This window comes from Microcebus murinus, chromosome 27 (assembly GCF_040939455.1).
Source record: "Microcebus murinus isolate Inina chromosome 27, M.murinus_Inina_mat1.0, whole genome shotgun sequence".
Classification (NCBI taxonomy): domain Eukaryota; kingdom Metazoa; phylum Chordata; class Mammalia; order Primates; family Cheirogaleidae; genus Microcebus; species Microcebus murinus.
This window is the reverse complement of record NC_134130.1, coordinates 13,739,399-13,811,487: the sequence shown is the minus strand read 5'-3', so window position 1 is coordinate 13,811,487 and position 72,089 is coordinate 13,739,399. Positions and strand designations below refer to the sequence as shown.

Genomic DNA, 72,089 nt, shown 5'->3' with positions numbered 1-72,089 from the left:
GCAGTCACAAGACAAAAAGCATCCCCAACAGAAAGAGTCCACAATTGTGTACCTATCATCGCTGACACTTTTGTTTCTAATCTGTGTCTCCTGACCTTTGCTCTGGGTGTGCATGTGACTCACTTCTCTCCAACAGAATGCAGCATCAGTGGCATTGCAGATGCCAACCTCCACTTTGCCACCAGAGACAACAACTCCAGTCAAATAAAACCTTTCCTCTCTAGAGGAGTAGGAAATCATACCTAGGAGTAGAAGAGGAAGTAGAATTAGGATATCATGAAGAAGCAGAGCGTGCTTCTCCAGGTCAGGCCTCAACTGGCAGACAGGAGATCATAAATTAGATAAGAATCCTAAATTTTAATATTATACTTGATTGGAACTTTTATCAGCGAAAATGAGACTTTCTGGTGATTGAAGCAACCAGAAAGCTATTATACCTGCCAAGTATTTCACCCACAGCAGGATGGGTAAGTCCAAAGGTAGGTTTGAACGGTAAGAATAGAAAATAATTTGCTCCCTACGGAGTCCAGCTTGTTTGATAAAATGGCTACACTATAATGTGTTTTGAAGCAGAGATAAGAAAATAACCATGGAGTCCACAGAGAGTTGAAATTACATAGAAAGTAAAGGCCATCCGGTGACTGTATCAAGGCCAGTTAAAATTCATAGTCTGTTCAGGGTTTATATGATATAAATAAATTAGCTAGTGCAATCATTTGGACAAGTCATGAAACCTCCACCCCGCCAAAAGAAAAGCCTGGGTTATACTTGCTCTTCTTTATTTTATATTTTTCTGTTAAAAACTTATTAGAATTCTTTTTTCCCCCACCCCTTTGGTGTTTGGTTTTTTGTAATTCCTGAAAGCCCAGTGGCTATTAAAGAGTATGAGATTAACTGGAAAGGCAAAAATTATTCTACGTTCTGGGAAAACACATGACCAGTAGATGAGGTGGCCTTAGGAAGCCAGAGGAAGTCCCACGAGAGCCTCTTTTTCTGCACAAAGTCTGCTTCTATTGCTTCCTGAAAGCAAGACACGCAGAAGCTTGTTTTTCTCTTAGGAAGTCTTTCACAATATGTTCTATAATTTACATTCTCTTTAAATAGATATGTGTTCTTTTTTTGTCATAGTCAGAAATTCTCTTGTCAAGAGAAACATAGGGCCTATATTCGTTCTTAACCAAGAGAATGCAGCACAAATGGCATTTTATGACCTCCAAGGCTAGGTTAGAAAAGACAACGCCTCTTCTGTTTTGTTTTCTGAAATGCTAAGTTCTGAAGTCCTGGCTATTTGGAGGTTGCCGTACTTTGAGGAAGCCTGGACAGCAATAAGAGGCCCTGGGTAGATATTTTAATTGGCACTTCTACTGACGTTCCAGCTGACATGACTTCAGCCACCAGACAAGTGCGTGAAGACACCTCCGGGTGAGTCCAGCCCCCAGCCCCTGAGTTACTCCCAACCCTCAAGACTTCTCAGCCGAGGCCTCAGAATTATGAGCAGAGACAAGTCATTTGAACTATGCCTTATCCAAATTCCTGATCTACAGAATCAGTGAAGACAATAAAATGTTTATTCTAAGCTACTAATAGTAAATACAACAATAGAAATTTTGCAAAATTTTGACTGGCCTGGCTAATTCCTAGGATTCATGAGCTCTACCAATCTCTTTATCCTTTAAGTCCAATTTTCCCTCATCCATCTGTTATGACTTGAATTGTGTCCCCCACCCACCCAAATTCATATATAGTTTTAACCCCTAGGAATGTGACCCTATTTGAAGATAAAGTCCTTACAGAGGTAATCAGGTTAAAATGAGGTCATGGGGGTAAGCCCTAATCCAATATGATAGTGTCCTTATAGAAAGGGGAAATTTGGAGGCAGAAAGCCATTGTACAGAAAGGTGGCTACCTATAAGCCAAGGATAGAATCCTGGAAGAGATCCTTCACTTGCAGACCTCGAAAAGAACCAACACTACCAGCAACTTGATTTCAGACTTATAGCCTTCAGAACTGTGACACAAGAAATTTCTGTTGTTAAGCCAACCAGTTGGTGGTCCTTTATATCAGCATCCTGAGAAAACTAATACAGCACGCAAGCTGGGGCCAGCAGGCAGGGAGAATCCCCAGGGGCCAGGCACAGATGGAAGTTAGAAGAGGCAGATCTCATAGAGTCACATAATCTACTGTTAGAACTGGACCAATGCGTGACTATCATCTACTGTAGCTACACCGAGTGGTGTGCTAAGCTGTTTCTCCCTGCTGTGGTCAGGATCTTACTACGTTCCAAAGCAGCCATTCTATCCTTAGCTGATTCTGTTAGGAACAGCTTTCGTAAGCCAAAACCATCTTTGGGATCCAACAAACTGGACTTAAACCACCTTGCATAGGATGGTCCTTTACATATTTACAGATAGCTGTCTGCTTCTCCTAAGTACACTCTTCAACAAAAGAAACATCCCCAGACTCTTGCAAACATTCTTTCCATGATGTGATCCCGTGTCCCTCTGCTATCATGAGTGTTCTTCTGGGAATTTGAGTCCATTTATGCCAAAACAAGAAAGACATTTCCTATATAATAAAAACAGTCTAGCACTATCATTGACTACCTTCTAAAGCAGAGAGTTTACTGTCCCTGAAAAAAGATCTTTGAAGACTCATTCAAGAATGTTGTGAAGAGATTACTAAATCAGAAAAGAGATTAGACTGATTGTCCTAAGGATGCCTTTCAATTTTAGGATTTTATAACAATTTAGACCCCTGAGACTGTTTATATTCTCTCATAAACTGTGTAGTAAATGAAGTACAGCGGGGGCACACACAAGAAAACTTTGATAATAGTATAGTTTAGTAAGTCTTCACAGAAGAGGAAAACTGCAGAAAAAGCAATAAGTGCATTCACTACAAGCTAGTTGTTTATCACAGCATCTCACCCTCTTGGATAAGCTAGGTCTTCACTTAATCCTGCTACCATAGATGCTCATGAGAATATTTTTACAAAAGCAAGTTTTATGAAATTATATCTACTTGCTTGAGTCTTTATGTCAATATTGAGATAAGAAGTCTCAGAGGAAGATTTCTTTCAGATGGCTAGTCCCGTGACATTTTCATACAAACCTGTCTACAGATCAATCTCTGAAATATGGCTCCTTTTAGTATAACATATTTGAACAAAGATTTTATCCTTGAATAAATAATGAAAAGGTTAGAAGGAAGTTCCCTGTGCCTGACCCAATGCAGGACTAGGTTGTGAGGGTTTCTAAGCCTCTCAGTTTCCTGCCAGTTTCCTTACAAAAGCTAGTCCACAGACTGGAGATTTCTAAGATTTTATGTGTCTGCATCCAAACTTTTATTCTATTTACAAAGTTCATAAATGAGCTTAAACTGTGACACTTGCTATCAAAAGAGCAAATGCTAAATATTTATACCCTCAGAGGACCAGAGATCAGAGGTCAGAGTTGCTTGACCTCTGTGAAGGAGCTTTTTGCATCTTTACAGGATTCCCCCCAAAGTGGCTTCAACCTTTACCTCCAAATAAATTTACGATAAAAGATTTCAACAAAGCAATACAAAAAAATAAATAAATAAAATTTCCAGGAAAAAAAAAATGAGGATTTCTTTTTTTTTTTTTTATGTCAAAAGGGGAAAAGCCTTTATAAGCATGACCTAAAACATGAAAGTCATAAAAGTAAACTGATAACTTTAACTTTACAAAATTGTAAACCCTCTGCCTGGCAATAAACAAATAGAAAAAAATTAAACCACTTGCAACAGGACACAAATAGAAATAAATATCAACTGCAAACATGAAAAATGCTTCATGGCATTCTGAATTCTAAAAATGAAATCAAAATGACAAAATTTTGCATACTTTACCTATCAGACTAGTATTTATTTTGCATTGCTTTTATTTTATTTCAAAATATTAAGGGGTACAAATGTTTTTGTTACATGGATCACTTTTGTAATGCTTGAGTCACTGCTATCACCCAAATAGTGTTCATTGTACCCATTAGGTAGGTTTTTGCCCCTTCCCTCCCCACCCCTCCCTCCTGCTTGATTTCCAATGTCTTTTACTTCCCTCTTGTACACATGTGTGCCCCTCGGTTAGCTTCAATTAGTGAATGCATGTGGTGTTTGTTTATCCATGCTTGAGATACTTCACTTAGGATAATGGTCTCCAATCCCACCCAAATTGCTGCAAAAGGCATTAATTCAACCTTTTTATGGCTGAGTAGTACTCTATGGTATACATATACCACATTTTGTTACTCCACTCCTGAATTGATGGGCATTTGGGTTGATTCCAAATCTTTGCAATTGTGAATTGTGCTGCAATAAACATTTGAGTGCAAGTGCCTTTTTGATAAAATGACTTTTTTTCCTTTGGGTAAATATCCAATAGTGGAATTGCGGGGGGGAAAAAAGACAATACAAAGGATAAATGAAACAAAAAGTTGTTTTTTTTTAAAGATAAGCATTTCTTTTTTAATTTGGTAGACTCTCACATAGTCATGAGTGCAGGGAAATAGCTTTTTCAGTTACTGTTAATTAAACAGTAAATTGTTGCCAAAGTTTTGAAAGACAATTTGGCAATATCTATCTTTGGTACTCTTCATCAGTTTTGGAAAAGTATTGGCCATTATCTATTTATATATTGCTTCTGTCCCATTAGCTCTCTTCTCTTCTTCTGGTATTCCAATTATATGCATGTTAGCCAAGACAGTCTTAAATAACAACAGAGCTAAACAATTTACACTGCCAGATATCAAAAACTATTATACAACTTAAAACTTAGTATTAAGACAGTGTGGTAATAGTGCAAGTATAGACACACTGTGGTAGGCACAGTTGTAAAGACTCCTCTCACCAAGATTCTTATTCATTATCATTTAATCAAAACTAATCTCTATATTGCTGTGAAGAAACTTTGTTGATATAACTATAGTTACTATTATGTTGACCTTCAGATAAGGAGATAATTATAGGTCATCCAGGTGGATCCAATGCAATCACATGAGCCTTTACAAGCAAGAGAGGACAGCGGAAGAGTCAATCCGAGAGATGCAGCCACAGGAGGAGAGAGATTCTAAGTACGAGAGAAACTCCACCTGCTGTGGCTGAAGGAGGGACGCATTGAAATTATAAGAGAGAACGCATAGCCTCTGGAAGCAAAAACTGAACCCCAGATGACATCCAGCAAGGAAATGGGGACTTTAGTCCTGCAACCACAAGAAATTATATTCAGCTAACATAACAACCTGAATGACCATGGAAGCAGATCTATCCCCAGAGCTTCAAAGAAGAGCCCAGCCCTGCCAACTCCTTGATCTCAGCCTTGTTAGATTTAATCAGAGAACCCAATAGAGCCTCATAGGACCAATGTCTGACTTACAAAACTGTGAAATAAAAAAATGAGTGTCGTTTTAAGCCAATAAATGTGTGGTAACTCGAAATGGCAGTACTAGAAAACTAGTACATTGACTAAGAATAAACAGCCCATCAATAGACCTATGTACTTACCGCAAAAATTATACTGCAGGGCAGTGGGAAAAGTTTGTTCCTTTCAACAAACAGTGCCGGGTCAATTTGATTTCTGTATTTTTAAAAGAATGTGTCTAGACTACTATTTCACACCATACAGAAAATGAATTCCAGATGGATTGCAGATTTGACTGTGAAAGAGGAAAAAAAGCAAGCTTCTAAAGAAAAGCATGGGAGAATATCTTTGAAACTTAGAGTGGCAAAAGATTCCTTAAATGGGACTTTAAAACTATTAAAAATTTTTTAAAATATTGGATAATATTAAAATTAGTAAATTTCTTTTTCAAAAGACACTAGTAATAGAGTAAAAAGACAATTTATGGAGTGGGAGAAGATATTCACAATGAATAAATCTGGCAAAGGACCAATATCCCGAATATATAGAGAACTCCTGCAAATCAGTACAAAAAACATCAGACAACCCACCTGAATAGACATTTTACAAAAAGCTATATCAAAATAGCTAACAAATTTATACAGACTTGCTAAACTTCATTAGTTGTCAGGGAAATGCAAATAAAATCACAATGAGATGCCACTACACACCCACGAGAATAGCTAAAATGATAGCATGTATGTGAAGCAGCTGGGACTTTCATATACTTCTGGTGAGAATATATAAGTTGGTATAACTTTGAAAACTGTTTAAGAATATCTACTAAAACTAAATATATGCATAGTCTGTGAACCAGCAGTTACAGTCCTACATATAAACTCAAGAGAATTGTAAACGTGTTTACCAAAGTGCATGTCCTAGAATCTTCACAGCAGCACCATTGATGCTATGATCAGGATGTTTGTGAACCTTGAAAATTCATATGCTGAAACCTCAATGTGCTGGTATTAAGAGGCAGGGCATGTAGAAGATGACTACGTCATGAGGGCAGTCCCCTCATGAATGGGCCTAGTGTCCTTATAAAGGGGCCTGTAGGAGCTTGCGTGCCCCTTCCTCCATGTGAGGGCACATAGCAGGTGTCATCTTAGAAGCAGAGAGAGAGCCCTCACCAGACACCAAATCTGTTGGCACCTTGATCTTGGAATTCCCAGCCTCCAGAACTATGAGCAATAAATTCCTGTTTTCTATAAATTACCCAGTCTCAGATGTTCTGTTATAGCAGCCCACGGGGACTGAGACAATTGGTAGTAGCTAAAACCTAGAAACTACATGCGGTGGTTTTCCAGTTGGCGTGTTCAGCTCCAAAACTACCATGCTGTACTCTGCTTTGTGACACTAAGGCAGGAATTCCGCAAACTGTGTGTCTACTCTGCTGGGTAAATCTGTGTAAGGTTCTACCAAGGGAAATGGTAAAGAGAGGCTGGAGGACTCGAAGAGGCAGAAGGGGCTAGATTCCTTCCTGTTTTGCTCCCTGTTTCTGTCAGCATCATCCCAACAATGATTCTTCACTCTGGCATTGGCAATTGGTTGCAGTTTCCAGTGTTTTCCACACTCCCAGAGCCAGCCTCCTCTTCACCCTCAGATATATCAGCACCACCTGGGGCCCTTAGGGACCCCTTCTCCAAGGGCTTGAGGCACCAGCACGAGCTGAGCCACAAGCCTCCTGCAGAAGTCTCAACTGCAACTCTGCCAAACGACTCCCCTAAACTTTTAGGTTCTAATAATTTCAACTTCTTTCCTTTGTCTACAAGCCTTACGGGTGCTCCCTGCAGTTACTATCTTTGTATTACTTTAATGTTTCCTTTGCCTTTTCAGTCCTCCAACACCTATTTAACCAATTCTTTATATTAAATTTTCTCTTTTAAAATAACTGGTATGTTCATAGTCCTCCAACAATACAATGGATAAAGTGTAATACATTCTCAATGTGGGAAACTATGCAAAAATGAGAATGACCTATACTGTACCTAATGACACAGATGAATCTCATGAACAATGGGAGTGAAAGAAGCCAAACACAAAAACAGCGGATAATGTATGATTCTATTAATACAAAATACAAAAACAGGTAAAACTAGTCTACAAGGTTTACAAGTCAGGATAGCAGTCACTCTTGGTGGGATGGTGGGAGGGCAGGCTAATGGCTTTAGAGCACAAGGAGAGCTTCTGCAATGCTGCTAGTATTCTGTGTCTCGGTCTGGGTTTCATGACCAAAAGTGTTCAGTTTGCGAAAATTCACTAAGTCTTACAATTATATAATGTGATTGCTTTTCCGTATGTTTATCATACTTTCATAAAATATTTAAACACTAATGCAGCTGTCAGTTGTAAGCTAAAGTTTGCAATCCTATTAGACACTGTCAGTGACTGTATTTGTGTCATAAAATATTTTTATATATTTGAAAAAGTGAAAGGATCATGAGTAAGTTATATTTAAAAAATCAAAATGGTCTAAAATTAAAATAGTACATAAAAAGAAGCACAGAACTTTCTCTTAACAGTCTTTTAGTTTAACACATCACGTTTGTTTTTGTCCTCTTGTCTCATTTCTTTAATAAACTACAATGTACGAACATTGTAGTTAAACATCCATCATAGTACCTTTAGAGCACCCAAGCTAATGTTATCACCACAATTGTATAAGGATAGGAGAAAACTGGAGATGGTTGAAGGAATTCATCATAAATTTATTTTTGAAAGCCTACCAACACTTTAGATCTTATTTCCTGTCTTCCCTTCCAGGCTGTAGGCCCTAACACCATTATCTGCTAATATTGCACAATATGCTTTTTATCTGCTTTGGTTCTAGCTTTTTATATTCCCTTCCCCCACACTCCACCTGCTTAACCACACTTGTTACATATTCAGTCTCAATGGGCCGAGAATATATTATTTAAACTTTCTGAGTCTCAATTTCCATGTATGTGAAAATGTATTAAAATATTTCTAAAGTGTCATAATTCCCTAAGGAAAATCAAATAAGCCCTACTGAGAAAATATGGTTTGTGAGGGAAAAAAGCATAAACTTTCAGTTAGTACTAGCTAATTGAACATGTTTCTATTTCTTCTTTTCTCACAAATCCCACAAAAATGGAGGAAAAAAGAGAAGGATTGAAAGGAGACAAAGTATAAGAAAAAAAATAAAAGAATGGACAACAGCAGATGGGAAATATCTCAGCAAATTCAGTGGGGAAGGTGAGGGAGCAGAAGTAACTCACTTATTAATAGCAGTGTGACCTCAGGGTCCACAGAGAGGGATACTAGGAAAACGACCCAGTTTGTTCCCTGAGCTCAGGGCTAGGACACGAGAGTTCCCAGGGGAAGGTGGGGAAGGCTGAAGCTGAACCAGGACCACGCTGGAAGTCTGTCCGGTTTGTCTGCATATGAAGTAGTCGGAAATCTAGGTCCCCTTTCCACCTCATCTCACCCACCAAAGACCAGCAATTGACTCAGAGAAGCACGAGACTAGTGAAACCAAAACCCAGTGTGGGACGGGCAGATGAAAACAGAAGAGGGAATTAAGTGAAAATCTGAATACTGAAAGCGGAGACTTTCAGCTGCTTTTTCTACTCTATTTTCAGAACAGCAGTTCTGAAAACAGCAGTGAGACTTACACACCAGCTCCCTCACATTTACTCCTCCGGCCCTAATTCATGCTGCATTTAAGTATATTCAAAACATTGTTGAGAGGCATGATGCCCTAAGATTTGGAAAAATCAGCAAGAGGATCTTAACAAACTTGGCATATTTTGATAAGCTGAGAGAATTATTAACTGGGGGAAAAAGTAGTATGCGAGAAAGAGGTGTGGTGTAGTGCACAACAGTGCAGAACATTTTCACAGTCTCGGTAAGGCAAACAATGAGTATTGACTTAGCCAAAAATCACAGTGTAACTATGCTGGGGAATGGGGCAAGGAGACTGGTGGGACATGGGAATGTTCTAGATATGACCATTTGGCCTTTAACATATATTCTCACCCTTTTAATGTGCTCCCTGAATGACAGAAGCTGGGAAGCTAAAAACACATTTCCCAAAAAGTCTTAACAGCTACAGTTCTGGGTACAATTTAAATTCTGTCATAAGATGCAATCATTCAAGATTTGGAAGGCAGAAGTAAGGCAAAGGCCAGTTCCCTGTGGCTGTGGTTGCTGGTAAACAAGGTTGGACAGATATGAATGTTTGCAGTGGGCAAGCTTCACATTCCAATGTCCCTCTAGGACTTCCTGGGTGTAGGGCACCTGCAGAGGTGACAGCAGCACCTTCTTGACCTCTGTGTCAACACCGTTGAACCCGGTAGTCCTGTGGCAGCCTTTGCCCCCATTCAACTGCTGCTTCCCAAATCCCTCTCCCCCGACAATTTGGTAATCACCTGATTCCCTACACTGAATTCCCAGAATGGTTGTAGTTCCCTAAATTGAACACTCACTGATACAGGGAGAAAACTAATTCCCAAATGACAAATTGAGAAATAGCAATATGAGCACATTATTTAGAAATCTAGAATTACCAGGGAAATTAGCTAGCAGACTAGGAGTGATTAACCTTGGAGAGCAGGCCTGGGAATAGGTAGAAGTGAATGCAATTTATAAATTATATTAATTAAATTATAAATTATATTTAGGTATCCTAAAAGTATAACTTGGATCTGACCTCATTCATATAATCTTGTTGTAACATTAAAAATAATATTACCACAGGGAAGTTTTAAACACATACACATATGTCAATTCTCTTCTCTAAAAGTCATATTTTCTTAGACAGATAAATTGAAGTCACTCCAACCTTCTCCTTCAAACTCATCTGGTGGCCTCCCAGTACATAAAGGGTGACTAGAAACTTTGAAATTGCTGCTGTCAGGTCAGCCAAAGCACATTTTCAGAACAGATCCAAATCTTTCCCATTTTTGACCCCAAGGTAGGTTATAGGGAGAGAGGTTTTAATTCAAATTACATGAAGAATGACCTCCTAGTTATCAGAAAAATCAAATAATAAAAGCAATGCCAAGAAGAAATTATAATGTGCCATATTTGAAAATACTGTGAAAAGATAAATAGCAATCTCTTCTATATGGAGTACATAAAATAAGATTAGGTAAAAAAAAACTCAAAAGTTATTTTCAAAAATAAATTTCTTACTGTGTGTGTGTGTGCATGCATTTCCATGTGTTTTTATTTAATCATGTTTTAGATCATTAAAAGTTTGTCCGCTTTGGCAAACATATCATTGACAATATCTCTCAACTTTGTTTGTGATGGTTAATTTCCATGTAAACAGTCACTGGACTATAACATAACTCTAAAATATTTTCCTTCGGTAGGCTAGATTCTGAAACTGAAGAAGAGTAGATATCTTTTTCTTTTGAAAAGTATACACATTCAATATTTCTGGATTCCTTTTTCTCATTAAAGATTGAGGCATGCAGATAAAGGCAGCTGAAAACTGAAAGGTTAAACTCCTTGAATGCTTATTAATTACTTTTACTTATTAGTGAGAAATATATAAGTTTATTTGTGACTTCTGGGCTTTTTAAAACAGCTTTATTAAAGAGATATAATTTATATATCACAAAATCCACCCATTCTAAGTGTACAATGATTTTTAGTAAATTTATGGAGTTTTGTAACAGCCATCGCTATCCAGTTTTAAAACATTTCTATTACTTCAAAAAAGGCCCTGGTGTTTGCAGTCACTTTCCTTCCTACTCTCAGCTCCAAGAAACAACTGGTTTGGTTTCTGTCTTTATAGTATTTGCCTTTTCTTAAGATTTCCTGTAAATAAAGTCATACAATATGATAGTCTTCTGTGTCTAGCTTCTTTCACTTAACATAATGTTTTAGGGTTCATCCATGCTGAAGCATATATCAGTAGTTATTCCTTTATTTGTTGAATAGTATTCCATTTTATAGATACAGCAGTCTGCTTATCCATTAATCAGTTTATGGACATTTGGGTTGTTTCACTACATTATAAATAATGCTGTTATAAACATTCATGTGCAAATTTTTGTGTGGGTATATGTTTCCAATTCTCCTGGATATATACCTAGGAGTAGAATTGCTAGGCCATATGGTAATTCTACAGTTAACTTTTTCAGTAACCACCAAACTCTTTTCCAAAGCATTTGCATCATTTTTGCATTGCCAAGCAGCAATGTATGAGATTTTCGATTTCTACACAACTTAGCAAAAACTTGGTGTTGTCAGTCTTTTTTATTATAGCTATTTTAGTAGGAATGCAATAATAGCTTGCTGTGGTTTTATTTTGCATTTCCCTAATGACTCATGATATTAAGTATTTTTATGAGCTTATTTGCCATTTATATATTTTATTTGTGAAATGTCTATTCACTTATTACCCATTTTTAATTGGATAGTTTGTCTTCCAGTTATTGAGTTATAAGTATTCTTTATATAGTCTGGATGCAAATACTTTACCAGTTTTATTACTTGCAAATATGTTCTTCTAATCTGTGGCTTGTCTTTTTATTTTTTAAGACTGTCAGGTTTTGAAATGGGAAAAAAATGTAACAGACTCAATATCACATGAGAAATGCACTTACTCTCCTAATAATGTGATTCTCTTAAATCCTCAAACACAACTGAGAGAGTTTCTGAGTAATAATACAGAATCCGAAAACTAGAGTTAAAATTTACTCCCTAGAGGATAAACTATAACACAGGAAAAGCCTTTTATAATAATATATTTTGATATAAGACTAATGGTTTACAGAGAACTGACTGGGGGAGGAGAGGCCTGATTTGTAGCATTTCCAATTTCCATTGTATAAATACTCCACCAGAAACAATTTCAAAGTACTAATGGTTTCACAACCAGCTCAAAAAATTCCTGAATATTTAGCTATTGACTTTAGAGAGCCAAAAGGAGCGAGCTCTAGCACACCACTGAAAATCCATCATTAACCTAGTAGCAAGAAACCCTGAAGTGAAATGCGCTTAAAAAAAAAAAAAAGACAAATGCTTTAGAGGAATTTTCAGATTACCAAGAAAGATGCCACTGATCCTTCACATACGAATGAAAAAAAGATTAGTTTTTTAAAAATCTAAGTCTACAGACTATAAAAACATATAAATAAGAAGCTCGACAAAGGATGAAAATGAAAATAAAATGATTCTCTGGAGCAGAAAAAGGAGACTAATTTACAACTATCACTATTAACTATCAAATTAACTATCACTATTGCTAATCTAGCAACCAACTGAAGTGAACTGTGATAAGTCTGAGGAGTTCCTTCCCCGAGGTTTGGACGTTGCCAGTCCCTCCCACCGACCTTTGGGAGCCACAACCCTGGCCCACCCCTCCAGAGTATTGCACCCCTTATCCACTGACATTGGTTCAGCAAAGAGCAGATGAACCAGTCCCTCCAATAAGGCCAAGATGGGGCCCCAAAATTTGCTTTTTTAATAAGCTCCCAAATGATGCTGATTCTGCTGGTCCAAGAACCATGCTTTGAATAGCTCTGCAAAGCATAATTATTTATTGGATATTTTTGAAGAGATGAAAGAAAATCAAAAGGCTTTGGCAAGCAAAAAGAAGTGAAAAGTAATGTATACTTGGCATTCATATCAGAAATAAGATAGTGTAATGACTACTTCAAAGAGGAAAAAAAATCCTTCCAAAATATAGGCCACATCTACCCACCAGTATGAAAACATTTGGAAAGGAAATTAATTGGTACATATGGCTGTGGGTGTTCATTTCTAACCACACTAAACATTTCATCAAAGCCCTTCTTTCAAACATTTGATTAAGTAATTCCAAGAAGACGATGCCATTTAAAACTCTTCTGTCTGGAGGTCAGGGACACACTCAAGCTCAGGTATCTCTTCCACTAGTCTCTAATGCCTTCTTTAGCAACTCCACCCAGACCATGGACAAAACCCAGGGTAAGCTTGTCAGTTAGGAGTAAAAGAGAGCAATTTGAGACAAATAGTACAATTCAGTTTGTGAAAGTCTTTACCATTGAAGTGGAGATCTGAGGCAATCATCCTAAAAATATAAGCTCCCCGTGGCAAGTTCAAAGGAAATCCTTATCCATCTTTCAAGGTTCATCTTAAATTGCACTCCATCATTAAACCCTTCCTGATTCCATCAACAGAGTGTGAGCTCCAAATCCTAATCTCACTTTCAGATCTCTTAAGATGGTACCTACTAATTCTGACCTTTAATGTTATATGGATCTAATCATGCAGAGGGTGAAACAAAAGTATAATACAAAGAATTATTAAACTGTGATACATGATTATATAGAAACAAATATAGTATCAGAGAACTATGAGGTACCCTAGGGCTGACAGATAGTAGCAGAGGAAGAACAAAGTTGGAAGAGGCCCTCTCCCCAAAGCTGGGGTTCAGACCTCGCTGGGGAAAGTATTGTTCAGCCTGATGGCAGACACAGAAAAGTTCACTGGCTTGCCCTAGCCAGAGCTGGCCTGGGGTCACTGGGAAGGCAGGAAGCATCACTCCAGGGTGCAGGCAGAGTTTAGCTAATCAGCAGCCAGATGCATGGGTGTACACAGGGGGTTGGGATTCCTGGAGTAGTAGGCAATCTACAGGGCCCAGAAAGAGAGAAATGTCTCTGTGGAGACCCCCAGGCTGGTGGCAATCCAGGTGCATGCCTGCACAGGGAATTAGGGCACTCATGTGGCCAGGAAGACTTTAGGGTACCTCTTTCTATGTCCAGCGATCAGTGGGAAGCTTACTGCCAGGCTAAATGAGGCTGCAAGGTCACCTAGTGACCATATATTCCGGGCATGTGGCCAAAACAGAGTTCCACCAGATGCCCTCAAACCCACTCTACCAACTCACCGTGCCCCAGCCAGAAACAGCAGAAGACATCCTTCTTCCAACATCCTCTACTGACAAAGCATAGCATCATGTATGAAAATTTTATTTTTGACCCAGAATGGCCAAAACAATGTTTAAAAAAAACAAAGATTGAGGATTCACACTTCCTGATTTTAAAACTGACTACAATGCCACAGTAATTATTAATAAGACAATGTGGTACCAGCGTAAGGATAGAAATAGAAATATGTAGAAGAGAATGAAGAGTCCAGAAGTAAACCAATACATTTATGGTCAATTGATTTTTAACATTGGTGCCAAGATCATTCAATGGGGAAAGAATGTCTTTTCAACAAATTATGCTAGGATAACTGAATAACCATAGGCAAAAGAATAAATTTGGACCCTTACCTCACACCATATACAAAAATTCACCCTCAGTGGATCATAAATATAAATATAAGAACAAAAACCATAAAACTCTTAGAAGAAAAGATAGGCATACATCTTCATGACTTTGGATTAGGCAATGATTTTTCAGAAATAATATCAAATGTACAAGAGGCAAAGTAAAAAAATAGATAAATTGGACTTTATCAAAATTCAAAACCTTTGTGTTTTAAAGAACATCATCAAGAATATGAAAAGATAGCTCACAAATGGGAAAAATATTTATATATCTGATAAGGTACTTGTATCCAGAATATATAAAGAACTTTTAAAAATCAACAATTAAAAAACCGAACAACACAATTTTTAAAGTAAGCAAACGACTTGAATAGATGTTTCTCCAAAGAAGATATCCAAAGGTTGCCGGGCGCGGTGGCTCACGCCTGTAATCCTAGTACTCTGGGAGGCCAAGGCGGGCGGATTGCTCCAGGTCACGAGTTCAAAACCAGCCTGAGCAAGAGCGAGACCCCGTCTCTACTATAAATAGAAAGAAATTAATTGGCCAACTAATAGATATAGAAAAAATTAGCTGGGCATGGTGGCGCATGCCTGTAGTCCCAGCTACTCGGGAGGCTGAGGCAGGAGGATTGCTTTAGCCCAGGAGTTTGAGGTTGCTGTGAGCTAGGCTGATGCCACGGCACTCACTCTAGCCTGGGCACAAAGTGAGACTCTGTCTCAAAAAAAAAAGAAGATATCCAAAGGGACAATAAGCACATATAAAGAGTTTGAATATCGTTAATTATTAGGGAAATGCACACATATCAAAACCTCAATGATCTACAACTTCACATCCACTAAGATGGCAATAATCAAAAAATACAAGTGTTGGGGAGAGACATTGGAACCCTCATGAATTGCTGATGGGAATGTAAAATGGTACAATCACTTCAGAAAATAGTCTGGTACTTTCTCAAAATGTTAACCATAGAATTGCCATATAACCCATCAATTCCACTCCTAGGCACATGCAACAAGAGAATTTAAAAAAAAATATGTCCACACAAAAATACTTGACATGGGCCGGGCGCGGTGGCTCACGCCTGGAATCCCAGCACTCTGGGAGGCCGAGGTGGGCGGATTGCTCGAGGTCAGGAGTTCAAAACCAGCCTGAGCAACAGCGAGACCCCGTCTCTACTACAAATAGAAAGAAATTAACTGGCCAACTAATACATATAGAAAAAATTAGCCAGGCATGGTGGCGCATGCCTGTAGTCCCAGCTACTCGGGAGGCTGAGGCAGCAGGATCGCTTGAGCCCAGGAGTTTGAGGTTGCTGTGAGCTAGGCTGCCGCCATGGCACTCACTCTAGCCTGGGCAACAAAGTGAGACTCTGTCTCAAAAAAAAAAAAAAAAATACTTGACATGAATGTTTATGGTAGCATTATTCACAAGAGCCAAAAAGTGGAAACAACTCCAAAGTCCATAGTTGATGAATGGCTAAACAAAATGTTGTAAGTCACATACAATGGAATACTTTTGTGTGACCATTAAAAGGACTTAAGTCCTGACACATGCCATACACAAAAGGCCACGTATTGTATGATTCCATTTCTATCAAATGTGGCAGGAGGTGGGGAGGGAGAATGACTGTGAATGGATATGGGGTTTGGGCAGGAAGAGACAAAAATGTTCTGGAAATTAGAAGAAATGATGTATGAACAATGTAGCACATATACTAACAACTATTGAATTGTACACTTTAAAAGAAGCCCTGGGCTTCCAATTCCTCAACTGTGAAATAGCTAAGTTGGGACAGATGACCTCAGAGTCTGCATGCTCCTATCATTTGCTCTAGAAAATTAGCTTTAAAATCAAAATTTCAAAGACCTTTAATGTTTATAAAGATATAAATCATATTGAGAATTATTTTCTGCCAAAAATACTTCTTATTAAGTGCAGGTGCAACTGCATGCTATGCTTTTGTTTTTCTCCTGATAAAGCCTGTGGCTCTTTCTCACTGGGTGAAAATAAATAATTCTGGGTGAAATATTATTATATGTGAATTTTTCTATATTATTTAAAGGGATTCTTTACCCACTTAACAACTTAGGCCTTCTAATTCTATACCTACTTGTATATACTTTGATTATATAGAGTTCATTTTTCTCTGCATAAAGTTAAAATACAGGCAGCTAAAAAAAGCAAGAGCTATTTCTGCCAGCCATCTCCTGGGACTCCGCTCCCTAGTTAGACAGTTATTTAAAATTGAGCAATTTTACTGTCTTTTTTCCTAATAGCTATCATTTTTAAAACTCATCACACTTTTCTATAAAGAAGCACAGACACTAAAACAAGTCTTGTTCAACTGGTCAGTGGGTCAGTGTGCTCCATTGAAACACAGCAGATACTCTTCTATCTATCTTTATATGAGTTTAAGTATAGTATAGCATATTTAGAGTCTTTATCCTAGGGAGCTAAGTGATTTGCACTCTGAAAGCATGTGCTCTTCTGTTAGTCATTTTAAGAAACTTTTTTTTTTCCTTCCCACTTCAAAAAAATATATATGGGGGCTAAGAATAAAGAAATAATTTGATTAGGAGCAGGAAGGGAGGGTAACCAGAGAGAAAAAAATCACAGCAAATCAAGTCCCTCAAGTCTGTTGTATCCATCCATCTGCTCCCCACAGTCCTGCTGTTCACAGCCTGCTCATGGACCCCTGCCTTTCCTCAGCGTACCCGCAGCACGTCGACACTTAACGCTTGCTCTATTCTGCTGTGCGTTTTATCAGTTAAATGTCTGTCTCCCGACTAGAACTGTATTTCCTGAGTACTGACCCGGATTGCGAGTCACGCTGAATAAAAATCTAGTCATTTCCCAATTTAAAACACTCCTAATTCTCCTAAAATGGGAAGGGACCTATATATTCCTTGAAGAGCCCCTTGTACAATGATTCATAAAGTGGGGTTTCAATATAACTTGTTGAATTAAAATTCACTTGTGAGATCACTCAGTTAAAACATATGAAATGGTCATATTCTCAGGTCAACATCTGGCAAGAATTCTATTACCCTGGCGCAAAGGAATTTCAGAAACCCATTATTGGGGGTTGGCTTCTTCCTGTCTTGTAAAGGAGCTCTCCTGTCAAGCAAGGGATTTTGTCAAAATTCCATATGGTTCATGTGAATCATTCTTCACTGAAGAGTCTTAAATTTATGGAAGTATATTAATGATAAAAGCACTGTTTGAAATTAATTTCCTCCTGTCACTTACAGATTTGGCAATAAAGATCAAAACAGGGCAACACAGGCCGGGAATTTCTGAATGGAACATAAGGCAGAGCAATGGTTCTTAGTCCTCCAAGGCATTATAGAACCTTTGAGAATCTAACAGAAAATATGGACACACTTGCCAGGAAAAATGCTCACACACACACACTCTCACCGTTTTGTATTTAATTCCAGCAGGTTAATAGACCTTTCCATCCCCACCAAGCCATTAATTAATAATCCCTCGTCTAGAAGACTACACTCAGAAGACGAGGGAAGTGTTGAGCAATTGCCCAGTAATTCCAGCTATTCCCCAGTTTTAGAACAAGAAAAAACATAGTCTATTTTGGGATCTACCCAGTCCACAATTTACTACATGGTTGCTACTCTTTGCCTGTATAAACACAATTCAACAGGAAGAGCACATAATATATTACCCAAACTGAGACCGTTTTCAGGGCGAAAGGGGCGCTAAAGTAATAGTTACATCAGGACAACAGAAATATGGTCTATATAAAGGAAATATTAATTATTTGGAGAGTTTATTTTGAAAAATGTATCATATCTCTGTTTTCCAGATGACTGTTCCATTTTTCCACTTTCCATAAGGTGCTAATATCCGCAACCATAAAAAATAATGATCAAAGTCATGAATTTCTTCCTTTTAAAATACTTCAATTTTGAGTAAGTCAGTTAAATACTACAGGGCTCAGCCTCCTCACCAATAAATGCATAGGCAGAATAAATGTTCTTTTAAGGTTTTTTTTCAAGCTCAACCATCCTATAAATTCAATTTTAAAATAGAGATTTTATCAAAAATGTTTCTAAGCCTTCTGCTTGGAAAAAAAAGGATTTTAGAATCACAGTATTTTTATAAAAGGCAAATGAACTTAATTCACTGAAAGTTCCTAATAGTTTATAATCAAGTTTATAGTCTACAATATAAATAATGTTTGTAATTTTGAAGTATAAATTTTACTATGCTAAGCACATTATATATTTTCTCATGTAATGACCACAGTGAGGTAGGCACCTTAGTCTCATTCTACAGATAAGGAAAACAGAACTTAGAAGCTTAACTGAGGTTACACTGCTGGTAAATGACAGATTCAAAGTTAAAATCCAGTCCAACTGCAGAGCTTGGGCTCTTCATCGCAGAACTAAAGTTCATGAATTTACCAAGTACTGTCCTTGCTTTTAACTTAGCTATCATTCTACCTGTAGCCCAGATGTATCCAAAAATATCATATTTGCTAGACTTCATAACAGATATCTTCTTGCACGATGACTCAGTTGCTTATTATCACAATAAATGACAATAGTTTTTGGTTTAGATAGAGAGGAAACTATATTCAATATTTGTTAGTACATACTAAAAATATCAAGTCTCCTGAGGAATAGTTCATAATGGACTCTGCCCTCAAATATGAAACAACTGCAACTGTGAGGGCTATCACTCCATCTGACAATGATTTTTAAATGACAACCCAAAAATTATACTCTGCATTTTTACAGAGAATACTTAAAACCAGCTGCTATCAAAGTTTTTAAAAAATATCTTAAAATATAATTTTATATATGTATATAAAATACATATATATGTAAAATTGACAATTTCAGCATTGAGAAGGTACATTAACAACACATCTGACTACTACTACTGCTACTTTAAAAGATGTCACCTTATATTATCTAAATACTACTTGGAGAAATACTACTAAATACTACTTGGAGAAAATCATAGGACCTTATAGATTTTTTTTTTTTTTTTTTGAGACAGAGTCTTGCTTTGTTGCCCAGGCTAGAGTGAGTGCCATGGCATCAGCCTAGCTCACAGCAACCTCAAACTCCTGGGCTCAAGCAATCCTGCTGCCTCAGCCTCCCAAGTAGCTGGGACTACAGGCATGCGCCACCATGCCCGGCTAATTGTTTCTATATATATAATAGTTGGCCAATTAATTTCTTTCTATTTATAGTAGAGACGGGGTCTCGCTCTTGCTCAGGCTGGTTTCGAACTCCTGACCTCGAGCAATCTGCCCGCCTAGGCCTCCCAGAGTGCTAGGATTACAGGCGTGAGCCATCACGCCCGGCCTAGATTTTTATACCTAACTAATGATAGATTTAAATGTTTTAAACATGGAGTCTAATATTTTAAGTTAGCATGCAATATTATAATGCAGATTTTCCTGGAGCTATATGGAAAAGTCAAGCAAGATTTGGTATATTTCATTAAATAACAAAAGTGAACCACTTCACAACACTTAAATAAAAATTGCTGAAGAGTGTGCCCTTTTATATGCTCAGGTCTATGCAATAATCAGTTAACAACAAACAATCATAGGATAGCTACCTGAAATTGCCCTCCTGTCCTTACATGAATCACCCATTTTAGGCCTGGGAAGATGTATTCTTTCAGAATAGAAATCTTTGAAGACCCTAGAGATGTTCCATTAACTTATTTTGACACTTTCTCAATTCTAAAACATTTATTCTTAGTTGTGTAAATACTTCATAGTTACTGATAGATTTTAAGCACTTGAAAACAAGGAGGATCTCTTAAACACACTTAAAATGTGTTGCTAGCTAGCAAAAGAAAATGAAAATAATAATAGCATAAGGTGTGTTAACTTAGTCAATATTCTTGGTGACCTGAAACTATACACTTTAGAAAAAAAAATGGAAAAAATTTATTTTGTGCCTTTTATCTAGAATATAACATAAGATCACATAAATCATAATACTACTGAAAATTATAACAAATTCATTACCCCACACACACACACACACACAATTAGGGTAAGAGTAATATAAACTTCTATTGGGAAATCATTGGATTTGTGCTAAATTGCATAATCAAAACTAAAAATAACAAACATTTGCACAAAATGTATCTAATGAAAACCAAAGCCAGAGATAAATTATCTTGTAAACTGCATTAAAATATAGGCCCCCAACCAACGGCAATCTCCAACACAGGCCGGAAATTCTATTAAATCAAAGGTAAAACTTGAAGGTTGTTTAGCACTACCATTCGGAAACTTAAAGCCAGCTGGGTACAGGAAAAACAGAGGGAGATTTCTTCAATGCCACCCACACAGTGGCTGTCTTCCTGCTCCTAGGTCTGGCGGTGGAGACCAGCTTCCTGCTGGAGCATGAGAAGCACACGGTGCATATGGACAACTGTGGAGTCAGCCAAATCCCCACCCACACCAGCTCCTCTCCTCAGAGGCACCCTGACAGCCCACAGACACCGATCAGCTCAATGTGATGGCAAGAAGAAACCCAGGACCTGCTTCTCCAATAAATGGAAATCTTCAGGTGCATTGCAAAGACTCAACCAGCCCACAGAGCAGTTGAATGAAGTGTCACCGCTTTTGGAAAGCAAAGGCTGAATAGGTACATTTCATTAGGAGAAGAGTCTTGAGATATAACGGGATGGAGTTTTCCTAATTATAGGAGAAAGGAGCAAAGATGTTAAGAAGCAGTCACACAAAGACAACCAATATAAGAAATGAAATCCATCTCAGAGGAGCTAGGAAAAGAAGACATATAAATAATTGAGTGATATAAACAAAAATTAAAATCTTATCTCCCCAGAGTCACGAGTGAATGAATTATTATGACGTGCAGAGTTTTCTGGAGAACTGAGGTTTGTCCTTCAGCTCTGCGGTCCCCAATCTCCAGGCCGCGGCTGGTACCCTAAGCCTCTAAGTGAATTTCTAATTCTAAAAGTCTATGAATTATTACAATACTGATTACTGTATTACTCAATGATGTCCTCAAAGCTTTTTAAAGTTTGCCCTATACTAAGTGGCTCCTGGACATTTTAAGTTCAGGCACCTGCTGTCTAGAGTACTGCTAAATCCTCCCTGCAGGTTAACTTGTCAGTGGTAATAGCAGCTGCTGCTGGACGCCTGCTCATGGCAGTTCCCTCTTCTGTTAATAAATTTGCTATTTCCGATCATACTATACATATGGATGCTGGATGGCTAAGGGGTCTCCCTCTCTTCTGCACTATGAGGCACTTCATTTGTAATTCCCTGTGGAACTTTCCTCATTCTACGCTGCTTCACTTTTAGTCATGTCCATGCTTTATACCTCCTATTAGGGCTTAAGCATCTGAGAGCAAAAGGGGTCTCTTAATATTCTTTGTGCCCCTTCATATAACTCATCCCATACAGTGCCTTGCATGCAGAACTTAAACAATGTATAGGTGTCTTTTTTGTGCCAAGACTGTTAGAATTGTGACTAGATTATGAATAAACAGACTCTGAGGGAGGACCCCAGAAGCATTTTTTTTTTCTGCATAGGAGAATAATGCTCAGGTGGTTTCAAAGTCGTTCAGAATACCTTTCGCTTAGTTCCTTATTCTTAACTTTCTTCTATATAGATATGGTCTTTTGATAGATTAAGAGGCAGAGATATGGAACAGCAAGATACTAAAACAGGAAAAACTGAAGGTAATTCAAGTGCACTTTGGCAACTACCACAGAAAGACAAAAATAAGCAGTCATCTACCTTTTAATATAATGGATTTTGGACGATCTATGTGAGAGTCAAATGTATACATAGAAGGCTAATAACTATAAAATCTCTTAGGTTATCTTATAGGTGTGATTTGGAGATATATGTCTAGCAATTTGTATCAGCTCTTTAATTTCATTATCTTCCCTAGTAACTAAAACACACAGACAAACAAGTTAAAGCAACATAGTGTACGTGAGCGCCAAACTTGTGCCGCTGGGGACAGCCCTGGCGATTTTGACTTTTGCTCAACTACAATTAAGTTTATGAGACATATACCTCCAATACATGTTTCAACATAATGTTTATAGCACTTTGCCTTGTATATCTATAAAAATTTATGACAAAATTAAATACTTAAATTGTCACTATTCAGAAAAAGAAGGCTGTGAGGCCAAAACTGAGCAATTGGCTCCCTTCCACTAATGGCTCAAAATAATCATTCTGTACCTTCTGAATACAATGATACACAGTTTTTTAGGAGTGCCAATTAATGATGTAGAAATGCTAAGTTTGACAAAATTTTAGAAATTGAGAGTTAAGGAATGCTTATAATTTAGATATTTAAGAAGACAAAGAATCATAGAATTTTAATTTTGGTTTTTAGTTTCTAACAGGTTGCAGAAACAGAAAGGAGCTGGTTAGTATTCACAGATGATTTAAAATTTATATCTCTGGGGGTCTTTATGTCTCTATTCCCTACCAAACTTCTGCCCTACATAAGTTCTGAAAAAGGGCTTAGCAATCATGGGCTAAGCACATATTGCTCTTTCTCTATGCTGATTAAATTTTGGCAAATATCTTCTTGTTCTTCAATTAAGACAACATTGGACTTTTCCAAAGACATTTTTAATTGGAAATTAAGCAGAGTAGGAGGCTTCAAAATAAGCATTAAAATGAGATGCATTTATAAGGTAAGGACTTTCAACCCAAACCTAAACAAAATTTAGATATAGCTGAATCAGTTCCAACATTGATTGTGTATCTACTACATACCTGGCACTCTGTGAAAGAAAGGGATGGCAGTGGATCCTCCCTCCAGAAACTTATAGGCTACTTGGACAGAGGAAAACAAAAACAAAGGAGTTACTGTAATGTGGTAAACACTAGGATAGGTGCATACACATAGTACTGGTTTACTAACAAGTTTGATGGAATATTTTATATCCACCTACTAATTTTTTTCTCTCTTCTTAGCCTTGACAGCATTTACTAGCCAGTTGTCAAGTTTACTCTCGAGGCCTGAAACTTTCCCTCTTTGCCTTTCATACCTAGACTAGAATTGGCAAATACATGTGTCTCAGTCCATTTGTGCTGCTATAACAAATTACCTGAGACTAGCTAATTCATAAATAATACAAATTTATTTCTCACAGTTCTGGTGGTGGGGAAGTCCAAGATGAAGGCACTGGGAAGTTCATTGTCTGGGGAGGGCCCAGTCTCTTCTTCCAACATGCTGTCTTGAACACTGTGTGGCAGAAGGTGGAGGAGCCAAGGGAATGAACACTGTGTCCTCTCTTGGTGAAAGAGCAGAAGAGAACACACACACTCCTTTTATAAAGGCCCTGATCCCATCCACAAGAGTTCTGACCTCATGACTTAATTGCCTCCAAAAGGTCCTACTATCACATTGACCATTAAGTTTCATGAATTTCAGGGAACACATTCAGACCCTAACAACATGCATTGTGCCATCACTTATATCTCCTATACCATGGCAATCATACTTTCCCAATAAACTCTCACAAGCCCTCTTACACAGTGTGCCAGTGTCACTACCAGTAATTGGCATATGAGATTAAACCCATCTGCCTCCCTGGATCTGGACTTACGTCTGCTGGTACCATATTGGCAGATACTACATGGGATCTGATTTCTTGCCCAACTAGAAATACATACAGTATTATTTAAGCCTATTTCAGATTTTTGCATTCCCTTTTAAGTCAATCACTAATTTATTTCCTATATAAGGAAATTCAAGATCCAAACTCATTTGCAGAGCAGAGATAAGTAAGTTTTCCCATATAAAATTTAAAAATCAAGAACACCTCATGTTATTTGCTCCACTCACATAATATTAATGTTAAATATTAGGTTTTGACTATGAACTTAGGGGCAAATAATACCTGTATTGGCATATAAGAAAATTGAGGATTAGAAAGAGCCAGGAATGGAAGGCAGACTCAAGTCTTAGAATTTTCTTTTTTTTTTTTTTTTTTTTTTTTTTTGAGACAGAGTCTCACTGGCATCAGCCTAGCTCACGGCAACTTCAAACTCCTGGGCTCAAGTGATCCTCCTGCCTCAGCCTCCCAAGTATCTGGGACTGCAGGCATGCACCACCACGCCCACCCAGCTGATTTTTTTATTTTCAGTAGAGGTGGGGTCTTACTGTTGCCCAGGCTGGTCTTGAACTCCTGACCCCATGGGATACATCCTGCTTGGGCCTCCCAGAGTGCCAGATTGCAGGCATGAGCCATCGCACCTGGCCAACTCTTAGAATTGTTAACCCCTACACTGCACCACTTCCACTTCTCCAGATCCTTCTAAATGTCCCCAGAGAAAGGTAACACTCCTCTCGAAAGTACAATTTTCTTCATATATGCAATTTTAAAAACTCACTGAGAGTAACAGACTTATGAAAACACACAGAGGAAAGCAAACACAGAAAAATATTAATAATTGGCCATTCTAAGTGAAAACTCTATGAGTGTTCACTGTGCCATTCTTGCAACTTTTCTGAAGATGTGAATTTTTTCAGAATAAAACTTTGCAGGTAAATGAGTAATAGACCTAATTGTTACTGAGTAAAAGGGTTTATTTCATTGCAGAGTACTAACATTATAGATGTCTTAGAATTATAATGGGACAGCTTATATGTACATCAAAACATTTAGAAAGATCTTTGGGAATGGTGATAGGGAAAACAACCCTAGATCATTTAATTGTGAATGATAAGGGAAAACACTGCAGGAGAAAATTACTTCTATCATTTCAGTTTGGAGAATTAACATCTCCCATCAGAACTGAAACAATTGGAATCAATGTGAAGGACAACAACCAATACATTTTAGATCTAATATTAAGGTTAGATCGAAAAGCAAAGTCATAAAGAAATCATAGGCCGGGCGCAGTGGCTCACGCCTGTAATCCTATCACTCTGGGAGGCCGAGGTGGGCGGATTGCTCAAGGTCAGGAGTTTGAGACCAGCCTGAGCAAGAGTGAGACCCCGTCTCTACTATAAATAGAAAGAAATTAATTGGCCAACTAATATATATATAGAGAAAAAATTAGCCGGGCATGGTGGCACATGCCTTTAGTCCCAGCTACTTGGGAGCCTGAGGCAGGAAGATTGCTTGAGCCCAGGATTTTGAGGTTGCTGTGAGCTTGGCTGACGCCACGGCACTCACTCTAGCCTGGGCAACAAAGTGAGACTCTGTCTCAAAAAAAAAAAAAAAGAAAAAGAAAGAAATCATAGAATTTTAAAGCAGAAAGAGATTTTTCAAATTGTCTGGTTCAACCTGCTCATTTTACTGATGATAAAATTCAGTAGCAGAGACTTTGAATGAACTGCCCAAATTTCTGCAGCCTGATAGTAGCAGAACTATTTATTTCTCCTGTATCCCAGTTTAGAACTTGTATCATTCTGACTCCTTTTATAAGTGATGAAAAATCAACAGGATGGCTTATAAGGAAGAAAAAAAAGAGGGGCAGCATTATGATGATAGATTTGTTGGCTAATATAACTGATAAAAGCATACAGGAGTAACTGTAACTCTTGGATTAACTGGCTAACATGTTCATCTCTCAGTCATGTATTCTGCTGTGTCGACTTCATTCTTAGGCCTTACAAGGTAGTTCCACACTCATATCATTATAGGCCAATCCGACAGACAAGACTGTTTTTCCTACAATACAAACAAAAGTCCCCAAATTGAGTTTCATTGGCCCTAATTGGCCTGACTTGTGCCCATTCTTAACCAGTCACAGTGGCCACGGGAGGTGGGGAGTGTGAAATGCATTTGATTTACTTAGTAGAGGTCATATTGTCCACTCCTGGACCTAGGAATAGAGTCATCTTCACTGAAATCACAGACTGAGAGTGGAAGAGAGATGGATCAATAAGAAAAGCTGGGATACTGTTAACACAAGAAGCAGATGCATCTTGCTGCATATCTGTAATAAATATGCATTGCCTAAAAAAAGAAAGTAGGTACAGATAACAATGGCAAAATCCAAAGTCTATCCATAAATAACAGTTGAAAGAATGAAGTCTAAGAGAAGACATAATCACTTTTTTAAAAAAATTTCAAAGGACTACCATGAGGGGGGAAAAAAGATTAATTTGTTCTCTTATACTTCAGGAATGAATTAAGACCAATAGACAGAGGAAATGAGGATACAGATTCAATTCAGTAGATGGAAAGAACTTTCTAACAAGTAGAGGTATCCAGGAATTGAGTAGGTGGTATCATGAAGTAATGAGTTTCCCAGAGTTGGAGGCCTTCAGTCAGAAGGAGAGTGACCATCTGCCACAAATGTTACAGAAGGGATCCCTGCATTGGGTGGGAGTTTGCTCTAAACTGCCTCTTAGATTCCTTCCAAATCTAAGATTCTAAATTATTGAGAACAGCATAAATAAAAGATCCAAACTCACTCAAGAACTAAATTATTCAACAAAAGGTAATAGAACTTACAGCTTTGAAGCTAAAACAACCAGCCTTTGGGTGCCAGCAATCCCTTTTTGCAAGGAAAATAGATACAGATCTTTAGAAATGATTTATTTTTAAATTGCAACATTAAAATTAATTTTACAAGAAAACAGATCACCCACAATTACATCATCCAAAAAACCATTTTAAAAATTTGTCTTCGAAATTTGACCTATATATTCACATAATTTCTTTTTTTTTTTTTTTACAGTTCATTCAGCATCAGAATATTCACATAATTTCACTCTGTAATACTTATTCCCTTAGCTGAGCAAAGACTAAGTCCAGACTCTTTTTACTTGCCTTGCTCCTGGGGTACAGGATAGCTGAGTGGCTCTCTGCTATCAGTCTTCACTTTTTCACTTAACATTATGCTAAAAATACATATTAATGTTTATCACATTAATGGGAAATCTTTACTGTTTTAAGGCTTTACACATTTGTACCATACTATAGTTTACTTTGGCATCTTCCTAATGGAGGACATTTATGCTACTTTCAGCTTTTCTCTACAGTTCTGCCTTGAACATCTTTATACAAACAACTTTTTCCCTCCTGTTTTTATAATTTTTGTTTTTAATTGACAAATAATAATTGTATATATTATGAGGTTAAATGTGATGTTTTGATATATGTATACATTGTGGAATGATTATAGCAAAGTAATTAACATATCCATCACCCTCACATACTTACCATTTCTTCGCAGTGAGAACATTTTAAATGTACTCTTGTACAATTTTGAAATATACATTTTTATTAAGTATGGTTGCTACACTAACTGAAACTTTGTACCCTTTGACCAACATCTCCCCATTCCCTACCCCATCCCCTTTTGAATTATTTCCTAGGTCTGGGGTTAGTGAGCCAATGGGTATGGATATCTTTATGTTTCAAAATATGTATTGCCAAAAGAACGCTATCAGTTTGCAGAGCAACTAGCAATGACTGAGTTTAATCATTTCCCTAAAGTATTGTCCACATTCGGTTTTATTCAAAATTGTAAAAATTGCTAACAGATATTAAATAGTGCTTTATAATTGTTTGCATTTCCATTTTTTTCTCTAGTAGTGAGTTTGAATAGACTTCTCAATACTTTCTTTTTAATGAAAACAACACTTTATTTACATTCCTAATGTGGGGTGAGAACTCGGCAGTGCATCTGGACACAAATCGATTGCACCAGAGAAAGTGAATAAAGCAGAGAAGATGAAAAGTAATTCCAAGAGGGTTAGCATCTCCCTGATATGGTTTCCTTAAACTGAAGGGACACTAAAAGAAGTGAGTGTTCCCCAATAAGATGTTTTTCCTTTAAATTCACATAAATTGTGCAAAGACCAAAGAGTTTCCTGGGTTTTTGGTTAAGATTCCAAACGTCTCAAAAATAATTTCCCATATTGAAGGCCCTACTAAATAGGAAGGAGGCAGATGAAAATTATATGAAAGGCAAAAATTAAAGCATAGGAAGCTTATAATAAAATAACATCATAATATGTCAAAAATCAAACTAACAAATGAACTTTGGGGTAGTTTCCACACATAACTGCATTTGCTTTTCTAAGATTATATTTCTAAGGGAGTACAGATCTCTCTGATTTGATCATTTTTCCCTCTGAAAAGAAGCACAAATAAAATGAGTAGAAGAACATTAAAAATTAAGAGAATAAAAACAAGAAAGTGAGGGATTAAAAATACTTGTTTCCATAGTAACTGCACAAGTAATGTTTGCACTAGAGAGGCCACTCCTTAGACGTGCATGTGTTTCTTGCCACTTGTTAATCCCTAGGAAAGCACAAGATAAACACACTAATATAATCACAATTCAACTACATACAATTTGAGACCAACATGTTATAGTTGCCTAGGTAATAGTAATCTCATATTTCCCATGGGAAACTGGCAGTTCTAGATTTATATGTTATTTTTTATTAATACATTGTGCAGCAGAGTGAAAACAGCCATCTCCTTCCATAAGATGTACTTGAAAGTATATTATAATCTGAATAATATCTTTTGTGTAAAATGCTTCTATTAGATTTGCTTAAAGAGGTGGTTCTCTAGATCTCCAGGGAAAACCAAAGTCTCTATGAAAAAAAGAATAACAGTTCAAAGAAAAATTCACTCAGTAAATGAAAGGTAGATGATACTAGGGGGAAAAAAAGGTCTGACTTCAGTTCTAGGTGAAAATCACAAGATTCTGGCTGCAGAAGCAGACAAGAATTAGGAGGAGATGAAAATGGAAGCTTCATGAGAGTGGGGACCCAGTCCTGGGCCTAAGGCCTAGTACTGTTCAATAAATACTTGCTAGGCTGGGCATGGTGGCTCATGCCTGTAATCCTAGCACTCTGGGAGGCCAAGGCAAGTGGGTAACTCAAGGTCAGGAGTTCAAAACCAGCCTGAGCAAGAGCGAGACCCCATCTCTACTAAAAATAGAAATTAATTTGCCAACTAAAAATACATAGAAAAAATTAGCCAGGCATGGTGGCACATGCCTGTAGTCCCAGCTAATGAGGCTGAGGCAGCAGGATCGCTTGAGCCCAGGAGTTTGAGGTTACTGTGAGCTGGGCTGACGCCACGGCATTCTAACCTGGGCAACAGAGTGAGACTCTGTCTCTAAATAAATAAATACCTGCTAAGACACTGAATGAAAATACTCCTCAAAGAATTGAGAATCCTAAATCTACAAAAGACTGGACAGTATATTCTAGACTAAAGGACTTCTGTAAGACTTGTCTCCTAAAATGAACGAAGCTAAGTTCTATATTACTTTTTTTACATTCCCAGCTATATATATTCTGTGCCTTCTGAGTCCTCGTACATACATGGAGTTTCTGTTCACTTTTTAGCCTGATTGATCACTTACGACATAATAGACATGAGACAAAAGACAGAATTTCAAAACGTGCCTTAAGTTCACAGGATTGGCAGTAAAGAACTGATGTTTTCTGTGCCACTGTAGTTTTATATTAAAACATAAGGTCATTTTTATAAGAAATATTATGAATAGATAAAATAAAATTTCAAGAATGAAATTATCATTGTAGGAAAGAAGTAAAGCTCATCAGGGATGTTTCTGGGTTCTCATGGTGCCTTTTGTTTCTGATTATTCATATATATTAAATACTGTCGTCTGGGGTCTTAAAGGTTTTTAATAAAGGAAATGAATGATATTATTCTTTCTAATTTGTGATATCCAAAAACATATTTTCTAGTCCCTGGAGAGACTGTGGGGGGGGGAGGTAACTAAAGAGGGCATGTGTGACAGAGAGAGACTACGTGTGAGAGGCTGTGTGTGTGAGAGAGAAAATGTACATAGACTCTGTGAGAGACCATGTATGAGAGAGACTGTGTGTGTGAGAGATCATGATTATGTGTGTGAGAGAGCGATTGTGGGTGTGTGAGAGACTCAGAGTCTCCCAACTACAAAAAACAGGAAACAGGTCTATAAAATAAGCCTATGACTTTCAGCCTATTTCAATTCCCTCTCTGAGCCTGACATTTTCTCTATATGATACTCATTTTCTCAACATACAGGTAACAGATACACTCAAAAATTTGATATTTTGTTTACATTTCGATCTCCCTCAATTTTCCTTAATAACATGGATGGGTTTGTAAAAAAAAAAAAAACAGAGAATTATAAATTGGATGTGTTCCTCTTACCATGCACTAAGACATATTCTTACCCATGTATAGAAATCTATACAAAGTCAGACACACAATCAAATAATCCCAAGGCTCCAAAACCAACACACACCAGGAAGCGTTCAACAGAAAGAGACAGACACAGACCTTCAGAGAGACAGCCCAAGGGGAACCAAAGGAACAAAAGAGACAGAGAAATGTGTTTTCCTTGCAAAGTATGGACAGCTACTCAGGACAGGCAGTCAGGAGCACACCAGGCAAGACAGACTGTGCTGAAGAGTGCAAATGAGTGTGTGTTTGCCTCTCCCACACCCACACCCCCACGCTCTTTTCTACAAATGTCCTCTCTCTCACACACACAGTCTCTCTCACACACACACACTGTCTCTCACACACAGTTTCTCTTACACACATACTGTCTCTCTCACACACTGTCTCTCTCACACAGTCTCTCACACACACACTGTCTCTCACAGTCTCTCTCACACACTGTCTCACACACAGTCTCTCTCACACACACACTGTCTCACACACAGTCTCTCTCACACACACACTGTCTCACACACAGTCTCTCTCACACACACTGTCTCTCACACACAATCTCTCACACACACACTGTCTCTCACACACACAGTCTCTCTCACACACACATTCTCTCTCACACACAGTCTCTCACGCACACACACTGTCTCTCACACAGTCTCTCACACACAGTCTCTCTCACACACACACAGTCTCTCTCACACAGTCTCTCTCTCACACACACTGTCTCACACACAGTCTCTCTCACACACTGTCTCTCTCATACACACAGTCTCTCTCTCACACACTGTCTCACACACAGTCTCTCTCTCACACACTGTCTCGCTCTCACACACACACTGTCACACACACACCCATCCCTGTCACGCATACACTGTCTCATATGCACACACTCTCTCTCACACACACAGTCTCTCTCACACAGTCTCTCTCACACAGACACACACTGTCTCTCTCACACACAATCTCTCTCTCACACACAGTCTCTCATACACACACTGTCACACACACACCCGTCCCTGTCACACATATACTGTCTCTCACATGCACGCACTCTCTCTCACAGACACACTGTCTCTGTCACACGCACACTGTCACACACACTTAGTATCTCTAGCGCACACACTCTCACAAGCACACAGTCTCACACGCACACACTGTCACTCACACACACTGTCTCTCTCATATGCACACTGTCTCACACGCACACACTGTCTCTCTCACACACACAGTCTCACACGCACACACTGTCTCTCTCACATACACACTGTCTCTCTCACACGCACACACTCTCTCACACACACAGTCTCACACGCACACACTGTCTCTCTCACACACACAGTCTCACAAGCACACACTGTCTCTCTCACATACACACTGTCTCTCTCACACGCACACACTATCTCTCTCACACGCACAGACTGTCTCTCACGCACACTGTCTCTCTCACACAGGCAGATTCTCTTTCACACCTAGTCTCCCTCACAGTCTCTCGCTTTCTCATACACTGGCTCTCACAGTCTCACACGCATGTCACATATACGGTCTCTCCTGTGCACACTCTCTTACACTCTTTCTTACGCAGTCTTTCTCCCTCATGCACGCAGAGCCTCTCTCGTCACACACAACCCCCCCCACACACACACAAGGCCTCTCACACACCCCCCAGCTCCGCGCCCCCCACGCCCCGTTGGCCCCGCCCCCGCCGTGGCCCCGCCCGGCGGCCGGGGGCGGGGCGCGCCGGTGACAGGAGGGGCCGGCCGGCTGCAGAGGCGCCCAGGCGGGCGAGGCGCGCTCCGGCGGTTCCTGTCGGCGGCGGGCGCGGCGGCTCCCACAGCGGCCCTCAGGCGGCGGCGCTGCTTGGAGCGCCGCGGCGTGGCCCTCCGGCGGCCGCACGGGTGCGAGAGTCGGTGGCGGGATGTGTTCAGCCGGGGAGCTGCTGCGGGGCGGCGGCGGCGAGCGCGACGAGGACGCGGACGCGCTGGCGGAGCGGGCGGCGGCGGGGACGGAGCGGGAGCCCAGGGCGAGCCCGCGGCGGCGCGGGCTGCGGACGCCGGAGCAAAGTGAGCAGGTGAGCGCGGGCGGGAGCGGCGGCGCGCCCCGCCCGGCGGCGGAGGGGAGCGGGCCGGGCCGGCCGCGCCCGGCGCTGCCCCGCGTGGGGCTCGGGCCGCCGCGGCGCGGGAGCAGCCCGGGGAGCGGTTGGACGGCGCCGCGCGTGTGCGGCCGCGAGGGCCGGCCCGGGGCGCGCGTGCGGCGGGGCGGCGCGGCCGTTCCGCTGCCGTCGGGCGGGCGATTCCCGGGCCGCGCCGCGGCTCTGTGGAAATGCCCTGCCACAGCGGGCCCCGATTTAGAAGCCTTACTTGTAAACACTTGGTTGCAACTTGGAGCGGGCCCCGCCGTGCCGTGTCTGGGAGACGGCTGCCCCCCTGCGCCCTCCGTCTCGCGCCCGCCTGGGGTCCGGGCGGGTGGGCGTTCCGCCCTCGGCGGCGGCACGTGCGGGAGCGGCGCCACCGCGGGCGCCTCGACAGGGACGCTCCCACCGCGAGGTCACGTGGACACAGCCAGCTCCAAACTTCGTTTTAAAAGCGAAGAAGCAAGAAAATTGCTTTCGGTTGACACCAAAAGGAAACAAGTGTAAGAGGCCAGCCATAATAAGGGAAAAGAGAAGTTGAGTCATTTTTTAAACTCTTCAGTTTCATCTCATTAAATAAGGTGTGATCATGGGCATTATAACATCAAATTATATTAAAGATTAGGCAGGAAGTTCAGTTTAAAAGCTTGAATTACATGTGGGATGAATTCTCCACAGCAAATACGGGAATTAGACCCTCAAAAACACCCGAGATATGCCTGTCTTTAGAATCACATTAAGGAGTAGGAATTCAAATGATTATTGGCCTTTCACTACAGCCTGTGCTATTGGGACAACCATTAATACCTATCTCTTCTCATTTTTCTCCATCTGTCCTTTCGGTCACATTTCATAAACTCCAATAAATGTATTAATAAAAGAAGTATAACTTCTATTACTGCAATGTTACTTAGTAAACAAATTACAGTACGTGCCCCACAAAATATGCGTTGGCATTAGGTTTGATCACCATGAGGAGTGTAATTTTTCATGTGTGACAAGATAAGAGATGGTGACTGAAGCAAATAATTGGTAGCTGGAAGATCTTCCTGATTCCCTTCCTGGTGGTTTTTCCAGTTAACTGTACCATGACTCAGTAGCTGAAAGGCTTGTTTTCCTCTTACCTAAGTTGCTCAACTGGAAAAGTGAAGAAAACAGCAACAAGAACTCCTTTGGGGGTAGGGGGATAAATCTGAGCAGAAGTTTCCAAAGTAAATTTGCAAATGACTGTAAAGTAGCGTGTAAAATACAAAATTTAAGCTTCTGTGGATTTCATCAGTATTACAATGTGGATGTCACCAGTAGTTGTGGTCTTTCCAAAATTGCTTATGGTACAAAGAAAAAGGATGAAAAAAAAAAAGAATGAAACATGTATCCTAGAAAACAGATAGCACTTTGCATACCTGCTTTCCTTCATTGCATGTCATGAAAATCCATTTTCCTAAACTCCTTTGAAAGTGTTATTTTTATCATTTTATTTTTACCTCATTATTTACTAATGTACTCTAAGCCTATATACATAATAATTGAAAATCACACCTGAGATATGCATTTGCTACCACATCAGCACCAAAGAAGAACTTCTTATCAAGAAGCCAAAAAATAAGTGCAACCCAAACCATTGGTGTAAGAAGCAAGCTTTTGTGATAACTCAGTTCTTGGTAATATTATCACAAAGCCTTGTTTTCAAGTTTTTTTCAAGTTATGCAAATGAAATTTAAAATTGTTATGCGCTGCCTTATAATGGTAGTGGAGATAATTTTACACGTATAAAGGATATGTGAGGGATAAGTAAATGAAATTAACTATAAAAGATATCCCAAGGAGTTGTGAGATGATTTTTTTGTTTATTTTGTTTGTTTTGTTGGTTGTTTTAAGGATACAAGGGCTCCAAATTATAAATGGAGTATTTCTGAAAAATTGATTCCTAAGCTAGTGATTTAGAAGTGAACTTCTCCATAAAAACAATGATATAAACAAAAGCAGAAACAGAACCAAAACTAATTAGCTGGAAATGAGGCAGAGGCTATCTTCCTGCTGTCCTTTTTGCTTGTCACACTCATGTGGTGTTCCAGAGTCTTAGTTGCCTCATGGATGTTGAGAGGAAATTGTAGGCAGCAGAGCCTCCCTCCTGCCCGGATCAAGACCACTGTGGTGGTTATGCTCTTCAACTCAGTAGCTTCAGAGGCACCTGACTTGTGCTCCTCGAGCTCTCCCAATTTTGTCAGCCCCTAGTTTTCTATATTAAATCCCTTTGTATTTCTATTTCCTTCACACAGTTTTGCCTTTCCTGATAATTTAATGAAACAGATTTCTTTCTTGGGCTGTTTCCCAGGCTGAAGGCTCCTCCACATACTGATTTCCTTCACCGATTTTTCTTTCCACTCCTATCTGAAAGGCTCATTCTTTCCCATCAATCTGGAAGACTCTTGCATCAGCTTTGCAAAGATACAAAAATCTATCTTTGGCTCATTGTTATAATACCAGATCAAAACATATCCATATTTTGATATTTATTTTATGTATTATTAATACTGAAGTGTTCTATTATAATAATAAGATACATCATTTTTTACAATTTGTCCTTAGGTGCTACTCTATTTGAGACAAAACTAAAGTTCCTTTTTTCTTCTGGCCAGGGTCTTTCCAGGTAGGATGATTGACAAAAAAGGCCTGGTTAAAATCAAGTATCTGAAAAAGGAGGCCTTGAGAGAATAGATCAAGTACCCTAGATGAAGAAACTGTATCAAGTTTGATGTACCATGTTTCCCGGAAAATAAGACAGGGTCTTATATTTATTTTTCTTCAAGAAGACAGGGCTTATTTTCAGGGGATGTGTTATTTTTTTTAAGTATGGTACAACAATCTACATTTATTCAAATATAGTTAAGACATCGTCTTCTGGAACATCATCATAACTCTCCAAACCCCAAATTCCATCATGAATTTCGTGTGACTCTATTTCCTTTAGAACCATTGGCCCCAATCTCTCATGGGAGCAATAGAGCTCTCATGGGGCAGATGAGAAGGGCTGCTCCTCTTCTTTACCGCTCTGCCACAAAATGCATGGGCTATGCAGATGCACTGCGTAGCCACGCCCATCACTAGATCTTATTTTCGGGGTAGGGCTTATATTGGGCAAATGCTTAGAAATCCCGCTAGGGCTTATTTTATGGGTAGGTCTTATTTTCGGGGAAACACGGTAGGAGTCAGGCCTCTGAGAGAGATGAGTAAGGGAGAAAAGCAATTTCAGGAGATGCCCAAGGAACTACAGGGACAGAACAGAGCTATTCCATATATGTATTGGTAACTTTGTACATGAGAGATGATCCAAGTATGTTCATGATGGTGAATGCCAGGTAGTTTTATGCAAGAGATTCTGTGCCCTTTTGCATGGCAAAACATCACCAGTCCTTTTATTGTAAGTCTGTAATGTCAATGGCATCTGCTTAGATGAGGCACAGTACAGGTCACAGCGTGAATAACCTAAGATGGCCCTGCTCACATAGAGCACAGGGAGTTCCCATTATTCTTAGATTTCTTAGACTTTTGAATCATTAACTCTAGCTTTATGGTCTTTCTTTATGATTATAAAAATTAATATATACTTTGGAAAATTAAAAATGTAGAAAGATAATAAAGAAGAAAATAAAAGCATATGAAATTCCACTCTGGATAATATTTTGATATCAAATATCAAACATTTGGTATTACTACACTATATTCATATATTAATATCTCTCCATATGTATATACACATTTATACACACTTGTTTTTAAGATGCTTTAATATAAATAGAATTTTGTATCTTTTATCTACTTAGAACGTTGTGTCATTTTTCCATGTTATGAAAATTCTATGTGAAAGCTGTGTTTATTAGGGCTGCCTAATATTCATTCCCCTAGCAGTGCAAATTTGAGTTGCTTCAAACTTTCTTTTATAAATAATGCTGTATGAAAATCTTTGCTTATAATTAATTCCTCACACTTATTCCTCAGAATAGATTCCTAGCAGTGGAAGAACTAGGTCAATGAGTCAAACTCTTTAAAGCCTCTTAAACATTCTAAAGAATTGCATTCAAGAAAGGTTGTACCCATGTACACGTCCAGCATTGGTATGTAGGAGTGCCAATTGGAAACCATCCATGCCAGCAATGAACAATAAGATTTATAGATTAAGCTTCACCAATTTAATAGGCTAAAATTTTTATCTTATTTTTGTAAGATACTGCTAGAGAGGTTTACCAAAACATTCATGTATTTATTGGGTATTTGTATTTCTTTTCAATCATGTTCTTTAACCATTTTTTTCCTTTTGGTATATTATAAGGATATCAATCTCTTATTTCACATTAATTATAAATATTTTCCCTGCTTGCTATTTACTTTATAATTTTATTTATGATATTTGTAATTTAGAAATGCTTTAAATTTTTATTAGTCAAAGGAATTTCTTTTTTGGTAATTTCATACATACATATGTATATACACACATCACACATATCTATATACTTGTTTAGAAATTCTAATCCTACAGTCAGTTAAATATCTACCTATATTTTCTTTTGTATATGTTCATTTATGTTTTTTTAAAAACTCTTACATACTTAATTTCTTTAGAATGACTTTATGTATTGTGTGAGGTGTGGAGCTAGTCTTTTTTTTCTAATAATTGAATAATCCATTTTCTCCCTTGCTTGGCAATCCTTTATAGTAGGTATATATACATCCTATATATAATCTATTTAGAGTATATATACCTACACACATTTATATATATATATATACACACACACACATATTCACTATAAGTCTATATTAAGTTTTTATATTTTTGTTGCTATTATAGAAAGAATGTTTTTCCATATCATGTTTTCTTGCTACTGGTTTCTAGCTATTGGCTTTTATGTACTCAGTGTTTAACTGGCTACCTTTCTGAATTTTATTCCAATACTAATAAATAATAGTATCTCTTAGACTTGATTCTTTTGCATTTTCTAGGTATATAATCATCCAGTCATTGATAAGAATGCTTTTGCTGCCTTTCATCACATTTTGATGCCTCAATTCTATTTCTTGCCTTTTGCAGTGCCTGGAACTTTCAGAACAATGCCGGTTCATAGATATTTCAGTAAATAAATGAAAGAAATTCTATAACAGTATTTATCAAATGTGTTCCACAAGATGATCTGTAAAAGAAAAAGCTAAAAGCAAAAATCAAAATGGCAGAGAGGGGTTATCTTTGATCTATCGGTAGAAATATGATTAACAGTATGGATTTTAGGTCAAGAATACCTAGGTTTGCCAGTCACTAACTTTAGGTGATTTAATTAATCCCTCTGGGCTGCAGCTTCTTCATCCATATAATGGGAATAATAATTTTATCAACCTCATAGGATTATTGGGAGGATTGCATGAGTTAATAATACATAAAAAGTGTTTAGAGCAGTCCCTAGCACATAGCTAACATGTGAGTGTTAGCTGTTGGACCTAACTGAAAAGAAATCTAAGAAAGGTACTTTTAACTTTTACAGCCAATGCAGTTAGAAAGGCACTGTGGGAGGAAAGCAGAATAGAACAGGGTTTCTCAACTTTAATGTGCATAGGAATCATCTGTTATTAAATGCAAATTTTCATTCAGTTGGTGTTGGGTAAGGTTTGAGATTTTGCATCTCTGACAGACTCCTAAGCTGTGTTCACAAGCCATACTTAGGCAAGGAAATAGAGGATAAGCAAGCCGATACACAGTATTCACCATACTTGCCCTTCAACATAATATCAGTAATAGATAATATATAGGGGAGTTATTTAACTATTTCCTCAGAAGTGTATATTTGAACTCTTGGTAAGGTATGAGAAGCCAACAGTTGTTCCCTTAGGCCAAGTGATTTGCTATAAGTCCTACACCTCACTCATGCTAGTGCAGAACAGAACCAGGTCTCTGAACTTCAAAGCCAATGTTCTTTTTAAATATAAAAAGAGGCCATCGGATGATGGGAGAACAGTCTGACAAATCTGCTGCCCTCCTTTAGATTGTGTAGTTCAAAACTAGATAATCATTTATGTCTACTTCCTTTCACATCTTTTAAAAGTAGTTTGCAAGTAATACTGTAAGTGATGCTACCCTAACTTAATCTCATCTTGTTCCAGTCACTAGAGTAACTCAAGTAATAATTTTGCATATGGTAGGCATCCTTTGTTCATTTTTTATCATTATCCAGAGTGGAACCTCCTAAGTTAGTGACTCTCAACTGGGGGCATTTGGCAACATCTAGAATTGTTCATTGTTGAGGCTAAGGGGATGCTAATGGCATCTATTAGGAAGGGGCCATGGGATACTGCTAAACATCCTATAATGCACAGAATGGTCCCCTACAGTAAAATACTGTCTGTCAATAGTGCCAAAGTTGAGAAACATACTCAAAATGTATAAGCGTTATATACAGTTCTTTGAGTTGTCAAAAGTAATTACTCTGCTAGTAGATATTCCAATAGATAGGACAATATTGTTTATTTTCTTGAAGCCTACATTCTAAACAGGTAGTCTCCCAAATGACTCCTTTTTTCTCTGTGTCTCTTCTTTCAGCAACTCCTCATGTGCAACTTGCTGTATTTTGCTCTCCCTTTCACTTTCCTTTTCTGCTCACTTTCCTACGATACCATCTCTTTTCTACCCCTGTTGAGTCTCATTCTCCCACTTGCTTTATTTTTTCCCGGTCATCTCAGCCACTTAATCTTTTTCTCCATATCTTTCGCCCCTATCTCTTCCTCTTCTCTGTAGAAGCAGAGCATTATGAAACAATGAAAAAGGTTTTGGAATGTGTGAAAGTTCTAATTTTGAATCTTGGCTTTACTATTATACTTTATTAGCCCTGTGATCCTGATTAGTTATCCCTCAGAGACTTAGTTTCCTCATTTGTTATGGGTATACTGTTCCATACCTCTTTAAAGGTCTTATGAGGATTCTTTTAAATTTTGCATGCAAAACGCCTAACACTTAGTAGGTGTGCCCTCAGTAAAAATTAGTTCCCTATTTCTCCCTCATCTTTTCTGTTTTTCATCATTTTTCCTGGTTCTCCCCTTATTTTCCTCTAGTAACTACATCGTAAACTGTATTTTTAGTAGTAATTCTCAGATTTCTAGAATAAATATTATTTATTGAATAAAGTATTAATATTCTGTATTCTAAAATTCAGATAAATTGTTTCATATTAAATAATTTCTAAAACAAAAATTCCTAAACCTGAATTATGTTGTTTTTTATGTAGAACTTTGGTAGATTTTTTTTTCCTTTTGTGGGTCACTGATTCTTGATGGGAAATATTTACTTTTACCCTCCTTGGTAAAAGTTAGTCTCCTGTTCAAAAGAAGTAATAAAGCAATGTTAAAGGGAAAAATTAAAAGTACCATGAATGACATCAGGCTTGCCCTAAGAGGCTTAAGTAGACACTCTGTATCTTTATTTATACTTCCTTTAAGCCTCATGGCCACACTATCTTCAGTGTCTGTCTTCTCTACAGTCACAATCTTATCTTCCAATAACAGCCACCTATCTTCAAAAACCTTAAGAGTTCCTCCTAGTTATATTTCAGTACATTAACTGTGTTTGTGAGTGTTCAAGGGAATTAATAAGCATTTGAAGTATGGCTTCATTTGAGCAGAAAACTGAATTTCCAATTAACTTTATGCAGAGGATACTTTCTATATTCTGATCTAATTTTTTCCCCATATCTATAGAGTGGGTGTTTTTTGTTTTGTTTTATTTTTCATTTAACTTCATTGGCTGCTGAGCCTTATCTTGGCATACGAAGAAGAAATGACTGGGTTAATTTGGTGTTGCTGGCCAGGTGCAATGGCTCACATCTGTAATCCTAGCACTCTGGGAGGCCAAGGAGGGAGGATTGCTTGAGGTCAGGAGTTCGAGACCAGCCTGAGCAAGGGCAAGACCCCATCTCTACTAAAAATTTAAAAAAAAAAAAAAAAAAAAAGACTTTGGTGTTACTGTTTTCTTATAGCAACAATTGTAGCTTATCGAAGTTCTGATCAAAGAGAAAGCAGATGATGTTTTGAACTTCATGGAAAGGATAAAATTATAATTAATACTTAATATCTAAACAATGTTAAGAAAAATAAATTCCCATTTGTGGTTTTTACTATATTTTATTTGTTATATTTTTTTCTACTATCTATGTTTATGAATTTTTTCATTCCCTCTTTCAGTTAATCCAAAAAATTGTTTTCCGTTTTTTATTCTTGATCAAAATTTTACTTGGATGCCTACAGACCATCTACAGAGGTGTAAGTTTGATGTCTCGTGAACTGCAAATTCTGTCAGTCTGACTGAATTCAGAATTCCCTATTCTGTGATTTTTAGAGGTAACATAGCAGAAGCAAAATTTTCACAGCTACAAAATGAAAATTGTGAAAGAAAGTCATTTTTCGGGAATGTTTGATTTTGATTTTTGATGTTTTGATTTAGATGTTTGATTTTGGCTACTTTCATTAGATAAGCTCACCCATCTTGTGGTAGCATCATCCTGCACACACAAGGTAATCAATAATGTCATCAGACATTTTATTTTTAAAAAAAAAAAAAAAGAAGTAGATTTTTGGAAAAGTACAAAATGTGGAAATTTTTTAACCCGTAGTTTAAATTAAGAGAGAGGCTTGAATTAGTCATATTCTTCACTTCATGGCCCACTATTGTCTGTCATTATTTCATGCAAAGCTCTTCTTTTATTTAATTTATTTTTTCATTGCCTAACTATTTCCTTCCACTATAATAGGCAGCTGTTTTAATATGTTTGATAGATATCAAATAAATGAACAAGTATATCAGTGAACAAGCAAATCAGTGGGGTTATAAGTGCTATGAAAAAAACTAAAAGCAGGGAATGTGGGTAGGGGGTAGAGTTGCTATTTTTAAGTTGTTATTTCTTTTTCTCTTTTATTGATACATGGTATTTGAATATAGTTATAAGGTACATTTTATGGGGTGATATTTTGATACATGCGTACAATGCATAATGATCAAACCAAAGTATTTAGGATATCCATCACCTCAAAAATTTATTTTTGTGTTGGAAATATTTCAAATCTTCTCTTCTAGCTATTTTGAAATATACACTATACTGCTGTTAAATACAGCCATCCCATAGTGTCATCGAAGACTGGAACTTAGTTCTTCTATCTAACTGTATGTTCATACCCATTAACTAAAATGAGCTCCCTTCATACCCCTACACACACACATACACACACACACACACACCACACACACATACACATGGATGTGCACGCACACACACACACACAGTTTTGCCAGCCTCTGGCCATCATTCTGCTTTCTACTCTCTATGAAATCAACTTTTCTAGCTCCTGCATATGAGTGAGAACATGCAACGTTTGTCTTTCTGTGCCTGGCTTATTTCACTTTTGTATAAGGTAGTCATGGAAGAGCTCACTGAGGTGATAGTTGAGCAAAGACCTAAAGTGAAAATTACCTACTTGCCCATGGCTCTTGTTTGGCTTTGACTTGGAGGAGGGTAGAGCAAAATTCGAGGCCAGTCTTAGTAATTGTGGTAACATATCTTTCTCCAATCTAGATTCTCGATTCTTTCTCACCCATCCCCACTTCCAGTTCTCTATATTTTGTTACTATTTTATTCACTTGTTCCTACTATAAGCAAATGCAAATCTTCTGTGGAACAATGAAAGGAAAATATAAATTAATTATGGACTTATTTTAGTTAACAAATTTCATCTTTTAAAAAGTACATTCCTTAGGAGGATTATATAATCACACCTTATAATGAATTTGTTTAAATATTTTGCTTTGTTTTTAATACGTGGTTTAATTTCTTTGCAATAAGACATTTAGAGGTTAATTACTTGATATGAAGAGGTGAGGATAAGAAGTACGATGTAAGTTATTTAGATTAAGCACATTTTCCAAAAAAGGTATTTTCAAAGAAACTATGCTACAGATTATTGGAATGAGCTCAAAATTTGTTGTCAGAAGACTCCTGGCTGGTTGTCTGATTCTGGAGAAGTCCCAGAGTCTATTAGCACCAATGTCACTGCATTTTTGTGAGGAGCAAATGCTTGGAATATATGTATTTAATAAGTTTATTGAACAAATTGGTAGTAAGTAAAGGAAAATAGGGAAAAAATCAAAACTACAAAGATTTTTTTCTGAAAAGAACAAAAATACTTCGTTGGAGCCAACTGCAGTGGCTTATGCCTTTATCCCAATGACTCAGGAGGCTGAGTTTGGAGGACTGTTAAGGCTAGGGGTTTGAGGCCAGATTGGGTAATATAACAAGACTCCATCCCCCATCCAGAAAAATGGGGAAAAAAAATAGCTGGACCTGGTGGCATGCACTTGTAGTCTCAGCAGTTTGGGAGGCTAAGGCAGGAGGATCACTTGAGTCCAGGAGTTTGAGGCTGCAGTGAGCTATGATTTCTCCACTCTACTCCAGCCTGGGTGACAAAGCAAGACCTCATTTATATTTTAAAAAAAAGGAAGAAAGAAAGAAAAGTATTTCACTAGTACTTTTCTCTTGGCTAAGGTATGATTTAAAAATTAAGAGTCTTCAGCATAGAAACTATCAAAAAATCATTGGAGAAGTTGAAATCTCCATCAGAAGAGAATATCGAGTAGAAAGATAAGATGGCCTACAGATAAGTCCCTGAGAACTTTTAACACATAAACTCAGAGGGAAATGAGCCAGCAAAAATAAACCAAAGAGGACAAAGGAGATGAAGACATTTAGAATAAATATCAGCAGGTTTCTGGCTTGCACTGTGGGTTGTGCCATTCACGGAGGCAGAGGATCCTAGAAGAAGACCTAATTTAGGGCACATAATTATAAGTTTGGTACTAGGCATGTTGAATTTGAGTTTCCTACAAGACATCCATGTGGAAATGTTGAATATGTAGCTGAGCATACAAGTCTAGAAACCTGAAGAGTTGCCTGAGCTAAGAAGTAATGCTCAGAAAGATAAGAAGAAAACTATGAATCTTTTATAAAACATAGGTCATTTTAATTAGAAAGGGATAGTACAGCAGTGTTTTGAGTACATGTCTTTCCTTATATATTAAGCAGCTTAATAGGGAATATGGATTATTTGTTTTGTGCTACTGGAAAGCAGTCACCTTGCTCATGATAGGCATTCAATTATTTGTTGAATTGACCTAAATTGACTCATGTGTTTCATAAGCCAACATGTTCTGTAAATCAAGGATTATGGATTATTGGAGTTGGAGTTTAGTAATCAAAGATCAGTGGTACTCAGGGAGGACGTGACTCATACCAAGAACCAGAGTGTGGTTTCCTGAAAGTAAGCAGCCATCAGTCAGTCTGGCAGATCAGTCAGGTCTGTGCTGGCTTGCCACAAGTAGGACACAACATATCTTGCATAAAATGCAGGTGCAAAATGTACTGAGAGGAGAGGATCATAACTTTGGAGTGTAAGTACAGACTTTATCACAGTAAGCAGAAAACTTCTAGTAATTTTAACTATACCACTTAATTCATCTAAAATTAAAATAACTAATATACTTTGTTATAAAATAAGGTGGCTTTATGTAGGTACACTGTTTTTCAAAGAATTTCTCCCATAAGAAATGTCATAGACACACATCCTTGTTTAATCTACAAGACTAGATTCCTATGGATTCTTTAGTGGTATAAATAATGAAAAGCAATTAAACTTGTTTCCCTACTTAGTCCAAATGATAACTTAATAGACATTTCATTTTATAAGAATTACACAGCAGTGATTATTTCAGAACCGCAAAGAAAAAATTAGCCAACTCGCTGGATTTGACAACAAGTACAGTGTATGAAACAAGAAGCTATTATTGTACAGGACACAATAAACAACTCCCAAACATTTGAGATATATGAATGGCATCTTTATAGCTTTTTGAAAAATTGTCAGAGTCATACGTACTGTTAACTTTGCTATGAGACAAAATTCCATTGTAGATCTTAGTAAGAAATTAATGGCAAGTTAATTTTAAAGGAAACAATTCTAAGAGGCATGATTCATGTATCTGCATATGGAAAAGATACATAACAGCACAAGCAAATAGAGTTTTCAAACTTCCATAAAGCTCTACTTCTTTGTCCTAGATACACACTTAAAACTCCTATCCTAAAATTTAATTTAAAAGAGAGTATTTACAAGTCATAAATGTTGATGATTCTTTCAATAGATTATTGTCAAACAACCAGAACAGCAGCATCAGTAATACATTCACTGTTTTAAAAGCCAGTCTGCATCTAGTTAGCACCTCACATTCTATCTGGTAACTATGATTTTGAATATCATTGCTTTTCATAGTTTTGTCCTAAAAGGAAGTATGACTTGCCTAATACACTAATGTTCCAATTCCATTGAGGATCGGTATCTTGCTTCTTTTGTCTTAGAAATTAAAAGGTATATGTTACAGTATAAAATCCTTTTTGTACTTAGATGAATGAATAAGAGGATTTAGGATATGAGTAAAAGTTAACCTTGAAATAGCAACCTCTCTAGGAAGGAGTAGATAAAAGTGTGGGAAAGATTTGAAACTATCTTAGAAATTGGATGGACAATTATCAAGAGGTGACTGAAAGGATTTGAGAGTACAGAAAGAATACCAGGAACACTGGCACGTGACTTTATTATGAGGCATCCAAGTTCAATATTTGTCAACACTCAGCAGCCTAGAAGAGGAAGGAGGAAACCTGGAGATTGCTGAAAGTCCGGGACTGGGGAAGAACATGTGGCTATGAATTTATAGTTGAAATTGTGGAGTATAGGTTTTAAATTGCAAGGAGAAAATAAAAGTCAAAAGGGCTAACTATAATATATAACTAATCCAGAGGCTTTTAAAATGCATAACTGCTTCTTTCTTAGTATATATTTTCGTGTATTTATCTTCCCTTTCTGTATGATACTGTCTTATTGGTGTTTAACAAATGTGAGACTCCTACCCTTTTATAAGAAGGTAACAAGGCTTTTTTCAAAAACCTTTCTTTTGAGAGGTTGAGTGGGATGGTGGAGTGGATTAAGTGGAACTAAATTACAGTTATTTTGGGGGGAAAGACTTTTTAGTCTAAAAATTCCTCTGAGATTGACTGCCAACCTATTTCTTTCTGTCGTTCTTCTTCCTTCTTTTGGTCTCTCTATAACTGTATTCAATCAAAAATTATATTATCTATAAAGGCAGCCTTTCCATGATCATTGGAGCACATTCTGCTCATATTATTACAGAAGTTCATTGTTCTTTGCTCTTAGTCATTATTAAGTACATGCAGTAGTCTTCCTGTATTCATAGCTGCATGTCCTCCCCAATCCCTGACTTTCAGCAATCTCCAGGTTCCCTCCTTCCTCTTCCAGGCTGCTAAGTGTAGATAAAAATTGAACTTGGATTCCTCATGATAAAATCATGTGCCAGTGTTCCTGCTACTCCTCCTATATTCCCAAATCCTTATCAGGGGATACATTCCAAGACTACCATTGGATGCCTGGAAATGAACCCTTTATATACTGTTTTTTCCTATATATATATGATAAAGTTTAATTTATAAATTAGGCACAGTAAGAGATTAACAACAATAATAAAATAGAACAATTATAACAATATACTGTAATAAAAGTTGTGTAAATGTGTACTCTCTCTGCCTGTCTCTCTCAAAATATCTTATTGTACTGTACTCACTCTTCTTCTTGTGATCTGTCAGTCTGATAGCCAGGATGACTACTAAGCAACTAATGGGTGAGTAGCGTCTGCAGTGTGGATACACTGGACAAAGGGTTTATGTTCAGAGCAGGACGGAGTAGAATGGTATGAGATTTTATCACACTACTCAGAATGGCCCAGAATTTAAAACTTATGCATTATCTCTGGAATTTTCCATTTAATGTTTTCAGACCATGGTTGATCACAGGTAACTGAAATAGCAGAAAGTGAAACTATGGATAAGGGGAGGGCTACTATACTACTAAGGCAACAAAATTTCAGGGAGAAAAACAGTGGTTATTTTCTGGCTCCAAAAAGATACATTTTTTCTCTCTTAATTGGATATATTTAGAAATATGTAAGAAAATATCCACCTATGAAGTGTTCTAGGAGGTACTTAGTCTTCATGCCAACTTCTGTTGCTTTTCTTTTCTTCTTGGGAGCAGAGGTGGGATTAAAGATTATAAATTGGCATTGGTTTTTTATTTTTGAGAAAAGGTGAAAAATTTTAAATTCTGGTCAAATAGTAAGTATCACAATTGAGACCAGGTGCTATATTATATATTGAGCCAAATGCAAAAACCTCAAAACCATTTTTAAATTAATTATTTTTGCTGAATAGAAGTCAATCAAGACAAGTGTAACTGTTTGAACTGCTCTTAAAAACTGATATATTAAAAACAAAAGAATATATATCATTGCAAGATTGATTTTCTATTTCTAAGAAAGCATATAATGTAGGGTTTTAGAATGTAGGCTTTAGAGCCAAATTCCCTGAATGTGTATCTTCACTCCACCAATTACTAGGTGAGCTTTACTAAATTACACAATCTTTCTTCTATTTCCTTTATGTTTTAAAGATCATAGTACTTAAAACATTTCCCAGCACATACTAGAATTCAATGAATCTTAGTAATTTTTATTAATAAATGTGTTGTGAAATCAGTTAAAAATTTCATTTAAACATTATTTATTTGTTGTTTTCAAGGCATACATATTTCAGAGTGTATCTACATAGGACCAGCCTTTCAGATAAAGAGGATTAGAAAGCAAGAAATGAGTCTGTGCAGGTGACTAAATGCTGAAGATGTTTCTGAAACCACAGAGTCAGTTTGTGGTATATCAGTGGTATAAACAGTTATCCTATTATATAACAATACAAAAGCAGTTAAGCATATAATACCACTTTTTAAAAATATTATCTAACTAAATATTTTTAAACATTGCATTAATGGCTTTTTTTTTTTGCCAACTCTCCTGATTTTTTACCAAATTGAGCTATTTTGAACTGAATGCCAAGCATTTTACAACTCTTAAACACTTTCATCACATTTTGCCTTAAAATATATATACTTATTTGTATACATATGGGAACCGCCATACTAGATTGTTAACTTCTTGAAGTTAAGAATGTAATCTTATTTATCTAATACATTATATAGGCACCAAGAAAATGTTTGTTGAATTAAATTGGTTCCATAAAATAAAAGGGTTGTTAAAGCTAAATAATTATATATGTTGTATTGAATATAAATGACAGTTGAATGTAGTTTTATTTGTTCTTAGCTATGGTGGTATGTTTATTTCTGTGTTGTTTTTCTTTCTGAGCTGCCAGCGATTTAATGTGAGGAGTAGAAATTAGACCATTTTAATGCTCACAGAGCATTCTTGACTTCTGACATTTCTACATTTTTAAAGAACTTCTCCAGAGGGTTATAAATAATGATAGATAGTATTTTAATTATTCTACAAATTGTTCTAAAAAACATACTTGGGTGTGATGTTTAATGTATTGAAAGCAACTAAGGAAAAATCAGGACTATTCTGAGGTTTGAATTTCTGGTTAACTTTTCTTAGGCTTAATGGAAAAAATGAGTTAATTACCAGCTAACGTACTTGGTAGGCTCTGCTAAACAAAGAAGGAAAATTACCTATTTAATGATATGTGTGAAAGGATAATGAGGAAGGAAAAAAAGGAAGCTGTTGGTTTTTGTTCATTTAAATTTTAAATAAATATTTAAGACTTTTTTATTTTTATTTTGTTAATAAAAATAAAAGGGGGAGTGAGAAGGATGGTTCAATTTCTTTTTTTTTTCCTGAGACAGAATCTCACTCTGTTGCCCTGGGTAGAGTACACTGGTATCATTGTAGCTTTACAGGCATAGAATTACAGGAATGAGCTACCACGCCCAGCCTAAAGACTGTAAAAAAAAAAAAGAAAAAGAAAGTGTTAGTGAGAAGAACTGTCTGATTAAATGGATCCTCAAAAGTCAAACTTTTATACCCAGACTTTGATCATCACAGGACATATGAGGAATAATAAACACTCTTCAAAGTACTTAAAGTTTCAGGACTGATTCCAGAAAAAACTATCTACCATCCAGCATCCTCTGATTCAACCTTACAGAAATTGTCCTGTAATTCACCATCAAAAGTAATTAATGTCTAAAAACAGCCAAGGCAGGTTTCAAGAATAATGAAGTAAGGAATTCAACAAACTCTCTCCCCAGCAAAACAGCAATTTAACTGGTAAAAATTATTAAGCAAAACAAAATAAAACAATTTTTCAAAGTCTCTTGGAATCATCCTCAAGGTAGACAGCAAATGGAGAAATATTCATTCAAGAAAATCTACTAAATCTCAGTAAGAACAGTGAGTATTTGTGCCATTTGAACCACAATCCATTCCATTTACCCCCCCACCATGCTGTGTTAGACATTCTACCTCAGCATATGTAGCCAAAAAGAGGGAGTTCACTTTCCTCGCCCGCCTTTCCCAGTATAATGCTATAGTTTCACCCTGGAGGTTCCTCTCTCCTCCCAGCTTCATGTTATAGAAGCTGTATTCCAGGGAGGCATGGCTGGGAAGACCAAGTCTCTCTTCCCACAACCAGCCCCTACTCCAGGCACAGCAAGCTAAGAACACTGAGGCCAATCCCCATTGCTCAACCCCAAACCCCTGTAGGGCAGAGGTTCTACACCAGGAGAGGCAACCCAGGAAGACCAAAACAAATCAAACATTTGTATGTAGTACAATCATCATGTGCCATCATATAACCCATGTTACAATAATGATACTATAATTTTGTACTAGGTGGGGATTTTAGTATTATAATTAGCTAAAAGGTATTTTAGGACAACTAAAGCAGTTCTAAAGCAGTCAGGGCTGGTTTAAGCCAGCTACCTCAAGCCAAAAAGTGCTGAAGAACATCTCCTGTGCCTGTGCCTGGTGGTTATCTTAATCTATTCTGTAACAATTTTGTTGAATACTCCCAAACCACATAGTATTTTTCTCTGTGTGGTGGGGAATTTGTATTTTTTCCTCATGGATTAAGAGAAGTTAGAGGTCAGTAGAGTATAATCCCAGAAAAGTTGAAAAATAGTGTAAGTAGTTGAAATTATGCCATCTATAAATTATTTCCCTTTTGCGTGGTATGCATCTTGACATGTATACTGTAGTAAATTTACCTTCCTAGTTATGATTTCCATGGGCTGGCATTATTGAGGCTGGCACTGCATGATAGCTAGAGAAAGCCAACTAAAAGTGGCAAGGAGAAAGCAACATCTGTTTTTACTCTGTATTATTTTGTGTTGTCTGAATATTTACAATAGCCATTTATCCATGTATTCTCAAGTAGTTTTTAAAAACAAGTTTTTCAAAGTTGTGTCTAAAAATTTCCACTTGGCTCACCCCCATTAATTTCTTTAATATTAGTAATGCATTCTTCACATTAATTATTGCTAGCAACAATAAAACCAAATGAATAAGGAAGCACTTGAGCCCTGTAGTTAAGAACACAAGCTTTGGCCGGGCGCGGTGGCTCACGCCTGTAATCCTAGCACTCTGGGAGGCCGAGGCGGGCGGATTGCTCAAGGTCAGGAGTTCAAAACCAGCCTGAGCAAGAGCGAGACCCCGTCTCTACTATAAATAGAAAGAAATTAATTGGCCAACTGATATATATATAAAAATAATTAGCCGGGCATGGTGGCTCATGCCTGTAGTCCCAGCTACTCGGGAGGCTGAGGCAGAAGGATCGCTCGAACCCAGGAGTTTGAGGTTGCTGTGAGCTAGGCTGACGCCACGGCACTCACTCTAGCCTGGACAACAAAGTGAGACTCTCTCTCAAAAAAAAAAAAAAAAAAAAAAAGAACATAAGCTTTGGAATTACCTAAAAAATACTTAGTGTAATAAATAAGATTAAATGGCATAAAGAATATGAAGTGCTTAACACAGTATCTAGCATATGATAAACATTTGATGAATGGTAACTATTATTATTATCATTATCATAATCTATAGTCAGAACTCTTGATTTCAAGTGACAAAAAATTCAACTCCTACTAGATTTTAGAAAATAGGAATTTATTGGCTTACATTATTAAAAAGACCAGAGGCAGATGCACTAGCAGTATCCAAGTACTCAAACTGTATCAATGAGACTCTGTTTCTACCCATTTCTTGACTTTTCTTTTTGTTGGCTTCATTCTTAACAAGCTTTCTCCTCATAGTAATAAGATGCCCTACATCTTACCAGCTTACTAAAGCACAGTTCTGTTTTAAAGTGTCTGTTTTTTAATAGATGTGATACAGCTTTTATTAGCCTATCTTGGGTTACATGCACACTCCTTAATCATGTGCCCAAGAAAATGAAATGTTCTCATTGGGCAGACCTGGAGCTAGGGAATGGGAACATCTTCAACCTACACATGGACTAAAAGCAGGTAAGAGATGCTTTCTCCAAAGTTAAATCAAGATGCTACAAGTAGAAGAAAGTGGAATAAATACCAGGCAGGCAAAAACAGATTTCCAATATTGCATATGTAATAACATGCATTAATACAACAACGTGTAATACTAGACACAGGGAAACAGTTAAATGTGAATCTTAAATTGTTACCCACTTAAGGAAAACCTGTTTATAGAATGTAGCTTGTGCTCTTCTAAAAGTAAATGAACAGAAGTTCTCCCATGCTAATGTGCACAAATTATTCCATGGCTAAGGATGTTCCATAGAAAACATCCCACCTCAATTTCTATATAATTAAATTGTCATAACAATTGAAGAAAAATACAACTGAATTTAATTATCATGAGAGAGATGATCACTATGGTATTAATTACTCAGGCAACTTGGTACAAAAGAAAGAGAAGTAAAAATCACAAGACATAAATTCTACCAAAAATAAAATAATAATAATAATAATAGTTACCATATATTGAGTGCTTTCAAAAAGTACTCATTGTGTGTATTCAAAAAGCTTTTTATCTGTTTCCTTATTTTATTGTAACAATTTTGTGAGGTAGGTATTATTAGTCTCCTTTTATGGATGGAGAAACTGAGAGTCAGTGTTTAAGTAATTTGCCCAATGTCACATAGCTGATACATGACAGAGCAGGATTTGATTCTGTCATATTTTCTTTCAAAACCTGTGTTTTTTGTTAATAGGCTGTGTTACTTAACCTCTTTATACCTTGTTTCTAAAATAAGAGACTTTGGCCAGGCATGGTGGCTCATACCTGTAAACCCAGCTCTTTGGGAAGCTGAAGTGGATGGATCACTTGAGGCCAGGAGTTGGAGACCAGCTTGGGCAACAGACCCTGTCTTGGCAAAATTTCTTTAAAGACATTAACCAGACATGGTGGTACTTGCATGTTGTCCCAGCCACTTGGGAGGCTGAGGCAGGAGGATCCCTTAAACACAGGAGTTTAAGGCTGCAGTGAGCTATGATTGTGCCACTGCATTCCAGCCTGGGGCAACAGAGCAAGACCCTGCCTCAAAAAGAAAAAGAAAAAAAGATTTTGATATAATTATCTTTAAGAATCCTTCTCAAAAAATCCCATGATTAAGGGTTCACCTTTAATTTCTCATTAGTAATTTTGGGTATCTTTTAAGAAGGGTTTTGAATCAATCAGAATACCCCTTTAAAAAAATCATTATTTTGATGAAAACACTCTTCAATGTGCATGTTATAGTCAATACTCTCTGTGTAACCATAAAGGAAACATATTTGATAAATGTTCTTCCATTGGAGCTTCACATGCAAGGAATAAAATTTGGCAAGGACAAAGTGATTAACGTTAGAACAGGAGAAAAAGCTTCATCCTCCTTTCCACACTGTTGTACTGTTTTATGTTTTTTGTTGTTGTTTTTTTTTGTTTGTTTGTTTTGCCTTATTGCAATTTTGCCAACCATATCTCTTCATTCTTACTTGGAGCCTTTTTTCCCACATTTGAACCTAAATTCTAGTCTCTACTCAAAAAGCTATGAAAATGTACTAATATGCTACAAATAGCTTCACTTTGTTTAAATTTTTATAGAAGATGAAAATAAAAATTTGAGCAACTTTTCTGCTTGATAAACTTATTTCTAAGTATGTTATAAACTGAGAAAAAATGTAAATCAATAAAGATACTGATGTTCATTTTGGTGTGTTAAATGTACTCATTTTGTGTAGAATGAAAGTGTGTTTTCATAGGTTTTCTTTTTTCAGAGATATGTAAAATTTCTCTGAAAACTGAGCAGCATTAGACAGATGTTAGGTATTCATATAATAATAACTGGAGGGTGTATAATATGGGGTTAATGATGTGGACCCTGGACTAAGAATGCTTGGGTTCATATCTCACATCCTTCAATTCCTAAGTGTAAGTCAATGTATAGACATTAATTCCTCTCAAACCTTATGGTTTCCTTACCTGTAAATGGGAAATAATAATGCCTTGCTCACGGGTTGTTGAAAAGATCAAACAGAATAATGTATGTAAAGCACAGTGCATGGTACATAGTAGGCATTCAGTGTTAGCTCTTCTATTATACCATTAATAATATTACCACTATTACTCTGAAAATTACAGACATCTTGAAAGAGAATCCGGGCCCTAAGAATTCATCTTTTTATAATAGTCTCTGCTCTTAAAATACAATGCTTTAGGAATTAAGCTGAGCATGTAAATGTTAGCTAGCACCTGTCATATCCTATAATTTAGTCCAGAATTTATTTACAAATACTTGAAAAAATTTACAACTGTGCTCATGGGAGAATAAATATTGATGTATGTAACATTTAAGTTTGTTTTTAATTTATGTGGGGTTTTTTTTTGCCTAATATTATTATAGAATATTTCTGTTGTTCATTCAACAAATATTATAAGCCTACAATGAGCCAGTCACAGTACAATATACTAAATATTAATGTACAATTTATAAGACATAGTTCTTGCCCTTAATAATCTTAACAGGCTCAAAGCCTGGGGACACAAAATAGATACATAAAGCAATAATTTTATAATAAAATACTGTGGTAGGCAGAATAACGGTCTCCCAAAGATGTCCACATCTTAATCCTCAGAATTAGGGAATATGATACCTTACGTGGCAAAGGACTTTTGTAGATGTGGTTAAATTCAAGGACCTTAAGATGGGGAGAGTATCCTGAATTATGCAGATGAGCCAAACCTTTTACACAAGTCCTTAAAAACAGAACCTTTTCCTACTGTGGTCATAGGGAAATGTTAACTACAGCACAGTAGTCAGAGAGATGCAACATTGCTGGCTTGGAAGATGAAGGAAGGGATCCAGGAGCCAAGGAACGTGGGCAGCAGTTGGAAAAGTAGGGAAGTAGATTCTCCCCAAGAGCCTTCAGAAAGAAACGCAATCCTGCCAACATGACGTCTAATATACTAAACTATAAAAGAATACGTTTGTGTTGTTTTAAGCCATTAAATTTGTAATAATTTTGTATGACAGCAATAGAAAACAATAAGTTCGCCTTACTTAAAGAGTATATTTGTGGAGAAATAGAAGAAGATAAGGATCACTTTCCAACGTTGTCCCAGAATTTCTAGGAAGAATTTTTTCAGAAGACATACAAAACTCATTGTTCCAAAGTGAATCACATGTGCTTTCCCAAACCAGCTTCTGGTAAAGAAAAAATTACTCTTAGACCTGGCATCTCTGGAACTGTAGGTGAGATCACTGCATCTGAAGAATGTGGATTGGATTAAGGTTCTAATAAGAGAAAAGAAGGAATGGATGCTAAATAATGACATCATCAGAAATACTGCTGGTCACACAAAAATCTATACATTGTTTTGAGATTACTATAATAAATAATTCTTTGGAAAATAAAACCCTCTTTTATTTAGCAAAAAGTGAGCAAGGTAGAAAATCTACCAAATATTGCCCTAATGCTTGCCAGAAAGACACATGAGATATTCTTATTATTCAACAAATATGTTTATTGAGCTGCTTTTATGTGCTGCTGTTCCCAGGACATAGCCCCTGTTATATACTGATATCAGAGGATATCAGTGACCAGCAAAAATACATATGCCCCTACTCATGGAGTTTACATTATAATTAGAGAGGCATCAAATAATCACATACACATTTACATTGAATGTGAATTAGAATGCATTGAAAGAGCATTGTCTAATTATATGAGACAGAGCTGAGGTTTAAACTAAGACTGAAAGAAGAGCATGACTTAGCAAAGCAGAGAGGAAAGAGTGTTTTAGGCAAAGAAAACACGTGCAAATCCCTGTGGCGGGCAAGAGCATGGCCTATTTAAGAAGCTAAAAGAAAGACCTGTGTGGCTGAAACGAAAAGAGGGAGGTTGATGACAGAATGAGGCCAGAGACCCAGATAGAAGCCAGACTAAACAGGGCCTCATAGATCATGTTAAAGATTTTGGCCTTGATCCTAAAAGCAGGGTGGAGATGGCATGATTGCATTTGCAGTTTGAATCACTGTGGCTGCACTGTGGTATATAGATAGCTCATAGGGGAGCTAATGGATGCATGCAAGAGCAATGTTAGGAAACTGTTGGAATCGTCCAGACAAGAGATGTTAGTAGATTGGTTTCAGGATTATAGCAGTAGATGGAATGGTGTATTCACTTTAAGGAAATATTTAGAAGGTAAAACAAAGAGGATATGGTCATAAGCTGGCTTTGGAACACATCGAAGAAGGAGGAGGTCAAATCCTCATGTTTCTGGCGTTTGGATCTGGCAAATGGATGGTGGTGCCATTCACTGAGCTAGGGAGCACTGAGACAGCACCTTCTCCTCACAAATCACCCAGGTGGTTTAAACGTTATTTTAAATAAGAATGTCTAAAAATAATTGAATTGTATGCCCTTTTGATATCCGCATGAGACAGACCAGGAAAAGCAAAATGCTGTTACTTGTAGCGGTTTTGTGTCAATACATACATTTCCTTCACTCTAACCACAGTCACTATTTTTCATAAAATATTTATTTCTTTATACAATTTTCCAATTTCAATATATTTGTAATGTAATTCTACTTAATTATCCCAAGTCATCCATTTCATAAACTTAAAAAAAAACATAAAAATATACCAGTTGATGGAAACAAGAGAGGGATCAAACTCATCGATTATAAACATGCAAGTCTTTATCTCAACTTATCTCAAGTACTGTTCCTGCAGTGAAGGGCTCGTGTTGGTTCCTATCAGACCTTAAAAGCTAATTGTTAATTTTTCAGAAACTTTGTGAGCTGGCTGTCAATAGTTTGAAATTGGCCACAGTTGGGAGTACTAAAATTATACAAACTGGACAACATTACAGAATTGGCAAAAAAGGCTTTTCCCCTGGCCCTCTACAAAGCCCATTGTCAAGTATTTATTAACGCGCCATGTCTATACCCTTTAGAATTGTGGTATTTGAGGGAACAGCCTAGATACATAGAATACTATAATGCGATTGACTATAATCTCACTGATATAAAGATACTGCCCATTTTCTTTTCCCTATTCTTAATGTCTTCTTTTAGAATTGTTCAAACCCCTTATCCAATTCATTGCTAGATATCTTCGCTGTTTCTATAGAATTTCGTTTGTTGAGATACGTTACTTTTAGGCATTCTAGTGATTTTTTTTATTTATTTTTACTTTTTCCTCTCTATTAGATCGTCCAGATTAAGAAATACTTCACCAAGGAGCCAAAATTTTAGTAGTTACTGAATCTGGTTGATAGGTATATAAGGGTTTATTGTACTATTTTCTCTAATTTTGTGTGTGCTTGAAATTTTTTATAATAATAAAAAAGAAGCAGGCTGGAACAGCCACAGCTTGCCCATACCAGTCCCCACTGGGTGTTCTACTTCCGGACTCAATCCCATGAGCCATTCCCAGGATCTGAGATGATGTGATCCTCACCTGGCCTGAGTTAACTCATTCCCTATCTTGATTTAAGTGTTGCAACACCTACCTCTTCCTCTGAAAAACCCACAAGCATTTGTAAATTTAATTCATTTTACAAAGAATTTAAAGTAAACCTTCAGAGAGCACCTACTGTATCAGATTGGGGTAATTTCTTTGTACTAAAACCACAAAAATACTTTTTTTAAAAGTCTTTAAAAGCTTCAGTTACAACAGAAAACCCCAAAGTAAAATGAGTGCATAACAAGAAATTTGGAAGAGTAAAAAAACTTTTTTTAAGAACTTTAATAAAAAATTAAAAATAAAAAAGGCCAGGAACAATACCAACATACCAATGCTAAACACTAGAGGAGTAGGGAGGGGTAAAGGACCAGAAGAATTACAGATTAAACCAAGGACTCTGCAGCTTCTACCCTGAAGAAAAGAAAGGCTTAGTATCAGTCAAGAACAAATTTGTGGGGTTTTTTAATGTAGTATATTATCATGGGACACCTAAAAGAATAGGAAACCCAGAAACATAAAATAGACCCATTCATAGCATATTAGTGAAGGAAAAACTAATTTAGAAATAAAAGTTTTTTTAAAAAAAGGGGAAGAGTAACAAATTATAATTTAATAGAAAACTATCAGTAACAAAAATGGATCATATAAATACATTTTATGGATTAGAAAAACCTAGGCTCAGGAAAGTGAAGTAGTCTGCCCGAGTCACTTAGCTAGTTTAAGTGCTGCAGCCTGAATTTGAACTACATCATTTTGTCTTTCCCACTCTTTTTATTCAGTAGACAGAAGTGAAAATCCAAAAGTAATTTTTTAAATTATATAAAAGTATAGCTCAAAAGTAAGTCTGGCTTGAACACATACACTTAGCAATGATGCCCCATTGAGTCTCATTTTCTGTTACTTCATCAATCTTCCAAGGTACTCAGTGCTTTACATAAATTACTAGTATATGGGAAAATCCCACTACTTATAGTCATATTGAAAATCATTTTTTCTGACTATTTCAAACAGAAGTTAAATTTTTTTCACTCTGTCTTCCCTTGAAGATGTATTTTAACTATATATGTAGAATAGAAAATTAGGCTTTTTGTAGCCCTCATTTTTAAAATGAAAAAAATGTTTGTAGTAGTTTATTGATTTATGACTGAAGTGATCAGGTTTGGTTTCTACTAAAGGGATGTAAGTTTGATTCAGATGGTTGAAGAGTGTCTTTAAAACTTCCTCAAATTCATTGGCTCCTTGTAGCATGTGATTTTTATGACACTCCCCTTTTAAGATAATTTTGCTTTCCTTTGGCTTGGACATCCTATTAATGTTATTTGACACTTACTGACTTGTTACTCTGTGAAACTCTGTATCTGAATGCCATTTTTTAACATATACGGAATTCTCCATCTTGCACCTACTATGAGCAAGTAGATGTTCAATAATTACTTGGATTATGACTCCTAAAAATATATTTAATAAATTATAATTATAATTATGGCACCTACATAACATAGTTTTTCTTTTGTGACTGTACTAGAGTCTAGTGAGGAGAGAGAAACTATACCAATTATTTTAACAAAGATCATATAAATAATTGTTAATTAGGTATTAAAGCATGGAAAAGGCAGAAAGAAAACATAAAGGCAATGATTTTCAAAGGATGGTCACCAGTCCAGCATTATAAGCATCACTTGGAAACTTATTAGAAATGCAAATTCTGACTCCACCCTGACTTACTGAATCAGAAATTCTGGTAGCGGGCCAAGTAATCTGTGTTTTACCAAGCTCTCCAAGAGATTCTAATGTATGCTAAAGTTTAAAAACCACTGCACTAAAATATCATCAAGACAACAGCTAGGAGCAGCCACTATTCCTAGGACTGGGCAGCAAAGAAAAAAGATGGAATTATTAAAATTGAAAAGATTGAGAAAAGGGCCCCAAGGAGGTAAAATTCAGACTTGCAAGAATGGGTCACTGCCCATGTGGTGCTGGTGTCTCTAAGTTCAGAGGAGGGACCCCATAGACTTGAGAACCAGATATCTGAGGAAAGAGCACCTGTGAGTTGGAGCTGGTGTCTCAACAAGGCACATTGAGATTGTTTCTACAAGTGTTAGAAAACCCTGCAAATTGCAATTGGCTGCTGCTACTAGAAAGAACTACTGCCACAGTGAAGAAGTGTTGCTAGAGTGAGACTCACATGATCAAGAAACCCATCCAAAGGAAACAAGCAAATCCCTTCTTCCTTCTCTATCTATGCAGTGTCCCTGTGGTACCTGTATTGCCAAGATAACAGGGATGCAGAAATGTTTGCAGAATTCCAATGGGTGGGTTTGAAGCTGAGAGACAGTAGCTTAATGACTGGCATGCTGGCCTTAATTGTAATAAGATTGGGAGATAATGGAAAGAATAAATATTTTTGGTATGTATAATAGGGTACACATAGACATTTTTGGGAACACTAACTTCTAGGTGGACTTTTGGCTTTATTGTAAAAAAAATTATTCCTATTTAAAAACTATTTGTTTCTCCTGATGAGATTAATAAGAGGCATTTAAGACATTTGTAGAATGGACAGGAAATTATGCAAAAGCCTACACTGGAGTCCATTTAGCTGGGCCTAAGAATGAACGATCACAGCAATAATGGGTGAGGATTGCCCAAGAGTAACAGCAAGACATGCTTCAGTGAGCTGAGGCTCGGTTTCTTAAAGTCTTAGTGTCAAAGTAACATACTAAAAAGAAGCTTACTAGGATACAGCAACCAGGGACCCTGCCTCATAAAACAGGAAGGCGACAGAAAAGGTTGTTCTGAAATCATGGCTGCTGCCAAGAGAAATATAAACATGATTCTTCATTTAAGCAGCTGTCTTTGCAATTCCAGGATCAAAAACAACATTCTATTGTTTTCAGTTAATAAATATTTATTGAATAATTATCAGAAGTATGCCTAGTGCCTTGGGAGATAAAGAACTATAAGATATAAGATAGTTGTTACTCTTAAAGACCTTTACATATTTCTCATGTTATGTTCATGTTTTGTTTTGTTTTTGTTTTTTTAAGGATATTGAAGGATCACAAAACCACACTGGTGAGCCTGTTGGAGATGACTACAAAAAGATGGGAACACTTTTTGGCGAACTAAACAAAAGTCTCATCAACATGGGCTTCACACGGATGTATTTTGGAGAACGAATTGTGGAACCAGTAGTAGTCATTTTCTTTTGGGTTATGCTGTGGTTCCTTGGCCTACAAGCTCTTGGACTAGTTGCTGTTCTCTGTCTTGTCATTATTTATGTACAGCAGTAAACATTACCTAATGAGCTGTTGTTTCACATTTGTAGCCATATATGTAATCGAAGAAGTTACATATTTCACTATTTGACAACCAAAAAAAGTTTGCCTTGTTTCAAATTGTGTACTGGCTGTTTGTAATTAAATTTATATGTGGATGTTGTTTAAAACTAAATTCTTGATTATAACAGGATTGAATATATATATTTTAAATATACATAGCTTATTCAAAACTCTTGTTTCACTACCGTGATCTCAGACCCCATAGACATCTTTATCCCCCTGCCAAATCTTAAATAACACCACCAAAAAGTGAGCAGGGAAAATAACAGGATATGGAATTCAAATCCAGCAATATAGTTCTTGTAAAAAGTTCCAGTAAAACGAAGAAAAAGGATGGAACAAGTTAAAAATAAATTTTAATCGGAAAACTGCTCCCCATGTACCCCCACCAAATAATCACATCTTATTTGGGAAATACTTGAATTTCTATTGTCCCTGCTCAGCCCAAACCAAGGTAAATGATAATTAGCATACACTACCTTAATATTGTGGTAAAAATTAGTAAAGCTAGCTCGTTTTCTAAAAGTTGAAAAGAATATATTTATTATTGTCAGGGAAAGTTCCCAGGTTAAATATAACTTTTTTATAATGTAACACTTGGGCCTGGAATTACTTCAGTGTATCATTTGAAGTCTTGGACAATTTTGGTGCTAATTACTTTTTGTGAGTTTTTTAAGTCTCCTAAGCCTAGTTGATTGCACCCTATGGTAATGCTATATTTTCTTGTATCTGACAAGTTATGTATTTTTTTCCTAGAGAGACATTTTCAGTGTAATTTTTTTTAGAAATTTATAATTTTGTACTTTTTAATAACAATTATTCTGAGATTTGAAACAATGTATTTCCTATTTTGGCATGGATTTTTTTCTGCAAAAAAATTATTTATACATTACTGTTATTTTCAGAAAAAAAAAATCAGATCAGTTTTCTTTGATATCTGTATTGGAAAGTACAATATTACAGTGTAAGACCAAATACTTAAATTTGGAACTTAACAGCCAATTGTAATAATAATCTTCTAAGGCTAAAACCAAGTCAGTAGTTGGCTAACCATGATATTAATGTATCTTAATTCAGCACTTTGAGGTTTTATATTGAAATAAACATTTCCTTAAATATACTTTGAAAGCAGAAAATGGCTTTAGTGATATTTTGGGTTTTATTAGAGAACCTAAACTCTTTACAATGTTGTCTCAAAGACTATATAAACAAAGGAAAGGTAGTTAACATAAATAAGAACTTAAATTCAAGAAAAATGTGGCAGAGGGGCATTTTTATCTTTGGTAGGGCAATAATTAAAGCATGTAGAGTGCTTACTACTCCACTTCATAAAGTTTTTACCTAATCCTATTTTAAAAATTTATTCTCTGAGTTCTCAGTGTCTTCCAATTGTGAAGCAGAAAATAATGAGAAACATTTAACTTAGATTTCTAAAACCAGATAATCCTAAATAGAAATATCAGTAAAGGGGCACTAAAAAATATTGTGCATTTGTATAAATAAATAAAGGCCTTTTAAAATTTGACTTTTTAAAAACAAAAGAATTTGTACCATATCGTGTTTTTATTAGGTTTGCAATATTTTTATAGTAACTTTTATGAACTCAGTATATGTGTAAGTTGTTTGAAAAGGTGTTTTCATTTGTGTACAGTAGAATTGTGCGGTTTTCAGAAGTCATGAGATTTTGTATATCTGCATAAAATATTAATAAGTATATTCTTTTCTAATGCTACCAGGAATTTTAATTTTCCTTTGGAATGCAAAAAAAGAGTGTACAAAATAACAGCTCTGGTTCCACCAGTGCCTAATGTTGAAAATATTTTAAAAGTAAATTTTAATAGTCATTATTTAGTATACTGTTGATACTATGCATCTGCACATTGCTGTTAATAGGGCATATATTAAATTACATAAAGAAATAAGGTATTTTGCTGGTATTCTTTCTACATATGTTATTGGTTAGTGCAGTGTACCACCAAATCTTTTGCTTTGAAATGGAAAAAAAACTTTGCTTATTTAATGGAGATAAAATATTTTCTTTTGTGATATACATTAGAATGCAGATTATACTAATATCCTGAAATGAAACAGATCGTTTCTTTGGTTCATGGTATAAAGAATTAGGTTGAAAATAATTCTCAATCATTTCAATCTCATATACAAGCCAATTTTAGAAGCTGTTATTGCTTATGAATAAAGAAATAGAAGTTATAATGCTAAGGTTATTAGATAATATAATGTATATTCATTCTTCCAGCCCTCAGTTCAAAAGAAAAGGTCAAGGTCTACAAATAAACTGACTGTAGATGAGTAAATCAATTTTTCTTAAAGTAAAAACTCTATATTTTATAGAACTCAGTTCTCTCATATCTTAAGCTATCATATACAAGGTATATTCCTATTCCTGGCTACCAGTCAGATCATTTTTTAGTTCAGTAGTGCGATGTAGCCAGCTTGCAGTGGCTTACAAGAGCCAACTGCATACATTTTTTCTGCCTTTAGTGACATCAAGTTGGTAGTTTGAAATTGGCTATGATGGGAATATTTATACCAAAAAAAATTGTCAAACACTACAAATCAGGGCTCTTTTTTTCCTGGAGAGCCAATTATTAAACATACTTCTGCACATCATTGATTAGCCACCCTACAGACCACATTCCCATTTCTATTTCTACCGATATAAAAGGAAAGAATACATTTTATGAAATACGAGAAAGCACGTGAGATAAATCCCCATTGCCTTGTCCAAAACTGTATTAGGATCTTTTCAGTGTGGGGGTTATGGGCCATGGTTATCTTGTGACCAGCATATCTCTCTATTCAATCGCATCGGGGGGCGGGGGGTTAAATAATTTTTATTTATTTTTTCTATCGTGCTCTGCTTGATATAATCACATGTTTTGATCAGAGAAAATCTCTCTGGGTTGCCACTGAGCTGTAAATCCATTAAAGACTATCCAGACAGTCAGAAAAGGTGAAACTGCTACAACACTGATGGATAGCAAATTCAAGTATAAGTAAAGGTCTGTTGCGATACAGAAGGCTCAAAATAGTCAAAGCTAGGTATTGAGCCATCAGGAGCTGTGTATTTGGTTTGTAGACTACATTGTTAAAAGTTATTTTACAAATGTTTATTGATTTAAGCTTATTTAAAATGTTTTCAGTACCAATTTATGGCTTTACAAGGTGAAGGAAGAAGAAAAAAATCAAAACTTTCATACCTATTAGTCCCTCTAGTAATAGACTTGGCCAAGAAGAATATAAGCCAATCTACAAATTATGGCTTCAGGATTATTGGTGGATTTGAGGTCTTTTGTAAATCCTATTTCTCTGCCCAGCATTTAATTTTTGGTGTTCTTTGGGGTTCAGTCCAATGAAGTGCTCACTCATCACTCCACACATCACCTGGGCAATGTTACCATTCACATGCCTTCATTACAATCTGCATACTAAAAACTCCCCAATCTGCATCTGTAGTTCAGAGTACTCTACAGAATACAAGATCCATACTTACAATTGATTGCCCAATATTTGCACTTGGTTATTCCAGACCTCAAATTCAGCATAGCAAATGACATAATGCTGTCCCTAACTGCTCAAGCAGGAATTGTAGGTGACATCTGTGACTTTTGTTTCTGCCTACATACAACCACCTAACAAGTCCTGTCTGTTTTATTTCTAAACATTTCTTTAATCTTTCTATTAATACTTCTCTTCATTCCCAGTTTCACATAGTTCATACTACCCACATATCACCTGGAATGCTATCTCAGAATCCTGATTGGCCTCCCTGCCTTCATTTTCCACTTTATGGCTATAGAAATCTTTCTAAAACATGCCTGTGATCTCCTTGACCTAAATCTTTCAATGACTTTCTGTTGACATTATGATAAAGTCCTTATCCCTTAATATGTTTTACAGGGCTCTTCATGTACTGGTTCTTGCATACCCCATCTCTATATTACCACCCTCCATTTCCAAGATTCAGCTACACTGAATGTTTTTTGTTTTTCAGTTCCTTGAAAGAGACATGCTTTCTTATTCCCAGAACTTTGTACATACTTTACCTTCTTTGTTTAACTTCTCCCCACCAGACTGATCAACAGCCATACAACCTTAAGATCTCAACTTAGACAACATGTGCTCCAGGAAAACTTCTCTGACTCCTTTAAATTCAGTTTTAGTAGCTCATTATGTGCTTGGTTTCTCATTACGTGGAACCCTGTACTTACCCTATTAGCACTTCTCCTGCTATATTACTTCTTTGTCAGCTTCTTCCATTAAACAATAGGCTTCACAGCAAAGAGAATATGTCTATTATATCCATAATGGCATTGCTAGTGCCTAATACAATGCCTGCACATAATGAGTGCTCAAAATATTTGTCAAGTGAATAAATCAACTTCATTTACTTACGTTCTCTCTATAGTCCACTAACAAAGAAGATCTAGAGTTGGTTGCATTTTAGAGTTCTTTGACTCCAAAAATATATATAAAGAGAGTGTATTGATATATACTTTATAATTTATAAAGCATATTCACTTTTGATAAAATAGTGCTTTTATTTGTATATGTACACAGTATTGCTACTATATACTTGCGTCTTTTAGGAGAAAATGTATTTTCAGTGTTGTGCTTGGTTGATTCACTATTTCTTTTTAAAAAAATATTTTACAATACATATGGTCACTGCTGCTACCAAAATTTTACGGTTTTTCAGTATTTTTCAATAGACCTTTATCTACTAAATTTTAATTTTTTATAAAAGAAACTCTGAAGCTGTAATAGGAATTCTCAAGTCTCTTACACCTGGTATTTTAGGCTCCAGAATAAATTAACCACTAGAATGTCCTAATAACCCAAACCATATATGTTAAATATTATGTATATTAAGTACTTCGTTATTCTAATAAAAAATACTCTTTTACAACCCTGTATTCGGAATATCTCTTCTGACTCCCTATACCATGTTCTATTTATCAGTTAATGGCTGCCACATCCAGTTTGGAAACTGCCAAAGCAACAACACACCTGAGGGTGAATAGAGCTTGTCTTTTTTCCTCATTCCTCATGCTGGAGCAGAACGCCAAGACCTGACATGTGTATGGGTTTCCTAGGCAAAGAGAAGTAGGAAGACCAAGATCAAGATCAAGCTCTGCCTTCAACCTGTGTTTCTTCTTTCTGTCGCCTTGACTATTGTGTAAGTTAGAATTATTGAATGAACTCTTCAGAAGCCTGCTAAAGACCAGAACATAGTCATTTATATTCTGATTAAATTTATCTTTTCAGCAATTAAAGTTTTCTCATTTAACTTTTTGTTTTCCCCAGTTATTATTTGTTTGTTTATTTATTTTTGGCTTGAGGCGAAGACTCAAAACTTTACATTTCACATTAACTCTGTGTCTTTGTTTTTTGTTTTTGTTTTTAGTATTTGAGCTTGGAGGATGTTGTGTTACAGCTTCAGGTATTCTGGGTTCTTCTTTGATTCATCTCTGGCAGGGCCCAGAATCCAAGCACTGGGAGGATACAGAAGAATGTGTAGTTTGTTTTCCAGCCTGTCCTCCATACCTGCTTTTGTGGCAATACTTGGATATGAGTGGTGCGTGGGAAGCGAAAAATGCTCCAGATGAGTAATTTATTTTCAGATCTGGGCCTTATTCTGATCATTTAATGCTCTATCACACATTATCTCAAATTTAGCAGTTTAAATATTTGAAATGAAGAAATTTCTATTGAAATAAAATATTTAAAACATTTTATTATGATCAAGCATTATATGGATAAGGCTGGAAATGACCCAAAGGCAAGGAGCAGGAATCTTCTGGAGCTGGCTGTAGTCACATATCACATACACGCTGATTGATGCTGACTGTTGGCTAGGATCTCAGCTAGGGATGACCCTAGGGATGACCCAGAACATCTTCATATGACCTCTTCTCACACCATGGCAGCTGTGGACTCCTTCCTTACATTACAGTCAGGTTTGCAAAGTCATTTGTCCCAAGAAGACAGAAGCTTTACCACTTTTTATGACCTAGCCTCAGAATTAACATGTCATTATTTCTGCCATTGTCACCAACTTGACATTCAACAGAGAGATCATGGAACCTACCACTCAATGGGAAGAATGTGAATGTCACATTGCAGAAGAGAATGTAAGATAGGAGATATCGTTGAGGACATTTTTGGAAAAGTAAATCTACTACAGACTTCTTCCAGATTCTAGTGCATCCCACAAGCCCACACTGCTGTCAAATCTTGGTTGGTTTCTCCTCATCTCCATGTTTAGCAGGCCAACTGTCCATCTGCTCATATTTAGACCAGGCACCCACTCCCAAGTAGGAAGCTGCTGGGGCTTTCTATATATTTGACTGCTTCATTTCTCTCTGAAAATCAGTTCATCTAGGCTTTCTTTTATTCATCACTCCTTGTTGACTTTATAGAAAAATATGACTTTAATTTTGTTGGAGATTTTCTTGTTACCATGTGTCTTTCATGTTTTCCATATTGATTGCAAGCAGAAATCTCTCCATTGTTTAATTTCAATATCTTTATTCTTCATTGCTATTAGTTGTTTTAATTAACAATTTTGTGTTCCCTTGCCTTATTTTTATGACATTAACTATTGTAAACATTCTTATAGTGTCCATCTGATTGCTTTGCTATGTTTATTCTACAAAATTTATGGGCTTTTTCCCCCCTGCTATTCCCTAATGTCTGCCAATACGCAGAGACAGCATTTGTTTGTAATATGTGATTGCAAGCTCATTTTCAGTGTGGCTTTATATCTATGGGAATCCTGTGCAACCTAGATGGAGCATATGTCCTCCCAAAGGGACTTTATTTTGCTTTCCAAGAAATCTCAAGGACATCACTGCTCCTAAACCGCCTTTTATGTTAATTTTTTTGGCCTGGCATTCTAAGATTCTGAGGTTAATATAAATTCTATCTCCTTAACTAGAAAGAAGATAGGCCTTTTTTCCCCAACCTGAATCACATCAATATTAACAAACTTCTTCTTTATCTCCCAGTGGACTGTGTAGCTTCCCCTCAGCCCCAACCGCTACCCCCAATCATTTCCTTAAGGCTGAGTGAAATCTTCTGTGGGTTCTGGCTTTATACAGGTTCTCCGTCTCAACTCCTCCCCTTGTGTGGGTCTAAGGCTTTGTCTCTTGTCCCAAGGTAGATGTGAAAATTTGTGCCAGTTATTAATTACCCAACCTTCTTTGTCCTGACTTGATTCTAGAACCCCCCACTCTGCAGACAACCATTCTCTTTTACTGACTGGTTCTATGTTAGGATCCTCCAGTAGAGGGTGCTGCAGGGACACTGTAAGGGTGGAAGAAGTGACATTCTTTTCCACTGTTCTGTTGATACAGTGGCAAGTGGATCAGCAGGAAGCGAATCAGTCCTGGCAGTGTTTCCCACTGTGGCCATAGCCTTCATGCTTCAGTGGTGAGTGCCCCCTGGCCACACAGGTGGGTTCACAGGTGGGCATCTTCCATTACACTTCTCCCTTACCACAGTGGTAGGCGGCATGTTTCTGTGGCAACCATACATCTCAGAAACTTGAATGTCTACCTTATAGGGCCTTGCTCTAAATTTTAAAATTCCTTCCTTGTTCACTTTTCCTCAGTTCCAGGGTGGCAGATGCTCCCTGCCCTGACTACATCTGTTTGACCTTAGAGTTTCCTCCTAGCATTAATCACCACTGACCTACTTCATGATTCCTTGTAAATTTTCCCTGTTCAAATTACTTATGTGTTTTCTGACTAAGCAAGAGATATGAAACAAATTCTGCCCAGTGGAAGGACTGTATGTTAATCATATAACTGTTTCTGTTTATCCCTCTCTTTGTGAAATGTGAATGTTGGGTAAGCAAAGAAGGAAGCAAATCACTTAGCGTGCATTGTGCTCAGTGATACTGACCAATCAGTGAAGCTTATCACAAACCCAAAAGCCAGAAAAAAATGGGATGCTGCTGATTGAGCCAAGAGTTAAGTAATTTTCCCTTGTATCATTAACCACAACTTTGTGTGCCTTTTTTTTTTTTTTGGAAAATCATTCAAATAGTCCCTTAACTATTTAGTTATGCAAAAGTAAAGAAAAAGAACATTATAAGAAATACAGAAATTTGAGAGTAGTGATTTTAAAGGGCTAAATGTTCTGTATGGTAATATAAAAAGTTATTTACATTATAGGAAGCATTAGTTCTATTTTTTTTTTTTTCCTTTGGAGACACGTTTGTTTTTTAAGGAAGAATTTGAGTTGTGGGGTGCCTGTGAAGTGTTATTTATTCTTGTGAAACTGTGCTCTTGTACAAGCTATTATTGGGTGCTAAGAGTAGCTGAAACTAGACTTAGTGCACCTAAATTCTTGCTCGTAATAGAGGTAAATATATACAAAAGAATTAGGCAGTACTGGGGCTGGGTCAATTTAAACCTGAACTGTACTATAGATTTTTCACATGGTTTTGTGTATTTAAGATTGAATAAATAAGAATTTCATAACAATAATAATACTAGTTTGTCATATTAAGATGAAATGATTCTATTTGGGTTACCAGGACAAGACACTGCTAATTGGTAAGGAACAAGGTTTTCCCTTAAATCAGTGGATATTCTCACTTTTAATGATCTAGGAAAGTGGAAGAGCATGGGACAGATGATGCCTGTGAGTTATGAAACTTTTTTCTTCTGTCTAGGCCACATTTTCTTGGAGTCTAGCTTTAAGGAATGGTGTGGAGTGTGCCTGGGGGCATGTTTAAGAGGTTGAATTTTGAAACCACTAGCCTTTTTCACAGGATGCCAGGTATGTAGTTACAGAGGAAAGTATAATTTGTTGATGAGAATCTCCTTCAGTCTGTGGATAATAATAATAGCTAACATTTATATGTATAGTATTATAGATAATTATAGTATATATAGTATACTATAGTGTATATATATATATTATGGGAATAATAGTATAATTGTATTATTCTAAGCACTTGATAGGTGCTTAATCATCTTTCCTGACAACAAAGGTAAATTTTATTATCCCATTATCTCCATTTTATAGTGGTCATACCTAGTACCCTGTGTAAGTTTTGATAACCTAAACTATGACCCAATGAATTAAAAAGATGAGTTTATGTTAATGTTTGGACCAGTGTGGTAATGGAAAGCACAGAATTCTTCCCTGAGCAGGGATCACAATCTCTAGAATGAACATAGTAACAACTGATCTCAAAATGATAAAAACTAAATAGGCCAGGCATGGTGGCTCATGCTTATAATCCTAGCACTCTGGGAGGCTGAGGTAGAAGGACTGTTTGAGTTCAGGAGTTCAAGACCAGCCTGATTAAGAACAAGACCCATCTCTACCAAAAAAATTTTAAAAAATTAGCCAGGTGCAGTGGTGTATGTCTGTAGTCCCAGCTACTAGGGAAGCTAAGGCAGGAGGATCACCTGAGCCCAGGAGTTTGAGGTTGCAGTGAGCTGTGCTGATGCCACTGCACTCTAGCAGAGTAACAGAATGAGACTCTGTCTCAAAAAAAGAAAAAGTAATAAATAGCCAATAGAGAAAAAATTCTGAGCAAAGAGAAGAGATTCAGATTTGGAACCACATAATCCAGAAGACAGTTGGAGGTACACATTGAATCCTGACCGACTCCAGAGCATTTATGAGAAAAACTCTCCCTTCAACTTTAGAATAAAATACTAGAGAGAAGGGAATTTTGAAAGGGATGGGGAAGGAGAGAGGTTCTGTTACCTGGAAGGTGGGCAGGTGGGGTGACATTAAGTGGTCATCACTGTAGAAAATCTAGTGTGTGTGTCTCTTAGTGGTAAATTGGATATTCTGCCTGGCCAATTGTCACATAAACTTTCTATAGGTGATGAATTAAACACATAAATCTTATCAGAATATATCTGACTATGATCTTTACTGATTTTATACCCATGCCCAAACATAAGGGTTGGGTAAGCAGTACAGTACCATGGCAGGAGCACAAGCCTTATTGAGAGGAGGCCTGACTTTTCTTCATGTTAACTCTTTTAATTCATTGTATGACATTGGGAAAACCATTTAATTCCTCTGATAGTACTCCTTCTCAACTGCAAAACAAAGGAGCTCATATACCTCATGAATATCCCTTCCAGTTATGGGGTTTCTTCCTGCTAATTTTGCTTAATAGCAGAATGATTAAAAAGTTTAAAGCTACATTAAATGAAGATAAGATTCTTGATGTCAAATTCGGTGAAAAAGTGCATGATGATAAATTTCAATAACCTCTTAGATTATCTTAGTAATTTATCTCCTACATTTCTATCCTGATTTTCTCATACATTATTCAGCCAGCATTTTCCACATTAAAGTTTTTCCCAAAGTATTTAATGGCTACACAAGGTTATAAGAATATACCAGCAAATTTAACCATCCTTCAATTCTTGAGCATTTAGTTTGTTTCTGACTCTTGATAAATATTTCCAAATGATTTTTCAGAATGAGTTTCACTATCCACAACAGTTTAGGAGAGTACCATTTCACTGTACCCTTGCAAATACTGAACATTTCATTGTAAATCTTTGTTGACTTCACAAGTGAACAATGATTTCTCATTGCATTTTAATTTGCATTATTTTGCTTAGTGAATTTGATTTTTTAAATTATCTTTTAAGTGAGATTTACTTTTTTTCTTTGAGACAGAGTCTCACTCTCTTGCCTGGGCTAGAGTGCCATGGCATCTGCCTAGCTCACAACAACCTCAAACTCCTGGGCTCACCCGATCCTCCTGCCTCAGCCTCCCAGATAGCTGGGACTACAGGCATGCGCCACCATGCCATGCTAATTTTTGCTATTTTTAGTTGTTTTGGCTAATTTCTTTCTATTTATAGTAGAGATGGGGTCTCACACTTGCTCAGGCTGGTCTTGAACTCCTGAGCTCAAGCAATCCTCCTGCCTCAGCCTCCCAGAATGTTAGGATTACAGGTGTGAGCCACTACACCCAGCCAAGATTTACTTTTAATAAAGGTTTATAAGAATACTCTATCAAGTCTATAGCTATATTTTTTAATCAAACTTATTTTGAGATAATTGTGGTGTCACATGCGGTAAAAAATAACATAAACCACATATACCCTTAACCTAGTTTCCCCCTATGGTAACATCTTGCAAGGCTATAGTGCAATATGACAACCAGATATTGACATTAATATAGCCAAGATGTAGGATTTCCAGCACAAGGATCCACTCCCCATACCCTAACCGCTGGCAACCACTTATTCTGTTGTCCATTTCTATAATTTTTTCATTTCTAGGATGTTATATAAATAGAATTATACAACATGTAAGCTTTTGAGATTGGTTTTTTCATTCAGCATAATTTCCTGCAGATTCATTCAAAGTGCGTTCATTAAGTGTGTTCTTTTTTGTTGCTGAATGGTATTCCATAGGATGAATGTACCAGTTTCTTTAAACATCTATAGTTGAATTGTAAAGACTATTTCACTAATATATTTGCCTAATTTCACAGGTTGGAAGGGGAAAGAAAATGCAATCACTATTCAGGAAGTCGTTCAGTCATTCCCCCAATATTCACTGAGAGCAGACCACTGGGCCAAATATTATCCTATGCTCTTGACTATTAAAACAACTAAGATACAAATAAAATTAGTTAAGTAGCATTGCTAGGATTGAAATCCACATAGGTCTGGATTTCAAGAAGCAAGAAAATGAGTAGTTCAAAGGACATTTTATCATTAATAACAATTTTCTAAACTATAACAATTTCACTAGGTTTAATTAAAACAGGCTATTGACGTGTCTCCTTAGTCCCTAAGAGCATCCTCATATCCACTGGACTGGGCGTCCACTAAACCATGCCTTATGTCCAATATTA

At 36.9% G+C, this 72,089-nt stretch overlaps 1 protein-coding gene across 2 annotated transcripts; it reads left to right on the top strand.

Moving 5' to 3' along the window:
• The first annotated feature begins 32,563 nt into the window (after positions 1-32,563).
• FAM241A (family with sequence similarity 241 member A) lies at positions 32,564-65,543 on the top strand. 2 transcript variants are annotated; one of them, XM_075998098.1, is made up of 3 exons: positions 32,564-32,886; positions 59,915-59,942; positions 65,192-65,543. In XM_075998098.1, the coding sequence occupies exons 1-3, from the start codon at positions 32,734-32,736 to the stop codon at positions 65,251-65,253; spliced, it is 243 nt and encodes an 80-aa protein (XP_075854213.1). In that variant the 5' UTR covers positions 32,564-32,733; the 3' UTR covers positions 65,254-65,543. The 2 variants fall into 2 exon arrangements, with proteins under 2 accessions (XP_075854213.1, XP_020140057.2); XM_020284468.2 differs by lacking the exon at positions 65,192-65,543 and having other exon boundaries at positions 59,915-65,141.
• Positions 65,544-72,089: the final 6,546 nt, after the last annotated feature.

Coding starts and splice junctions, on each gene's coding strand:
- FAM241A (XM_020284468.2), top strand. CDS start 32,734: ATGTGTTCAGCCGGGGAGCTGCTGCGGGGCGGCGGCGGCGAGCGCGAC. Junction 32,887..59,914: donor CGCCGGAGCAAAGTGAGCAG/GTGAGCGCGGGC, acceptor TGTTTTTTTAAG/GATATTGAAGGATCACAAAA.